This window comes from Aplidium turbinatum, chromosome 1 (assembly GCF_918807975.1).
Source record: "Aplidium turbinatum chromosome 1, kaAplTurb1.1, whole genome shotgun sequence".
Lineage (NCBI taxonomy): Eukaryota > Metazoa > Chordata > Ascidiacea > Aplousobranchia > Polyclinidae > Aplidium > Aplidium turbinatum.
In genome coordinates, this window is record NC_137472.1 from 43,017,601 (window position 1) to 43,078,548 (window position 60,948).

Here is a 60,948-nt window from a genome sequence, read left to right on the forward strand (position 1 = left end):
CTTTGCTACGTTGACGTGTATTATTTTCGCTGTGATGGCCAGAAATAAAAAAACAAATGAACTGTTAAAGTCAACTTTCGTCAGTTGTTTCTCGGCAGCCGATTTGTAGCAAGAATTGACAGCGATAGACACCGTGTTTCGCCCATGAGGCTGGGCTTGTCAGTATCGCACCACTAATTCTGCCACAAAGGTATTCGGCCACCGCATTACCAGTCAGTTTAACTCTTATCTTTGTGGAAAGAAAAGAGCCAACAAAACCAGCAGGCGTCAGGGCAGAGGACATTGTGAAGAAAGGGGAGTTCTTCTCGGCTATCAGCACAAGACTGAGCACTCACTAGTACAGCGAGCAGTTGCGATTCGCTAACCATAACGGTGTAGCTTCCACGCTAGCCATTCAGACCATCCAATCAACAATATGTTTCTCGGCAGCCGATTTGTAGCAAGAATTGACAGCGATAGACACCGTGTTTCACCCATGAGGCTGGGCTCGTCAGTATCGCACCACTAATTCTGCCACAAAGGTATTCGACCACCGCATTACCAGTCAGTTTAACTCTTACATTATACATGTCTCATTGTCGTCGTTCGTATGAACCAGAAACTTTGCGGTCAGCCGAAAGGAAGGACTTGGAGCCAACTTTTCGCCAGATTGTCAAGTGTGCGGAGACCTTTTATTCCATTAGGAAGGGAATAGATGGGACACCCAAAGATGATGTCGTTGGCTGTTTGCTCGGTCGCACTGCACTGACACGCAGCAGAATCCCTCATGCCCCAGCGTGTCAAGCAAGCATTGAAGCGGACAACCCCCGTTCTTAATCGATTTAGTGTCACCCACTCCCACGCTGAAGCTTAGAACCAAGTGGGAGTGAGGAAGCCGCAGAGATAAAAAATAGAACGAGGAGGGATTTTATTTTTGGTGCAGTGCTCATTTCGTCAAACCAGGCATCTGACGTGCGGATATCAGCTAGCTGGAGTTTAGCAGCATGCCTTACAAAAGGGCAAAAGTAGCCTACATGTCTATAAAAATGTGTAGCGCCAGAGAGCTCTGTCTCTGACATCACGTTCCACGTCATTAGAATTGTTCCAGAAAGTTCTGGCCTTTGAGCACATACCGCGAACTGCTTTGCACGTCTCGGGAATTCAATTTAGTAATCAACCTTTTGTAAGATGCTATGCCGAATTCTTACCATGGTTCATCGTTATGTAGATTTGCAGTCGTGTTGCGTTGTACGATCTTATGTAAAACTCGCTATGCCAAACTAGAACCTTTCTTAAAGAAGCTTAAATCATGATTTTAAATCAGCATAAAAACTCAAGATATCAAAATCAGTATATCAGAACAGAGATATAAATACAGAGATAGGCAAAGTGGCCAACTCGTGAATCGATGTTGAAAAATGATGACGTCACCGTCACGGTGCGTGGATATGGATCAACAGCGATAAGGGAAAGGCTACGAGGCATTCAGTACAGTATTTCCGATTTCGGAGTTCACTTAGTTCACGTTTTGAAAACGAAGGTTATAAAAGCATACGATATATTTTAGGCTATAGGAAAATGGAAGTTTTATTTATGTTCCAATACGTCTTGGCTCACACGTTTTGTAGCCTACAAACAAATGGCATGTTGTTTGACAAAAGAAAAGGCATTCGATAATTCCAATCATGCCATTAACTGATAATTTCAATCCTTTAAAGGTTTGGTCAGATATGATTTCTTTTTTCTAATTGCCCTGGAAACTTGAGTGTCTGCATTTATCTGTTCATGCCAACTATTAAGATACGGCAAAAATTCACCTTGCAATCGTTCAAGTCTGGCATCAGTAGTTGAATAATATGGTTTAAATCCGGGTTACCTGCTGTAAAATTGCATGTTGTGTTCATCAAATCCAAGAACCTGTTAAACATGGAACAATATTGAGCTGTGGCATTAAAACCATACTTCTCCAACTCCATTGATACGCAGCGACTTAGTGTTTGGGCAGCAACAGCAACATTCATTTTAGAAAAAGAAGTCAAGTAAGCGTGACTATTTGATATTCTTGGCAACGTATTGCATCAATCGTGTTCCTCCGACTCGGCTTGCATATAAACAATTTCTTGCTATTTTTATAAGATGGAGCGGATCATTTAATAATTAAATAAATTAATTAAATAAATAAACCTATCTTCTTCAGTGAATGGATTTTTTACTTTTTCAGAACCAGATCCCAAAATTTCCAAACACTTTTGATTGTTTGCGCTACCATCACAAACAGTTCCCAGCACTTTCAAATTACAATGTATCTCCAAGCTGTCTACACCTCCCCAAACAATGCTCACTAAATTATGACATTTAGCTGTGTTTGTTGAATAAAAGGCCAGAGACCGACTGATATTTCCTGCAAAACTTTTAACATAAACCACAAGCATATAATTGGCCACATCTAAATCGGTTGATAAATTTGATCCATAGGCTAATCTGTAAAAATCTATGGTTTTTTCGGTTTCCGGTTTGAATACTAAATTAGATCGTACTTTCATTTCATCAAACATTATATAAAAGTATTTCTCAAAATCTTTGCATGAATCCATAAATGACGTTTTTTAATGCATCCGGAATATGATTGTTGAATGTCCCCGTTTGGTTTTGATGCATATGACGATAATCAAATAAAGTACGTTTTGATGGCAAGCGCAAAACTCCACGAAGTTGATCCGAGTTGATCATATGCAGAGGAACTTTTTAACTGCAGGCTGAGAGCAAATCGGATAATCTCAGGATGATATTTTGTTTTACAATTCTTTTGATTAACTTCAAGTTGACTTTCAAAAAATATTTTTTGAAAATCAGTCAACATTGTAACATTGTATGCTTTGTAATATACAATGCAATTAGTGCCAATAACCGGCTTTGTTGTAATACCGGGACACATTTTTTCTGGATGTGCTTCTAATTCTGTGATTTGGGCACCAAGCTTGTTACAGAACATTGTGTCCTGACTGTCCTCAGACACTTTAAAATGAAAGTTAGACACACTAAATTTGTATTGTAGCCTAATGTTGAGATATTTACAATAAGAACAAGGTCATTCTTTTGAATTGAAATATAATCTGCATGTTCTTGAAATTGCCACCCAATTTGTTTTATCCTGTTAAAAGATTTCCTGACATCTCCAATGTTTTCATGTATTGATGGTGTAATTCGGTTTCGGACCAGTGTTAGACGCATAGTGGATACAGCAGCTTATCGCCGGTTCTCTGTGGCAAGTTTAAGCATGGGACGGCACCAAACTTCAAAGATTTACTGCTACTTTTGGAATTTATTATTATGTCCTCTGCATTAAAGTGTTTCTCACAAATTCCAGCATTTCCTTTGTGAAGAACTTGTTTAATATTATCTCTTGGATCACGTTCATCTCTGTAGCTTACTTAAGTTAAAGTATGACATTCTTCAAAACTTCATTATGCCACACTTTGTAGGCTACTTCCCTTTCGCATAAACATTGACAGTTTAAATATAGAAAAACCTTTTACTTCTATCCGTGTGACACTGAGGAATTGGGCGATTTGAAGCTGGCATTTATAATCTAATAAATAACTGCAAATAAATAGTAGCCTATAATGATAACATTCCTGAAATTATGAAACAAATATGAATGATTATAACAACAGAATTCATAACTGTAAAATACACCACAATTCATAACCTAATCTTGCAAACGGCAATAAGAACTACCATGCCCATGACTAAGTAGTTAGCCAGGTAGTTTAAAAACTGAAACTCTTGCTAAACCTGCATGTTGCTTCCTACATATACTCGCAAAATAATCAATAAATCCAAAAGGGCTACTGTAATCTGCTAGGTTTATTGCCGACTGGTCAATAATACATACGGTAACTTAGCTTGATAGCAATTAAGTTATCTACCATATTTAATTTTCCAATAGACGAATATTAATGCAAGCTCTACAAAACTGAATTGGAACAATCAAAGTCCATGGGACTTCCTCACTAAACCTGGTAAACTGCTTGAAATTATCACGTTTTGCAGTTTGCGGGCATAGAGAGCTGCTGCTTGATCCCTATCCAGTCAACCGTGACCGCTTTTCAACATCGCCGCCTGTTTAAAGCGTACGCGGATTCTATTGCCTATCTCTTGTATTTATATCTCTGATCAGAATCAGGATATCAGTAGGCCTATGTCGGTATACTAAGGGTCAGAGATCAATGTACCAGTTTTATTGTCGCTACTGCTTTTATTTCTGCTGCCGTTAATATAACGTTTGAATCAGTTTAGTAGGCTATTGTGTTCAGAGTCTGTATGCTATGATTTTCGTGCAGCAGCTATGATTTCTGACTCAAGACTGTTAATAATGTAGAAGCGACAATAGCCTACTTTATGTCCAGTTTTCGGTGGTGGAACGTTAACCATTCGGGTGTTTTCTTTTCTTGCCTTTTGTGTTATTGGATCGAAGATTAAAATCATAAATAAATATACTTGTGAGCAAGCACTACTCGGTTGGATTTAAGTCAGTGGATATACAGCAGCAAAGTCGACCTCGTGTCCTATCATTCCTTGCCGACTTCGCCCAGGAATGTCGCCATCCCACTGGTGGCTACGTATGAGCGTCAGTGTTGTACGCGTCAATGAAATAATTGACGGCGTCAGCGTCAGCGCGAATTGCCTAAAAACGTTACGGCGTAAAGTGCTGCGTCAGCTCTCAAAGAAATTGACGGCGTCAGCGTCAGCGCTAACTTCTAGCGCTATTTTAGCCAGGGTCTCACAAAACGGAAGTATTTCAACCAATTTTAGGCTAATAATAGCTATGAATAAAGAGCTGGTATTATGTTTTGAGATTGTATTGTAGGCTAATTAGCTGCTTAGCCTATTATAGTTATTTCTTTGTATAGAAACACAAGCATTTCAAAACGTTTCTCTGACAATCTGCTGCGTTTGGGACGCATAATGTCCTTTCAAAGTGAAAACATGAGTTCCACAGCAGCGCTGGAATGGTATTGGTGTGTTGTATTTCAAAAACAAGCCTTGAAAAGGTTCACTCGGAAATGCATCACTGTTCCAAGCGTGCTGTGATGGCTTAGCATAATAAATCTTTTAACGAGGTCCACTGCAACAAAATCGCTCTTTTCAGGGGCATAGAGCTCTTGAAATAAAGTAGATCTTCAACCTCCGCGATAACATTCATTGATTTTTCGCTTTCTCTTTCTGATCCCTCGTTCTCGATAGGCTACTGCTCACGATATGAGTGATCACCATTTGGCGAACTTCTTCCGCTTGTATTTCAGATAGCCATTCGAACCAACGCGAAAGACGGTAATTTTGTTGAGTCGCGCTGGCCAAAATACATTGTGAAACTCTCATTGTGAAACGAGATAACAAAAAATGACGCATAGCGCTTGACGCTTAAAATTGGCAAAATAGTTGACGGCGCTATCACTTCCGTCAATTAAAAAGAAAAATGACGGCACTAGCCTCAGCGTCAACAAAAAGTTGACGCCGTCAAATGACGCCGTCAAATTGACGGCGTCAACGTACAACACTGATGAGCGTGTAGGCTATGCTGAAAAGCAGCGTCCGCTACACATGTATTGAACAAAACTTTTTGTTCACATTAAAGGATTCCTTGGAGTTTTTCTAATAATCCTATTTTTATGCCTTGATGCACCAATCTGGATGAAGAAAACTAAAAACAACAAGGATTTTTTTTTGAAAAAAAAAAACAACAGAAAAACAGTAGACTCAGAAAAACGTAGGTCTACAAAAGAAAAGTTAAAAGCGCCACGCCCCCACCATTTGTACGACTTTTACAACCTATAAGAAATTGAATGTTTAAGTGGTTCTTGTACAATTAATAATTTTTTTCTAGCCTACAGTTGGTTCAACAAATATTTCTATGCGAAGTTTTTGGTCTGTTAATTTGCAGGAACACTGTGAATTAGAGATAGTTTAATCCCCTCAATTTATTTTTCTTCGTTGCTGCATAATAGGCCAACTTTTTGATGAAAAATTGACGAGTTGTTTCAAGTGGATGGAAAACTACTCGTATTTAACACAACAGAGTGGCAAAGACGATCGAGTGAAAGCTTCATGCGGTGGAAATTTTAGCCTCATATTTTTAAAAGTTATTTTTGGGTCACTTTTGAAACGAAGAAGCTTCAAGATCAAGCGGCGCTGGTTCGACTCTCGGGGTGTGCGCTTGAGCAACGCACGTTAAGGACTGCTCTCCATTCAGCGGCATCTAATGGATGGAAAAGTTCCCCGGCAACAAGACTTCACAAATCGGAAACTTCACTCTGTCAATCTAGGTGACCGGGCCTGCGTCAGTGATTCAAAGCCTCTACAAGTATGCGAAACTGCCAGGATTAAGCTCTGCAAGAAGCTTTCCCAGTCCGAGGACAAAAAATTCAATCAATCAATTAGCCCTACTTCTTAATACATCTTCGAATATTTTGATCTGGCCGTCTTGTAAGACTTTAGCCTATTTTAGCTGAAAAGTTGCCAGTTCCTCAGTTCTCCTGCGGTAATAAGAGAGAGAGAGAAACCTTTTATTTTGTCTGTTGCAACAACAGTACGGTACAATTATATACAATACGAATAAAATGGTACCATAGCTATCTAAATACCACAACAGACAGGAAGCAGCGAAAGACTATATCAGACATCGAGTCAGCTGCTTCCCAGTTCTTAATGTGACAAATGTCAAGCATCATCATAATTAATAAGCTAGTTTTGAAGTCAGGAAAAATATTAGCAGTGGCAATTTTTCCGGTTGTTTTTGTTCAATTTTTAATTAAATTTTTCAATTTTAACTTTTCGTTTGCGAATTCGTTGTATGTTGGCTTGTTTCATCACTTGTAACGACTGGCCAGTATTCTGTAACAATTGGGCTGGAAATTTAAATACCATCTGGCAACGTTGCCTGGCTGTGGCTTAGTATTTGGGTTGGGAATAATTGGGATTTGTTGGCTCTTGGCTGTGAAGGATGCTACGCCTTGCTTGTCATCAGACTCTACATTCCACTTGACTTGAAAACTGGTTGATATTAGGCTAGGTCAATTTGATCACAAATTTAACTTGTGTATGGTTTTGATTTCCATGCAAGCTACCGTAATTGTTTAGATATGCTATAGTATATGAGATTGTAGTTCAGGGCTAGTTTCATGGAAGCACCAACCTAGTAGAACATTTTGACAGAATATCTATCCACTGAGAGTTGGGTTGCTTTTGTTGAGTTGGCATGAATTTGAAATAAAAGAAAAACTGTAGACTGCTGTTTGAACCCTAAAACTTATCATTTTCCTGAGGCTACTTTTCAAGGGTAGGTTACCGGTACTGTATTATTATCCGTAAAGTACGGTATGTAGCCTACAGTTTCTAGATGTTTTGCAGATAGTCAGTTTACAAGGTGTCACCATAACTTATAACTAATTTTATTATTTGTATGTTGCATAACTTTTCCAATCTTATGTTAGTTAAACGTAACGATTTAATTATATACTTGCATGACGTTCCACTCAAATCAATGAGCATACTTGCATTCTTTTTCTCAGTATAAATTGTGTTGCGATTTACATCATTTTAAATGAGTCCACTACTGGAGTGCAATTGACTACAATAATTCACTTTGTTTTATTTTGTCTTTTAAGTTTTATTAAGTCGGGTAAAAATACAACAATAAAAGACTAATTAATCGAAGATGTGGGTAAGGTCAGTGTTATGCCACCCAGAGCCAGCTCTGTAGGAGAGATAACAAGGTGAAAAGAAGAAGTAACACATAGATGTTTCACTTGAGTAACTTAAGACTTACAAAACCAAATTGTTGACAAAAATGAAATCGTTTTTGAATGGTGAATATTTAAAAAGTGTTTTCTGTTGTTTTGTGGATTTGAATATTTTTGGAATTTTTTTTTTTTTTTCTCTTTTGCATAATGAAAACATGTGTATCTGTATCACCAAATGCTTGATTTTCTTTTTTTGTATGTGTGTTTGTGTATTTACTGTATATATGTTATTTAGGCCTACATCACCAAGCTTGAGGTGGCTGCTGACTAGATGACCGTTTGGTCTTTTCGCAGTCTCCTCGTCATATGACACACAACCGATTATTATTGTATACTTTGTATTCTTTTCATGTTTGTGTTTGTGACAAATAAATGAACTGAACTGAACTGAATCATAATCTACATTCGTACTGTTTGTCTTTTCTTGAGTTGATCTTTTTTTCTGTATTACTTGACTTCGATGACCGCATGTTTTTTTGGTGCTTCCATGGTGTAGCTTCCATATCAGTAAAACTAATATGTTATATTTTCTGCCGCTTACACATTGAAATGAATGTGGAGCTATGCCAAAATAAACTCGGTTGATTGAGAACCTCCTTATTATGGGTTCCATCCAAACTTACTTTGTAAAAGCGATGAGTGAAGCCTTTATGCATAAACACTTATCTATAAATATCATATTTTGTAATTTTATACAGACGAAATCGGTTAATAGTATATGTACCGCTTAAACGTATCAATCGTTTATTTGAATCAAAACCTGAAATCCCAAACCAAATCCAATCTATGGTCAAGTAAAAACATTGGTTAAGCGTATACCGCTTAAAAGAATGAGTCAGATAAAAGCCTCAGGATTTGCTATTCGTTTGCATACTTCATTCATTTAATCATATAATTGTACCCGCAAGCGAAAAGAGAATGTCTCTTATTTGCTTCGCATAATTGTCTGCAATGTTCAAAGGCGAAATGAAGCAAAGGTGAGACAGATGCATGCGATCAAAACAAAGACGAGTGTCAGTAATCCCAGGCCATAATCTTATGGGCTAGACATCGCACTACAAACAACCATTTTTTGCACTACTGGCCACTGGGCTTCATTAAAACAGAAGAGCTGACAAAAGGTATAATCACACTTTCCAATAAAGATGTTTAAATGCTTTTAATGTCATCCGTCGGCGACTGGCCTTCCAAGGAATGGACACGGACAAATTATTTCGGCTTGAGAGGAAAGTGTTGGAAAGCATGTCCAAAAGTTTAAACCAGAAAACTTTGAAGAATTTTTTTTAAAATTGCTGAAAAAAAGTAGCCTACTGTTGTGAAATGCAGTGCGTAATTTCATTTGTGCAGTTTTGATCAGTAGAAGAACATTGCAAATTATTATTTTACCAGACAGCACAAAAGACTTGAAAAAAAAGTTTTGCGATTTTAAAACAAACAATGAGTGTGAGCCGTATTTTTCTACCATATATATTTCTATTTTCATAGGCCACGTTCCATACTCAAAACTACACAGCTGGTACGGAGCTAAAAATAGCATGCTTGAATCAAAAACTTCAACGGTCAAAGTTCACGTTGTGATGTCACATAGATCAGTGAGATTAAAAGAAGTCCGATTGCCGCAGTTTGCAGAAAAATGCTTTGATTGTACATGCTCTCCCAGCCAGCAAAGCTTGATTGATTGACATTTATTTTGTTGCGAGTACAAATACACATATTCAGCAAAGTCAGATAAAACAAACGATAACGCAGAATGTGTTGATACTGCAACGGGTGACTGCGAAGTGACCTGGAAGGTCTTCTAGTCGAGCAGCCACCCTCAACAAAAGAAAAGGTAATGTAAGGTAATTTCAATTCTTGTCGATGTTAATTCTTGCTACAAAACGGCTACCGAGAAACATCTAGTTGATTGGATGGTCTAAATGGCTAGTGTGGAAGCTACACCGTTATGGTTAGCGAATCGCAACAGCTCGCTGTATTAGTGAGTGGTCAGCCTTGTGCTGTTAGCCGGGAAGAACGCCCCTTTCTTCACAATGAGGTTGTCATCTTAGGCGCAACAAGACCATTTATTGATTAGTTTAGTGAGGATTCGTAGTCCCATTGCTTTCATTTTCAGCCTACTTACTCTGCCATGACATTGTTTAAGCTTGGTGAGTTTATTACAACGAAAGGTGGAAATTAAGTCACAAACTAATAGAACCAGCTTACTAAATACAACCAAGTTACATGGTTTTTTCAAACATTTAGCAATGTAAAAACGAAGCAAAATTATACATTTTTGCTACCTGGGTAGTCTTGGCCTGGTTTTATCCTCTGCTGAGAGTAAAAAAGAAACACAAATGATAAATATTGGAGAAATTGAGTCTCCTTTACAACTTAAGAATCAAACAACACAAAACTGCTGAAACAAAGCGTTTTGTTTGACTAAAAGAATTACTGTAAGCAAACAATGCCAAAAGGTGCACGCATGAAGTCATGGGAGTGTGAGGTATCAAAAATTTGAACAGGTTGTTAATTTTCTACATCGATGTGATGTTAGTTACTACTTTAAAAAATCTATATCTTTGCTTCTGCAGAAAATCCACAGCAAACGCCTTTTGTTATATGTTTAGTATCGGCCAAATTTTGCCGATACCGATACTCAAAAAATGGCCGATATCACCGATGCTGATATATCGGTCCATCTCTAGTTGGTACCTGTTTAAATTCTGCTTTGTGACTTTGTGGGATGACTTGTGCGATATGTTTATCAATTTATGAGGTATTAACTAAAAACATATTATAAGAAAACTGATATACTGAATGAAGGCATGCGTCATTTGGTTATACACAATACACATGGCATCATTTGGTTTGGAGTCCTTCGAAATTTGTCGTTAAAACTGTACATCAAAAAAACTGCCAGTTGGTATCAAATAGTGGAGCTGGTATACAAGTCTCCGCCCCATAGGCGTAGCCGAGTGATGAGAACGTCTGCGCGACGTTCGAACGAACATGTGTTCGACACCGCTCCAGAGCACGCGGCTGTGTCTCGGCAAAGACACTTAATGACAAGCCAAAGTAAAGGAAGCAGCTGACTCGAAGACTATTTTATATGTCACTTCGCTGCTTCCTGCCGTCTGTTGTATCTCATCTGTGATCGCAGTGTACTGTATGTTATTCCAATGGGCACAAATAAAAACACGATTATTATTATCATACGCGCCGACTTCCGGGGGGGCCGGGGGGCGGCGCCCCCCGTAAATTTATGTTTGAGGGGCAACAAAAATAGTAATTACAAGTGGTGTTTTAAAGATAAAACATTTCGCGAAAGAGATTTAGATAATTTAAACGGACTTAAAGAATGCCGAAAGCAAGAAAAGTCTACGTTGCTCTTGCCCGCGAAACAGCAGCTGATCGCATGGCTTTCTCATACGCTATGGAAATTTCAAAGTAGATGGTAGAGTATAACTTACGCTGCTGGAATAGTCACGTAACTATTCACGGCAATATTCAGTAAACCAGCTAAATTAGACGCGCTATTTTCAACGAGGTCTTCCCGCTGTGAGACAATTATGATTCAACAGAACGCATTGTTTTCTTCGTAATGTGTGAGAATTAAATCGAAAACCGATAAAAAAAAGGGTGTTTAATGGTCTTGGTCGCAGATATTGCCTGCATTAACGGCGTCTCTTACCGCTATTATCACCTAGCTAATCTGACATCATTGTTTTATGCGGCCGCTAAGGTTTGACATCTACTTTAACGATCATGGAATGTTACGTAATAATAAGAACGATTATATCCTACAAGCAAAAATAAAAAAATGATCTCTTAAAACAGCTCTTTCTGTTTTGTCTCGTGAGCTTTGCATATTGCTCAACAAGTGCATAAAGTTTAGAATTGACAAGAAATCATTGAATTTCAAAATTAAGTTTGAATCACTGCAAATAAACGTATTCAAAACTTTTACTTAGGCCGACGCGATTTCACACTCCGTAATCTACGTCGACAATCATTTTTAGTGCGTTCATTTTAAAAACTGCCGAGCTGGAGACAACAGCATGTCCCGTGTTAGTTGAACTTGCCTTTTTGAGGTGAAAATCACTTGCGAACATCTCGACCTTTACTCGAATATATAGCCTACTGTATTCAATGAAAGACTACAAAGACTTTCGATAAAAAGCAGAAGAGAAAACACTTCGCCGTTGTCAACGCTTTGAAAGTAAGTAATTTGCCAAACGAGGTTAATAAAACTGATAGCAGGTTTTCACTCTGCTTGAGATCATGATTTTTTGCGTTTTATTTCGATAACTTCACTCAGGGATATCTAGAGAAGGGGATATGAAGGCTTTTAATACGTCTGACAATAGAAGGGCTTCTGTTTATTGTAAATAATCTCTGTTTACCGTAAACTGACAATCGGCACTGTTAGTAGTTTAATAACTCTTGTTATGATAACCTGCATTGCGCTATCAGTATCAAGCCTGGATACTCACTGCACGCTCATGGTTACTTGTTAATTCAACTACCCGTTTATTTGCTTTAAATCTGGCCTACTGCAAAGACTTTGTTAAAAAAAGCAGCTAACTTGTAACTTTTCAACTGTCTTTCCAAACAAGTATTCTTTAAATATGCTCTATGTAACATTTACTAACTGTCATCTGTAGCTGACTGTACCAGTTGCACAACAAAACTTTCTGCAATTGTGAAAAGAACTGCATGTTTTACGCACTACAAACTACCGCCCTGGTAGTGTCATAAGAATAAGGCAATCGCTGTGAGCCTTCGCATCCCCTTCTTTAGATATCCCTGACTTCACTGTCTTGATCGTTGTTATTCACTCGCACGAAAAGGAAACGAATCGGCTTGTTTTCCAACTGTTCCAATTATGAGCTAACAATATCAAAATTTTTACGACTAGGCGTACTGCATCCGTAAAACTAATCGTTTCAAGCAGTGGTTCTAATAAATTCGATTTGCCACCTATTTGTCAATATAAACAAGACACCAAGCTTAATCAAAGACTATTTTACTTGAGTAAAATAGCGTTACGGTTGTGACGTCATCACCTTTCTCGCCCCCCAAGGTTTTTTGAAAAGGCGGCGCCTATGATTATTATATTATATTATTAGGTTAGCATCAACCAAAACTATAGGGTGAAGTAGCTGTTAGATGTTTTGACTACTTTACCTTTGCTTAACTGTTTTCTAAAGGTTAGGGTTACAAATTAGTGAACTAAATGGAAACTAATAAAGGCATAGACAACGTGAATGCTGCTTATACACTTCACTCTATATGTCTTGGTCGATTTTAATCTTTCATGTATATTCACACCATAGCATAGACCATTATGACCAAGGCAGAGAGTTGGAGACTTGTACTTCAGCTCCCAAATAATTAGGTATCGTACTACAGACGAAATCAGTAATTGAATCAACCATTTGCCAGACATTTTGATATGATTATCCGATTGATACGTTTAACCAATTTACTCAAGAACAGAGGTGTATTATGATCAGGCATTGTTGTTGGGAATGTGCATGTGCTCGCTCGGTTGCATTGGAATTCACAACTGTGTGGTTAATCCTACAACTGCTTTCAAGTCTAATTAAACAAGGTCGAGTTTATTACTATTTGTGCTTTGCTACACAATACAGTGTATTGCCAGCAACTGGTTATGTGATCTAAGCATTTTTCCCACAAACTGCGGCAATCGGCATCATTTTATCTTTAATAATAATAATGTTAGTTTTTATATAGCGCTGTATCCATCGCAGAATGCATTGCTCCCCAGCGCTTTACAAAGCAGACAGTGTCAATGCAGCCGTATAGAGGCGCAACTGAGTACATTATTACCCGAATCCACTCCAATGATCTTTATGACATCACTTGACGAACTTCGACCGCCTGTGTCTTTCATGCATGCTATTTTGTATTTGTTGCAGTGTGATTTTTTTCTTTGTCAGTTTTTTTGCCTTAACGAAGTCCAGCTGTGTCATGATTAAATCTTTCCGGTGAGATGTCTTGCGCATGCGATCACAGCACACAATTACAGCCTCTTGTTGGTACGCATCTGTCTGGTGACTTTATTTTCTTTGCTTCACTTTTCTCCTTTTTCCTTCATTCAATTCTCCTTTTGCTTGCCGTAAATGTTTGTCATGTGAATCATTGTCTTTGTTCAGATGTTTGTAAGCAAAGACAACAATATGATTAAATGAATGAAGTCTGCAAACGAGTAGCAATTGCTGATACACTTATTCGATTTATTCCTTTAAGTTAAATGCATTAAACTGGTAGTTTTACTTAACGTTAGATAGAATTTGGTTTTGGATTTCAAATTTGATTACAATGAAACAATTGTTACATTTAAACAGTATGCGTATAACCGATTTCGTCTGTATATTGCATTCAAAAACAAGCACAGAATATCATATTAATGATGTTGGTCTTGAACAATAACTATGAAAATGTTAATGTTTCATTTAACGTACTTAAAATTATTTTAATAAACTTGTCATTTTTCTGCTGTAGTTATTGTCATGTTGCCATATGTGCTGCGGTGAATGTAGATTAGCGGTTTCCAAACTAGGTGACATGTTGCATCTCATGGTTTTGCTAAAAGAGCTGCATCAATGTGAAAAAGTTGTTGCGATTAAACTTCATTTGCTTAATTTAAGAAGTAAAGTTAAGTTACTAGCTTGATTTTTAAAAAAACAAATAATTTACTTAAGTGCATAAGTATGTTTTGTAAGAGAATGAAGTTTTCTGCTGCTGTAATAAAATGGCTTCATGTTTTCTGTATATAAAGCTTTGGTAGAGAGTTTGCTTTGTTGAACCATAGAGAAATAAAACATAGTAACTTTAGCGGGTTTAGCATACTTTATTTCACACAAAATATAACATAAATAAATTAAATAAACTCAAACGTTTTCGACACGTACGTGTGTCCTCATCAGGAATTAAATCTGCAATACATAAAATGAAAAATCGTAAGATAAATTTGACTATGCACTGTAACTGTAGTCCACTGTAACTGTAAGTCCAGAGTAGTGTTGGGCGATATTGAAAAAAACAAAACGATACGATATTTGAAAAAATACTCGATATCTCGATACTTTTCGATATTTTTGTTCTAATTAAGAAAAGAGTTTCTCAGTCTTCGAAATTAGTGCCGGCAATTGCCGACGCAGATGCATGAATGGCGCATTAAAAATGCCGAGGCCAAACGAACGCTTGTAAAGGTTAGGGTTAGTTAGACATTCCTCCCAGTCGTTATGGCACAGCCATAGATTTGCTCCTTGGTCAACACCCTGATGGAGCTTTGCGAAAGAGGCGTGTGGATTAGGGTGGCCAAAAAAAATGGAAATTTTTTATTTTTGTTTGCACACCCTCTCATTTGAGGAGGATTCTTAAAAAAATGACACTGTGAAAATTTGAAGTGAATCCGACAAGAAGAAGTGCTCTCCCACCGACCTCAAAGTTTGCTTTCTTTGGCATAATTCGTCAAAATTCCTTGAATATGTGACGTAATTCTTTTTTGACTTATCTACATTGCAGTTGCAGCATTTTTGTGTTAACCATTGTTTTACTCTGAATTTATGATATAATAAGTGTTTCCACATGCAGAAAAACAGAAATAATACACAAAATAGATCACATTAACAAGCGTTTGGTATGAAATAAAATGCACTAAACTTTAGCTAAAACCGCATAAAAGTACGTTCACCAGTCACGATCGCAACGCTTCAGGTGACAACACATTGCCCAGAAATTGCAAAAGAAATGTTTGTAAAGAGTCAAGCCATTGGTTGACTTTATTGCACTTGTTGGAAGCAGCTTTCTGTGGTGCTTGACCACTTGCTAGAGGAGCTGGCGCTGTTGTTCATTTTTTGTATGGACTTCATTGAAGTCAGTAGCTAATTTGACTGCCCGCTCTGCACAATCATTGACGGCTTTGAGATGACGCCAAACTTTGCATGCTTCTTTATAATCATCACGATCACGCCATGTGTCAACAGAAGCAGTGACTCGAAAAGGTTAAGTGAACGCTGTGTTACAAACTGTGCCAAAGAGAGACGTTAAAACTTGACAATTTTGTTTGGGGCAACACGACGAACATCTTCGGGAAATGGGTCTTTCTTAAGAGCATTAACGATTGCCTTCTTTTCATCATCTGTGTTATTAATTATCACTGAATAAAGGCAGTGCAGCAAGATCCTCACTGATGTACCACAAGCGCAACCTCAACTTTTTTCTGCCACTTGAGAAATTGCATTGTCAACCTCTTTATAATCCTCTGTGAGCTGTAACATTGCTAGGTCATTTGTAGGGGCAGATATTGATGGTGCTGCAAACCAAAAAGTGGCATAGATGGGTGTAGTTAATATTACTTCATCTACAACTGTACTGCATGCAAGTGGCAGTGTAATCTTATTGACCTTCATCTCGTAGTAGACGGCGAAGAACCACACCCCATACAGGCAGCTGGCATGGCCCTCAAGAGAGTCAACAAATGGACACCCACTCTCTAGTGTTGACTCCCTTGAGGGGCTATGTCAGCTGCCTGTATGGGGTGTGGTTCTACGAGATGAAGATCAATAAGGTTACACTGCCACTTGCTTGCAGTACAGTTCTTGTGAGTGAAAGCTAATATCGCTACCACTGCAAAGACTCACGTTGTTACCAAACTAAAACGCATCCATCAAGAGCATATAGGAGAATCAAAGCACAATGGGAGGCGAAATTCAGCTTCCCAGCTGACCTCAGAAGCTGACTTCACCCAGAGCTTAAGTGCATTATTTGATATTGCACATGCTAACTGGGAATGCCGCATAACAATACCAAAAGACTGCCAGTTTCTGATAGACCAAGGTGGTGCATGACAGATACTAATGACAACAGAGGACCCAATGCATCGCAAAGCAGCTGCAAAGTATAGAAAGCGCAAAGATGATGAACAGAGACGCAACAGAAATCGCATTGATCCAGTACCATCAAGTGCTGCTGCTTTCTCATCTGAAAATGATTAGCAGATGATGAAGATTCTTCCAGTGACCCACTGTTTGCACCGTAAATCCAAATAACACCAAAACAAAAGAAAACCCAGTAGGAGCAGCCATTACCAAAACGCTGCATTATCGATAATCCACTGTTTAATGCAGCACTGAACAGAACTATAACATCAAGTCGTCAAGCAATGATGATCGTCACTCCTGCTCTTGCTGCAGCTGGAATTGATATATATAAATGAATTGACAATGTCACATTCCTCTGTCATGAATGCTCGAAACACCTCATGTGAAAGCCTGGCAGCTGCAGTGCTGCAAAAATTTAAACTAACAGCTACAGTTCCACTTGTTCATTTTCATGGTAAACATTTGACTAATGCCAATGGCACAAAGTCCGAATCTTTGGCCATTGTAGTTTCTGGTATGCATGTTGAGATACCGCTTGGCATTCCGAAGCTGCCTATTGGAACGGGATCACCAATGGGCAAAAAGTAGTGGATTCATACACGAGTTGTAGCAGAGCACTTAGCTGCACTTTGTTTTGACACGACATCAAGCAATACGGGAATCCACACTGGAGCTATCACTGTCATGCAGCAGGCATTTAATCGAAGGCTGCTATTTCTTGCATGCCATGATCTCAAAGTCGTCAATGATTGTGCAGAGCGGGCACTGGGCAGTCAAATTAGCTACTGACTTCAATGAAGTCCTTACGGAAAATGAACAACAGCGCCAGCTCCTCTATCAGGTGATCGAGCACCACAGAAAGCTGCTTCCAACAAGTGCAAGTAAAAGCCAACATGCCAACAGCTCCATTAAATAAAATCAATGGCTTGACTCTTTACAAACATTTCTTTTGCTTTTTCTGGGCAATGTGTTGTCACCTGAAGCGTTGCGATCGTGACTGGTGAACGTACTTTTATACGGTTTTCGCTAAAGTTCAGTGCATTTAATTTCATACCAAACGCTTGTTAATGTGATCTATTTTGTGCATTATTTATGTTTTTCTGCATGTGGAAACACTTATTATATCATAAATTCAGAGTAAAGCAATGGTTAACACAAAAATGCTGCAACTGCAATGTAGATAAGTCAAAAAAGAATTACGTCACATATTCAAGGAATTTTGATGAATTATGCCAAAGAAAGCAAATTTAGAGGTCGGTGGGAGAGCACTTCCTCTTGTGGGATTCACTTCAAATTTTCACAGTGTCATTTTTTCATGAATCCTCCTCAAATGAGAGGGTGTGCAAACAAAAATAAAAAAATTCAATTTTTTTTGGCCACCCTAGTGTGGATGGGTATCAAAGCCCGAAAGCCGCAAAACCTGGATGCTTCATTGCGAACGGCGAAGACAGTGTAGATTTACAGCCAAGCGATGAGCCTCTTGTTGTTTCTGATTCCAGTGCTGACGTGACAACCTCATCCTCCGATGCCGCATCTGATGATTACGATTCTGACAGCTAGTTCTTTATCAAACAAACTTTGTGTTGCTCGCAGTATCCCAATTGCGCCTGCCGAAATGATGTTAGTGCATACGTAAATCGAGGCAATCATCTCGCAGGGAGCTATTAATTTGTTGCTGGTGCTTGGTTGAGCAATTAACGTTATTTTATGATAATTCAACGTCGCTAGATGTCGAATTAATGTAAAACAAACGTAAATTTCTTATTGGGTTTTGTTACACAATATAACCCGCCGGGAAAATTAAACCGATTTGTGTTGACTCGAACGTTGAATCAACACAAAATTAACCTACTTTTCCTCCCCGTGAGTTATTCAACGTGAATTACCACAACAGCGTGCGTATCGCGTTGTTCGCTGTATCGCTACTTTTGGTATTATTACATCACAACAAATCAAACAGTGTGGTCGGGATAGACTACTCAAGTATATTTTTCGCTTCTCGTTTTACATGTTTTGGTACAATTTTTTTCGTAATAAACGTTCACAGCAATTGCCGAGGCAATTTCAACTTTTGCCGTTTGGCCTGGCAACGTTTTTGTAGGGGTTTGCAGTTACGAGTTAGGGCTGTAATAGTTAAAATATCGAACGATATTGAAATAAATATCGATATTGAAAAGATATCGTATCGTATCGAAAATTCGATATATCGCCCAACACTAGTCCAGAGTGTCGTTACAGTTACAGTGCATAGTCAAATTTATCTTACGATTTTTCATTTTATGTATTGCAGATTTAATTCCTGATGAGGACACACGTACGTGTTGAAAACGTTTGAGTTTATTTTAGTTAATTATGTTATATTTTGTGTGAAATAAAGTATGCTAAACCCGCTAAAGTTACTATGTTTTATTTTTCTGTATATATCTGACAAATTATAATATGCCTATTTTGTAATAAAGACTTATGTATATTATATATTAGCTTATTTGAAAAAGTAAGTTCCAAACTTCTACGGTTTTTTAATTAGGTTAGTTTTGTTTCGTAGTTGCAGGAAAATTTTGGCAGTTCAGTTTGTTGGTTGATCTTTGCTTAAATAACCTAATGTGATTTCTTTTTACCGTATTTAAAATATTTGCAAATTTTGGCTTGACTAGGGTGTCGTGATTGTTGATATGATTTTAAAGTAGAGGTAGGGGATAAAGTGTGACCTTCTCAGATTTTGCTCTGTCCACATTTTTTGGAAAGTATTTATGATAACTACCAACAATATGCAAAAATATTTGAAAAATATTTATTTTTCATCAGTAGACACAATTTTTAAAATTTTGACCATATTTGTGAGAAAAAACGTAAATATTCGGTTTCGGGATGTTTTGATGAATTCATAATAAAGAGTGTAGAGTAGAGTGTAGGTCCTCTATATGCACGTATGCTAGGTACGTTCCACCTGACCCACTTTATTCTTCCACACATCCTTAATTTTATTTTGACCTTAGTTGACCCCAAGAGCAGAGGCTTGACCTTTCGTTTCGTGACCTTTAGAATAGTGAAAATTTAAACAATTTTTTTTGTGTATGAAGACAGGAAGAATATTACGAAGTTAGTAGTTGAAACCTACGAGAGATTAGCTACAGCAGCCTCACTGACTACATCTTCTATTGTCACAGCCAAGCAATTATGGGACAAAACAGATAGTCTAATGGGTGATGCTGCACTGCTGCAGCCCTGCAAACAAGAACTTGCAGGTGGAAGAGCATGTTGCAATTGCATTGTCTTCTGACCATACCATTTGCTAAGTTGCAAAAGCCATACTGTTGAGAAGCTCAATGAGTCAAATGTTAAAGTTCTTGCTGATTTGGCAAAGAGAGTAGCAATGAGGGGAAGTTGGAAGACTGGAACAAAGCTCTACGCCCTTTTTTTAGAGGCAAAAAGGCTATTGTTGTGTCTGGTATAATTGCAATATTAAAGTTGGTTACCCATGATAAATCGGGTAATTTAACTTCACTTGCTGATGAACTTGATCTTATTGTGGAAAGAGAACAGCAAATCAAGCACATGTCACTATACCCCGAACAGCATTTCACCAAGTTGAGTTATTCAGCAGCCTCAATTCTTCATGTATTACCATTGCTTCATATGCTACTGGACGAAACATCCAGGATGAATTTGTTGGTTTAGGCATGTAAACTCTATTTAAACTGTGAGCTTTTTAATCACAGAATTGAAGGTCTTATCTGTTTTTATGCACAAGATTACTCTGCCTCTCTTGAACTGTGTGGAAGATTCAAACCAGCCTTACCTTTTGAACATATTCCCACAACTACAGGGTCATCAATAATAAATTAACGTTATAACTTCAAACAACTGTATTTAACAAATGGTTGACAATTTTTGAGTAATAAACATACAACATGATTGTCTAAGAAATAAATATTTAGGAAAAACAAGTTTTACTCAATGTGTTCGCCATTTGCGTCGATAACAAGTCCGAGACGCTTCGAAAAGGACCTGCAAGAGCCACGAATAACTATTTGAGGTATTTTGGCTCATTCTTTTTTCAGATTAGCCTTCAGCGCTTCCAAACTTTGGTGGTATTTAGTCGAAACCTTGTTCTCAAGGTAAGACCAGATGCCAAAGTCTAGGGGTTGAAGGAGGCCATTTTTCCTTGGAAATGAAGAACGGCACATTGGCTGAAAGCCAGTTTTGCGTTCTCTTAGCTCCATGTGAAGGGGCAGAATCTTATTGGAATGACCAATTACGCTTTTTGAAGTGTTTCTTTTCCCAAGGCAACAATGAACCCTCAAGAATATCATTTCGGTAGTTTTCTTGGTTCAATTTCACTCCTTGATCCACAAAAATCAATGGACTCCTTCCTGATTTGTTGACTGCGTCACTGATGCCGCCCTTTGTCTCCGAGTGACTACCCGGGGTTCCACATCACCATCTCTTGACCAAGCACGATCAATCTGAGTTAAAATGATGCTAGACATCAAATTTCTTCTCATCGCTGAACACAAGGTATGGCAGCGTACCTCTTCCTTCAATGCGTCAGAGCAGAAATCTGACTCTGGAGGGACGTTTCTCAATGGTATTGGCGTTTAGCAACTGTTTCTTCATGTGTTTGAATGGGATCATCTTCAAATCCTTCTTGAGAAAGTTCTGTAAAAATGGTTCCATAGGCCATGTTTGCCTCCTTTGCCAGTTTTTGAATTGGATCTCTTGTAACGTTAATTATTGATGACCCTGTATTTGAAGATCTTAAGAATGGCAAAATGGATACTTTGGGTGATTTTGTTGTGCACTATTATACACGTTCCCACAAAGGTAACATGGTGGTAGAAGTTAAACATTTGCATAGAGTACAACTTAAAAGCAGCCTGCTATAGACATACCCCGAACATAATGACATGGAGGATGTTGACATGGAGCAAGTGTTGCCATGTAAACCAGATGGGTCTGCTACTATTCGGTGAGTCCGATTCGGTGAGAGCCCTATTCGATAATTTTTTTGAAAATTATTGGGTGCCGTAGCCTAATTATCATTGCCGCTTTTACATCGTTTTAACGTCGCTAAACGTTGAAATAGGACCCTAACCGTAATCCCTAACCCCTAAGCCCAACCTCTAAGCCCAACCCCTAATCTTAACCCCTACCCCTAACCTTAACTTCTAACCCCTAACCCTATAATGGCAATGATAATTAGGCTACGGTACCCAATAATTAAAAAAAAAATCACCGAATAGGGCTCTCACCAAAAAAGGCTCTCACCGAATAGGGAACTCACCGAACCAGACTCACCGAATCGGACTCACCGAAACGGGCCATTTCGAAACCAGATGGTGATTGGGAAATGACTGGTGGACGCATGATGAAATTCACGCTTAAGAATGCAGATGACATTAAAAACGCATTTTTATCTTTAGGCTATATTTTCGAAGTGACTTTTTTCCAGGCTCTCCTTGCACGAAAGTGTGAGTTTCACGCTACGGACCTACATTACCCGGATTGCTGCTACCGAAGCGTGAAACTCAGACTTCCGTACAAGGAGCCTGCTATGGAAACTGTGAAAACTGCAACTACGGTACCGGTACCCGAAAACTGTTACGCAGTGTGTGTTTTCACACTTCGGGGAAAGGAATCAGGCATGCATAGCTACCATTTTCACACTTGCGCGCCCGAAAGTTCTGCTACCGAACTTCCATTTTCTAGCTTCAGTCCCAGGAAAAAATGGCCAATTGGTCATGGTCATACATCTGGAGACCGAATCTCGGAAACTAGACTTGCGTACCTGATTTCCTTGAAAATTAAGGCTACCATATATTTTGAATTGTTGGTGTGAGTTAATTGTAAGCATCATTGAAATTTAGCTTTCTTTTTTGTTATTCTTCGTTTCGCAAATTTGGAAAAACTAATCTTGCAAATAATGTCTACTGATGTGTAGTTGACGGATTTTAATATTTTTCGCAGTTTTGAAGCCGTACAACAAAACTGTTTCCAAAATGGTTGGACACTGATGTTTTTGACACTACCCCCAAAAAAATGTGTTGTATCCCCTACCTCTATTTAAAGGGCGCCTTCAGCAATACAAGCTTGGAAACGGCTGCTGCAGACAATAATCCCAATCACTGGTGAAAGACTGAAAGTAAGGTTTAATATAAACTATATAAATAACAAAGCCTGACAAGTTTTTAACAAGGCCTTAGTGATAACAGAGGGTTTTTGAAAGCATGTAGAGTTAATGTTCATACATACCTACTAAATAAGATAGGCTTATGTTGTGATGTGTTTTTTTTCTTGTTAAATGTCCTGGTAAAACTAGTGCAGTAGTCCTAGCTTATTAAGCCCACCTCGGGACCGGACAATTTTGGGCTTACTAAGCGTTGGACCAACTGTACGGTACCACAGGAATGAAATTGTATCTCAGGAATGTAATTCCAAATAAATGTATTTCTGGACCAAATCGGGCTTAATAAGCTGGTGGGATTATTAACTTTGGAATTAATAAGAGGGGACTACTGTATTGCGGAATGGCCCGTTTCGGCGAGTCTGATTCGGCTAATCCGATTCGGCAAGTTCCCTATTCGGCGAGTTTTTGAAATTTTATTTTTGAAAGGGAATTATCGGGTACCGTAGCCTAACTGTTCTCACATCGTTTTAACGTCGCTGAACGTGCAGAAAGGAATAAAAATAAAATGTTTAAACTATTAAATTAAAATTCGTCATGTCAGTTCAGTTGAGTTGCTTTTATTTCTCACCATCATATCAAAAACAATACACGTCAACATAGCAAAGGTAGAAGCGACAAAACGCGAACGTTAAAACGTGCTTGAATTCGTCATGTCAGTTCAGTTGTTTTTAAGGTAGAAGCGACAACATTTTGCACGGTCGCAACACCTTCAGAAAAATTTAAGATGTGAAGGGAAAATAAAAAAAAAAAATGTTACAAAAAAAAAATCATGTTTATATCTATAAGTTTGTACTTTTGAATAGTTAAAATGATTAGTTTGGATCAACAAATGTGTGGCCTACAGCTTGGATTGAAAGGAAATTATCGGGTACCGTAGCCTAGTTATCCCTACCAGCAAAAATTTGTTCCAAGAACCCAGTATTGTAGTAACAGAATGAAAAGGCTAACCAAATGTGTGGCCTATCATTTTAACGTCGCTAAATGTTGAAATCGTGTAGAAAAGAGAACTTTGATGACTAGGATACGTTGCAAGCCTTAAAGCAGCCGGCGGCCATCACGGCCATGGCCGCTAAGTAGTGCTTGAATGATCGCCTGTGCTACCTCCTCCGTCGGCCAAGTTTGGCCGCCGGTTTCTTCTAGCCAATTATGAATGATCGTGGATTAAATGTCGAAAATATGTAGTATCAAAGAGTGACGCAGAATTAGGTCAGCGCATCATAGTCACTACTGTTATATTGAATATATCCAGCTGCGATCACCAGCGCTGTGAGTCTTGTTTGCAATTCCCGATGTTTATTTTAACAAAGTGTTAATCCGAAGTGCTAATTTACACCGGCTGGCAATATTGTCGTTTTTATATCGACTCAATGTTGCCGGACATTGAATCGTTGTTAAAAAGGAGAACTAGGTTAGTTGACATCCGTGGGTAAAACACGTGTCTTCATAGTTGAGAACGCTGTGGGTTAGTGACTTCACACCCTCAATGGTGACATCATAACGGAATAAATGGTCAGGTTTTATGAAAGGCGGTATGCAGTTGAAACAATTTACTGAGCTGCGAGCAGTTAAAACAATTTAGGGACGTTAGATGGTCCCGCAATACCGGATTACAATCCCGATAAAGCATTTAATGCGTGGTACAACAATTCTATTGCAGGACGTCGCCCAGACTTCAACAACGCTAAGTGATCATTTTAACATTGTTGCAAGTTTAATGCTATTTACTTGTGCTATCGTTATTGTATTTTGGCCTCCAAGCATGCAGATTTGGCCGCCGAGAAGGAGCTCTCGGTAGGCCACGATGGCTGCCGGAAAAAGACACGAGTTTTAAGGCCTGCGTTGAAACTGAGAAACATTTACAGAAGCCCTTCGATACGTTGCATTTTTAAGATAATGTATTCAGACGTTGAATCAATGTACAAATGAACTGTTAGGCTAAATGGGTTCTTGGAACAAATCGAACGGCTTCTGTGAATGTTTCCCAGTTTCAACGTATCCTAGTCAGCAAAGTTCTCTTTTCTACACGATTTCAATGTTTAGCGACGTTAAAACGATGTAAAAACGGCAATTTCTGCTGGTCGGGATAACTAGGCTACCGGAATGGCCTGTTTCGGTGAGTCCGATTCGGTGAGTCCGATCCCTTAACGGGGGTTTTTTCAATTTTTTTTTTTTAAATTATCGGGTACCGTAGCCTAATTAGCATTGCCGTTTTAGGGTTTGGGGTTAGAGGTTAGGAACTCACTGAATCGGACTCACCGAATAGTAGCAAACCCCTAGGCTACGGTACCCGATAATTTCCTTTCAATCCAAGCTGTAGGCCACACATTTGCTGATCCAAACTAATCATTTTAACTATTCAAAAGTACTAACTTATAGACATTAGACATGATTTTTTTTGTAACATTTTCTTTTTTTTATTTTCCCTTTATTTCTTAAATTTTTCTGAAGGTGTTGCGACCGTGCCTAATTTCTTTCAACCCAATAACTTACTTCGGTCACAAGCACGTTTTAACGTTCGCGTTTTGTCGCTTCTACCTTTTTCTACACCTTTGCTATGTTGACGTGAATTGTTTTTGATATCATAATCAAAAATAAAAACAACTGAACTGACATGACGAATTCTAGCACGTTAACGTTCGCGTTTTGTCGCTTCTACCTTTGCTATGTTGACGTGTATTGTTTTTGATATGATGGTCAGAAATAAAAACAACTCAACTGAACTGACATGACGAATTTTAATTTAATAGTTCAAACATTTTATTTTTATTCCTTCACGATTTCAACGTTTAACGATGTAAAAACGGCAAATATAATTAGGCTACGGTACCCGATAATTCCCTTTCAAAAATAAAATTTCAAAAACTCGCCGAATAGGGCACTCGCCGAAAAAGGCTCTTGCCGAATAGGGAACTCGCCAAATCGGATCAGCCGAATCGGACTCGCCGAATCGAACTCGCCGAATAGTAGCAGACCCACTGTATTGGCAAGTAGCCTTGTCATATGTTGGATTTGCATTTCAGAATTTGTTTTTGTATAATATATATTACAGTTACAAACTTGGGGAAATAGAAAGTAAGAAGATGGTTGTCTGGTGACAAACTGATTGATATCACACTCAAAAGGCCACTAATTTATTGATAACAGCTGTTCAATTTCAAGTATTGTGCTTACGGTTTTGAATTTATTGTTCTTGAAGATTTGTGTTACAGCTTCCAAGCCTTCCATGTATGGCAAAAATCTAGGTAGAAGTATGTGCACCACCACCTGTACTGCATTATTCCAAAAAATATTTCAACTTTAATGCAGTTTCCTTAACCAGAGTTATTGCTAGGTTTATTGCAATAGAATTTCTACTGGTACTTAAAGTTAGATTAAATACTGCTCAGTTGAATTATTTTGGCAAATTTACTTACAGTCCTGTACGTTGTGGAGGTAGAAACTCAAAGTTTGTTTGATCTTTTAAGGGAAACTTTGTACATTTTACTCACAAACTTCAAAAATGCATTTAGTTTCTGTGGCAGGCAAACTGCATAGTGCATACTCTAGCCACGTTGATATCACAACCAGTTCTAAAAACACTTGGTTACCTGTTTGCATGCATTTTTAGTTTATTTGACTTTTGATCATGTACTAATGCACTTACTAAAAATACTTTGCAAATGAGATCAGGTTTTCCTTGAATACTTGGCCTAATATGGTGTGGTAGATATATGGCACAGGTCTGGTAATATCTCTTTAGGTCATCTTCACTGCAATTTGCTTCACCAATGAATTTGATATGGTCAAATTACAGCAATGTAATATCTAAAATGCTTTGAAGTGTTTATTTGCTTGTTTGTGTGTAATACATGGTTAATGTGTTCTGACATCAAGCAAAGTATTGAATATTGATCTGAATGTCTTTGTGCACTTGGTTGATGCTTGTTTATTGCCCACAACATAATTGTGCATTTGTGAATGATTGATCATATTGGTGGCAAGCATTTATTTAACTTTGCATGCACAAATTTAGCTGCACCATTATCCTCTTTCAGTTACATTCAATAATACAGTAAACTTTAAAAGTTTCTGGTAAAGAACACACGTTGTTCATTTTAGAACTTGGCGTTTCTATAAAATCTTTATTGTAAAATTTCTTCCAAACTCAATTAACTATTAATAGGATTTAGAATCACAGTTGGTTTTACAAATTGTTTAAGATATTTTATACTCTTTGATAATAATTAAAACACTTTAAGAACTTGATAATCTGTTCTGCCATCGTCCAACATCATGCCTTTGTAATTTCTCCTGCACATTAGAAAAAATGGTACTGTTGCTTACTACCTAATGGAAAAGACACTATAAAACTGGTACTGTTGTTTACTATAGTGGAAAAGACACTGGACAGTGGACACTGGAAAAATGATACTGTTGTTTACTGTAGTCATGATCTAAAACGTGTGGAAGACAAGTTGGCCAAAAACATGCCGTGTGAGATTAATGCCTACTTTACAGAGAGCGATCAGACTTACATTCTTGACGTATCCAGGCTTATGCCTCGTGGTTGAAGATTTAGTTTAAATGGACAGAAAAGCAAGAGAGCAAACCTACGCATCCAGCTTTCAGCATGTTTTTAAGTGTCTTACCAAAAGCACAGATGCATGATTGTGAGTAGTGTCGAACTGATGTCGTTTTGAGTGTCGCACTAAAGCTCTCATCCTTCAGCCATGCATCATCTTTAAAGTGAAATGAAGTTGATCAGTATTCTTCATTAATCATCAGCCTCTGACCTTGATAGCGGTATGGACACCACCAAGAATTACAAGTTATTATTTGGTAACCGTAGCATTGAATAGTAATAAGAAAAAATGTCAGAAAAAAATAAATACACAACTTTGCATTTTTTGTACTTGTTTCTGCACTTTGCTTTGAACTTATTATTTTTTTTAAATAATTAAAAGGGACTTTTTTGTTTCAAAAATTTCTCTGATGAAATGGTTCTGATGGTATACCGGTATTGTATATTCCTTATCAAAAGTACTTCCACATCAGGTCTCTACTAAGCTCTTTTATTTTTCTGGCTACCAAGCATGGCCTACCGGAGCTTCTTCTCGGTGGCCAAATTCTCGCACCCGGCAGGCAAAATAAAAAATCGGTTAAAAGTTTGCTTTTTTTAAATCAGTTAATTAATATTGTATTTTTGCGTTCACTCAGGTAAAAACAATGTAAACAAGGCCCTGAAACATATTTGCAGTTGTAGCATATCACTGCTTGCCAAGTAGGCGCACGGTGCAGGCTACAGCTAGTCTTCGAGTTTTTATGGGCCGACGCTTAGACTTTTTGCCAAACTTTTACCAGCAAGATTTGTCAGCGTGTGAAAACTTTTGGTTGTGATAAAAAGTTGCGAGTTGAAAGAAGTGAGTTTCACCTACAAACACGAGTGGAAAAACTTGGGCTTGTGGAAGCCGACGACCAAAGCGTGGTAGATTCGGAGGCCATTTAATGACTTCTTTGCGGCTATGACCAACGAGAGCTTAGAAGCCTGCACATCCCCGGTGTATAGAATGATGTTTCTTTGTTTCTTCAGCATTATTGTTAGGTCTTAGGACTTGAATGTATCATAAGTTCTACTTGAAACAAAAATGCTGTTTTAGTTAATTTGCATTCTGCCTTCAATCTCTTCACTGCCACAAAGAAGAGGATAAAAATAAGGTCAGTCTGCTTGCACTGGTTTAGTTATTGGTATAACTAAAACTTAATAGTAATAATTTTAATAGTTTAATTTTCAATGAGAGTAATGCGTATCAGTGGTACGGTACACTGCGTTTTGGTAGTCATCAGTGGCGTATGGTGACCATTTTTTAGGTGTTCCCTTTTTTTCAACAGGCTTTGTACCCACACTAGGTTTGCAATTTGCTCAATAGCTGTTCACATCATATCAAATAAACTGGTGTGGTGTGATGTGATATAGTCACCACGCAAATCAAGCATGTGTTTGAAACTTTTTGAAAAATGTGAACACCCAAAAAAATTGGTCACCGTACGCCACTAGTGATCATTATATACTCTTTGCGAAAAATTACATTAATTTTACAAACCCATCAACTTTTCACAGTGATACAGATTCCAAAGTAAACATTTTGTGAAATTGCCATTTAAATCAATAAACTTCAGTGCTTAAGTTTTACTGTTTTTAAAATTTACTGTTTTTTAAGTTTTACTGTTTCTTAAAATCTACAGATTCACAAACTCTTTCTAGTGGGTTGATGGTTCCCAAGTTAGGAACCACTCTTCTCCACCCTGTATGGAGTTATTCTCACATTTGGTATTTTTGTTTCAGTTGGAATGAAGCCAGCATTCAAGCAAGATGATAGTCTTGATAGCGCTGGGAGCACATCCAGCTACACGGGCAACCAGCAAGGTTACTCTGAAGTGCTGACCGGGTTTGAACAGATGACGTTTGAAAGAAACAATCCCACTAACAGTGGTGCGTATCTTTTATTCTCTGCACAATGGTTTGCGCCTAGAAAGTCACTTATCGGCATTTGATTAAATGCAAATCCTTTTGCAGTGAGTAGTGTGTCGTCTTTTGATCCAGCATGGGAAGGGAGAGCTGGTCTGCTCATGAACGAAGAGAGCGTCTACCAACTTACAAAGAATCTACGAGCGTTTTCTGAAGCACTCACTGCCTTAAAAGCTGTTTACTTGGATGAGAGAAGTACATTTAATTGCTCAGTTTAATAAATTATACCACTTATATTTCTTTTACCGGTATGTAGAATAGCGTTTCTTAAAATCTATCAAAAGATTTTGTTATAAGTCTGATCTTGTTAATGTTAAAAAGTCTGGGCATGTAATAATACACAAACATTTCATTCGAATACTTCATCAATAAATTTAAGTTACTTTTTGATTTCAATCGTTCGATTGCGTCCTAGATGCTGTACCGCAGTCGCATACGATGCTCATTGTTGATTGAGTGCTATGTGCAGTTGTGCACACACTCATAAAATAGGTTGCAGTTTAACACATAAAACCATAGGTTTATGGCGCCAAGGGTGAAAGGTAGACAGGAACGGTTTGAAACGAACTTACAGATATGAAAATTGTTGAAAGTTGTCAATACACACTTTAACACTGTATTTGATCGACAGTGTTGCTTCGCAGCCTTTTCCAGCTTTAGACCCACGTTCACTGATTTGTTTTCTGGAAAAATTGCAATAAAAACAATGCGAAAAAGAGTGCAGTATTGAGAGCTCAATTGCAATAACTACAATACATATGATTTACTTTAAAAAGTAAATAAATAAAAGAAACTGCTCTTTTGGAGTTTGATTTTGTTTTAAGTCTCCGCATGTTCGCCTCCTACTCTTTTTTATTTTACCATAGCATCATTTTTGTGACAAAACGCAACATTTAAGGTTATATCTCTAAAATAGACTTGTTATGGCGGTAGTCATTAAAGTTAAATTCAGTCAAACTGAAGTGAATTAAGAACATTTCACCCACTAGTCGGGTAGTAGCTTTGTTTTACGTGAAAAACACAAGTATATGCCTTCCAATGGTCCAACAATTCACGCATCGCCATACACCAACGCGTCATCTCGTGAAATGCGTTTGTTGTCGTATTGGGTTGTTTACATATTGCTTGTTAACCTTGCGCGCATAAAGATCACAACTTTTTCTACTCGATGGTTCGTTTTCAGATTTGCATGATCGAAGCTTGCGCGTGCTCGCCCATGAGAAGCTCGGAGAGCTGCTGCAAGTACTCAAGATGGTGGTTGATAAATATTCCGAGCTCAACTCGAGCGAGATCCTTGCAATGGCCGGGGTACTCATCAAGCATGTGAAAGGTTGGTGACACAGTGTAGGATTTGCAACCGCCATCATGTTGACTTGCTGTGCATTGGTGCACAGCGTTGTTTGAGCTTAATGAGAATACGATGTTTAAAGTGCAAGATGACCACTTTTGCTTGTCGGATAAGTTATTCATGAACCTTTATTGCGCTATGCAGTGAATTGCTAACACTTCTTCAAGCAGCATCAGTTAGGATGACTTGTTTTCATGCAGACGCAACTTTTGGGTACCTTATTTTTTTAATCTATATGTTTTTCACCAGAGTTCAATTACGAAGATGAAGACGATGTCTCTCCTGAGGTTTTCCGTGCTATCAACAACCTTGCCATGATATTTAGCAACAGGTTAAACAGTTTTTTGATGCCATGATGGGTTTGTAAACACCCTTTTTGTAGACGATGCACGTTTTTGTATATAGTTGTATTTGTATGCATGCGTTCTTGTCTGCTTCGTATATGGATTGCCATTGACTGGAATTTACTTACTGTTTTGTGAACTCAATATCCTTTTTTTTACATTGATTCTACATCTGCAGAATGTCTGATTGCTGGCTGGCTGGCAAGAGCGTCTGGAGACGTTAAATTGATCTAAAAAGAGGACTGATTTGCTGATATTGCATTTTAAAGCAATCGGTTCACTGCTAGGGATATGCTTTTAATTTGTTCACACGCTGAATTTGGACCTTACCATAACGCTAAATCTTTACTCATAGAGTCATATTACATTTAGAATGATTCTTAAAACTTTATTCGCAATACTGTGTCTGATGTAAAAATCGAATGTTTTTTTTTAAATAGCATACAAAAACACATAGGTATATTTCCAGTTCAAGTGTTATCAGCAGAATTAGATTTACAAAGTGTTATTCCTCTGCATGCTTACAAAAATCAACCCATACGTGCAAATGTGTATGAAATAGCGCCGTCCAATAACGACTTACTTCATTTCAGTGTATCAGAATGTCTGATGGGAGAAACCAACATTAGTCCAAACATTTCCGGGGTAAGTTGCACAATTTCTTCAGTTTTTGCTTCTGCAATTTTCAAAGAAAGCATTTGTTTATTTACACAGGGTAAATATCATCTTTCTTTTTTATGAGTTAAAAGTTTGGTTTTCTCAAATGAAGCTGGTTGTATTTAAATTGTAGCAAAAGCAAAGTTTATTTCTTCTGACAAAAATCCCTACCATGCGCACAAATTGCTGTCCGTTGAAACGCTGTTGTCATTATTTTTCAGAGTCAATCTTTTGATGTGGGCGGTTCAAAACCAATGGCGGACTCCGATGACGTCACACAACTGACAGACACGTCGGTGGAGGGCGCCTCCACACCAACAGAAGGTGAGTTTGCTAATTGATCGCATGCATGCGTATGTGCGTAATGTAACACGCTTTGTAGTTGTAGTTCATGTTGGTCGCCGTATACACGATACGACCATATCTTGATATGAAAGATATTCCTTTCGAAGTCTTGACAAGTGACTGAGCTCAATTCAACAACTAATGTCTTTTGCCTAAAATTTTTTATTAGTTTGCCAAGCGACACTTAGCAGTGGTGTTTGTTTTGAAAAAGTTTTCTTGCCTAATTTTGTTAGAATGCCGACTTCTTTTTGCTCCTGGTATTAGGTTATTTCGAACATATGGGTCTGAGACAACTCGTGGTGACAATTCAACCAAGTTTTTCTTATTTCAGTTTCTACGTCATACGTAGAGAGTGCTGATGAACTCCTCTTCCAGATGGAGAGCGGACTGGACAAGGCGTTCGACCGCGCTAAGATCTTGTCAAAATACCTCGGAGAACTTGTCAATTACGTTAAGAAGAAAGCTCATCTTGGTAGGATGGATGGATGGTCATTTATTTTTGTTTGGATGCGAAACGTACATAAAACAAAGACGTACAGTGTGCATCCAATGAGAGAGTGCGAAAGACCGTAGCCCTGAAGGCGTAGGAGGTGGTCGAGTCTGCACTCTCTCATTCAAACAGTTATACGAAAGAAAGTATTGCGTTTTTAAATAGGTAATGTCGTCTTTGCTCAGTGTATATCAACAGTAGTGCCATATATGCTACACTACGTTGTCACTTTTGTGCCCTCCGAATGCAGCGCAAAAGCCATTGTTAATTCTACGCCGCTGCGTAAAAAACTTGGGGAGCTGAACGTTGACGGATGAAAGGCAAAGTGCAATGACGTACATTGAAGTTCAATGACGTACATGGTTAATTGGTTATGCTATCAGTTAAATTAGATATTTCAAAACCTCAAAACCAAATTCAAGAGACCGTCGTTAAACTACCTGGGCAATTGATGCAATGTATCATCTAGAAAAGTTGTTGGGAACACTGCAAAAGTTTAAGGTGGCACGCAGTGGGTGCACAACTGCACAAAGGGTTGAACGAATTACGAAAACTAATCTCGACCATAAAAGTTTCCCCGTGATGGCTGAAGAAGTGCATGTTCTCGTTCCTAAACTTTTACTCTCGATAGTAAGACGATCTTTTTTGAAACACCGAAGCAGGTTATCTTTTACGAAGTTCAGCAGAGCATGAACAAAACAGAAACCTTTGCGTGGATTTTTCCAAGGGGGTTTTTTCCCGACTTCTATTCACAGAAACTTTATTGAGCTTGCTAAGCTGGCGTAACTTTTAACAAATGTTTTTCTGCAGAGATGGAACACTCAAAAGGATTGCTCAAGCTGGCACAGTCGACAAAGTCGGTTTTGTCTGAACAAAGTTTTCTACCTTTTCAGTCGCTTTACTGCACGGCTTTGGACCATGTAAGCGGCTTGCCATATTTGCATTGTCGTAAAGTCTTCCTCTGCCTTTATTTATTATATCGCAAAGCCAGTAAATTTTGTGACTTAATTGTGGAATGTTACAGGCTTCTGCGTGCTATTGTTACCGATACACGCCATTTGTTTGTCTTGTAACGCAGCACAACGACTTGATATTTGACTCGCTGGGTTAGTATGCAACGATGCAGAAAGTATCATTTGTAGACATTGTTTGATTTGCCGTTTTTTTACATTGATTCAACGTCTGCAGATGTAAAAAAACGATTGCTTTGCTGCCTGGGGCTTTCGTTTTTACGAAAAACATTAAAAATATGAATAATCTTCCTCGAATCAACGTCTCGCCATGACAGGATCGTGAGTACGCGAGCAACTGCCACGGCATGTACCAGTCGGCGTTGCTTCAGCAGAAATTCATCGAGCCTCTGCAAGCGAAGAAGAACGAGCACGACAAGCGCAGGAAGACGATTCGCGAGTCCTGGTCGCGCGAAAAGAAACACTGCGTGAGTGGATGAGTGAACCAAACATAACTTTACATTTAGAGTAACACTGCTATCCTGTTACTTTTGACTGCGTTCTGACTGCATTCTGGTATGTGGATAACTCTGGCTAGACTACCAAAGGATTTTGATAAAGCCCGTCGCGTTGGTTATCATTTTACCATAACCAAGCCTGATATACCAAGTTAAGTTAGGGGTTCTTAACCAGGGGTGCACGCACCATTGAGGTGTGCGAGATCTTTTCTCAAGAGTTGCGTGGATGCAGAATCATTAAAGTTAGTCATAAAATGACGTAAGAAGCTATGCCTGTTTACCGGAATTTTATCCAACGTTTTGAATTGTAGGTGACTATGACTATTACATTTCAGCCATTCTACTGTAGAGGGGTGCGAAAGTTGGTTGGTGGTTTTAATGTGGTTCCATCAGGGATATCTAAAGAAGGGGATACGAAGGCTTTTATTACGTCTGACAATAGAAGGGCTTTTGTTTATCGTAAATAATCTGTGTTTATCGTCAAATGACAATTGGCACCGATAGTAGTTCAATAAATCTTGTTATGATAACTTGCATTGCGCTATTAGCATCAGGCCTAGATATTCACAACATGCTCATGGTTACTTGTTAATTCAACTACCCATATACTTGCTTTACATCTAGCCTACTGCAAACGCTTTGTTAAAAAAAAACAGCTTACTGGTAACTTTTTAACTGTCTTTGCAAACAAATATTCTTTAAATATGCTCTACGTAACATTTGCTAACTGATTACTGTAGCTCATTGTACCAGCTGCACTACAAAACTGTCTACGATCTTAAAAGAACCACATGTTTAAAGCACTACAAACTACCGCCCTGGTAGTGTCACGAGAATAAGGCAATCGCTGCGAGCCTTCATATCCCCTTCTCTAGATATCCCTGGGTTCCATAAGTGAAAAAGGTTAAGAACCATTGAGATATCAGTCAGCCTGCGCTGAAATAGTAGATAAGGAAGCACGCCCGTCAATCATGTGTCTGCCGCAGCGTGATTACTCATCATCAAATCGCCTTTGTTCAAATTAAGTGTTTGTCGCCATTATGGCATCATTTCCATACAAATGAATGACATCTTTCTGCTTTGCCGAATAAACAACCAAACAAAGTGTGATCTGTCACCTGTGTCATGCTGAGAGAAAGGGGAAGTGAAACTCTGTGGAATAAACTTGACCAATGTTTTAACTAGTTATTAGTTTTTCAATAGTTTTGTTTTTTTTCCTTGTGTCTTCATTACTCATGTGAGGCAAGAAACGAAGGATTAGGATCTGTACCGGAAAAAATGACTTCATTGTTCAAGCTGTTGAAGTTAAAGTAAAAAAAAAGTATATTGTAGACCTTTTGAAAGCATCAGTGCGTGTGTTACGTATCAAACATTCGCCTTTAACCCCGATTGACACGTCATGATTACAGGAAGAGGTGATTGTCAACATGAGGAAGGCGAAGGCGGCGTATCAGACACGCTTCATTGAATATCAAAAAGCGAAAGAGGCCGCGATCAAGGCTGAGGGAGAGTTGCCACCTCAATCTCAAACATTAAAGACTAGCGCAGGTGGATCGACTCTTGGATCTGTCCTCCTCTCCACAACCACCAAGATGGACAAGAAGAAGAAACAGGAAGAGGACACTAATATCAAGGTAAACCAATTGATTACTTGTGATTACCTGCTGTGATGTGCACATATGGCCACAAGTCAGTCAAACTATGAATCCATTTCAAATCTGTTGTGAATTGACGTAGGCTGAAACTGCGAAGCTGGCCTATCGAGCGTCCGTTGGTGAGGCGAACAAGCGGATCCGGGACCTTGACAAGAGCAAGGTCAGTTTGTTTTTGGTCAAATTTGGAAACCGAATGTATGTTTGTACTTGCTAATGTGCAATCCATCGTTTTGTTGACCAAAACTGATCGAATATTTGAAAATAATGTTGCTTTTTTTAGTTAGTTTAAAACACACCTTGAATTTTTTCTGGAAAATATTGAACGAAGGGTCAAAGCTTCAAAGCACCAGCCTACAAAGCTGAAGCAGACATGTGGCAACCGAGCTAGTGGGCTACTTCTTGCTGTGACATAAACGAAATATATGCAGTTAAAAAGCAATTTCTCAGTTAACATCCGCTTTGCAATCGTCAACCGAACCAGGAACCGAATCCACAAGTGTTTGCTTAACAATAAACTTACTGGATGTTATACTTTCTCAAAGTCTTGTGAGTTGTTGCATGCTCAGTCAACAACTACCGACTTAGTTCGGTTTCCTATGAAGTTTTTTAAGCCTTACGACTGCTTGATCGCAGCTCTTATCTTTCTGTAATTTCTATACAATCCTATTTGCATTTTTACAGGCGCTATACCTGCAACAATTACGTGAGTTGATGCTTCAATGCGATCAGACTGCAAAATCAGTCACGGTTTCATTTTTCCAATTGCACCATCGCCTATTTGCCCCGCTTCCCATACAGGTTTGTACACATGCACGTCATTGCTGATAGGCTGTTTGTAGAGTGAGTGCTAGTGTCATCATTCCAACTTTGGCAGAGTCATGACCTGGTGGCTAATGCTTTTCGTTCACAGTTCCAGGCAATGTGTGAAGATGCAAAGCGATACGAACCAGGTTTCCAGTACTCTGACTTCATTCGTAACCTTCCCACGCAGCCGTTCAAGGCTCGGACTGACTTCCATTTCGAACCTTATGGAACTGAAGGCGCCAACTACCTTGTGCAAACAGGTTTATGACAAGGCGATTTTTAAGCACTAGCTTGTTTGAAACATTCGTTAACTTTATTTGACGTTTCAATGCCGATAAAGTGACGTTGAGATGACGTGGACATAACCTCGTCACCGACTTAGTTAATTTTTACATCGATTCAACGTCTGCAAATGCAGCGTTTCATTTAAATTAAACTGGTGTTTAGATGGAAGAAGTTATGGTGACGAAGTGGCCCCGCAACCTCCGAGAAGACATCGCAGTGGACACAAAGGTCAGAGATAAAGGTTTTATTTTCTGTGCTCGGTCAGCAACTGAAATTGTATTCACAGTTGTGCCTCCAGTTATGTTGCAGAGTGTGCAAGGAAGTGTGCAACTTTATTTAATATTTTTTTCTCTCGATATATAGTCGCGATAAATGCTGATATGTTTTTCTACACCTTTTGAGTTGTATTGTGTGTGCTAGTAATACCTCGGCTAGCAACATCCGTCGTTTTGACGCTGATTCAACGTCTACAGACGTTGATTTTCAATATTCAAGTTCAATGCAGGTTTAAGCGATACTGAGAGCAGCAGCAGTCGCTCACTCGATGACATCTCTCCGTCTGCGAGCCCTGGTGCTCCAATCCGTCCAATGGACCCACGTCGCCATTCAACAGAAGGATCTCTCTCGTCCGAAGAGATCCTTGAAGAAGGAGCAGGGAAGGAAGGAAAGTTCATTCCTAATCTTGGTCTTCCAGGTTGGTGACGCCAGAGTGTGATAGCACAGTTTGATGATGTCACTTCTGTAGCAATTCTTTGTTAATGTGTTGCTTGTTTAGTGGACCCTACTCCCGAGACTTCTCCCGTACCAAGCAGGTCGTTCACGAAGAACGCAATCAAGATGGCGGTTAACGTCCGAGATGCATTTAGCAAGGTTTGGACTTAATTAACTTATCGTGGTGTGTTTTGCGATATATTTTATACTTTTTTGTACAGTGAAAATATTTTGTCGCTTAAAAAAAGCTTTAGAGATGTGTTTAGTGATTTGGAAACAATTCACTTTTCAGGGGAAGAAAACCAAGTCAACTTTATTCGGCGTTGATCTTGGGACTGCCTCGCAATCTTCTGTTGATGGGATTCCATTCTTGGTGAAGCGATGTATCGCTGAAATAGACAATCGCGCACTTTCAGTCAAGGTAAGCAGTGAGGTTTGTACAGCGGTTGCCACGGCTTCAAATTCAGAGACTGCATTGGATCAACTTCCAGCACTGTTGAAAGCTTAGCAATTGCGAGACTGACAGTCTCCAGGTCCTTCTTGGTCTTCATGTATATTGATTGATGTAAAAGCGTAAGTTTTCAGCCACCGTGTCTGTTTGTTGGAATTACTGAACGCATTGAAGATAATTTATTTAACCTACAACTTTCTGGAGGCCGGAAAGTCGAACCAAGGTAAAGCCACTCCATCTCTACTCAACTTGGAAGAAACATTTGACCTTTCGCCTTTTTATCCAGTTTCACGTCGCTATAAGGATAATGCTTTTGTTATCACATTATTTGGTCAGCATGTACTCTCCAATACCCAGAAAAATTTTAATTCTATTGTTTCGCTTCAAGTTCACGTTTGTTCACTTAGCAATGCTTTGTACGTGCAGGGATTGTATCGCGTGAACGGGGTCAAGAATCGTGTGGAGAAGCTGTGCACTCAATTTGACGTCGCGTCGGAGCGTGTCGACCTTGCCAACCAATCACCACATGACATCAGCAGTGTGCTGAAATATTTTCTTCGTCAACTGCCTGAGCCGCTGCTGCAGTTTGATCTCTACAACACATTTCTTGACATCGCCAAGGTTTGCTAGGTTTTACTTAAGACTACAATTTTGGTAAAGAGGTCACTTTCTTCATCCACAGACATATACAATCAAGCAACCACACGGCATTTAACATAATCCATTAAAATTGAACATAAACTATAAGCTACAAACGTTTTCGGCCATACACACGTTAGCCTTATCAAGTAACAAAAAAATAACTGCTTATCATATCTACAATGAAAATGAATAACTGATCTAAACACTGAATTGAAAAACGAAATGCATAAAATGAAACGGCAGAGCAAAGGAGAAAGGCACATCACATGGCGTTTAAATTACGCGAGGCAAAGACGCATCATATGACGCATCAAGTTACTTAAGACTGGTGACCATTTAGAATGCAATGAAGATTTCTTTGGACGTAAGTTTGATAATATAGTTTCGGGAGAGAGTTTGCTTTTTTATACCAAAGACAGGCAAGACACAACAATACCACAGGGTTGAGCATTACAACAGTATATATTTTTTACATATTTACAAAATAGTTTAACAGTTTGATAAAACAGTTTGATAATGATCGGGATATATCGCTGTCAGATAATAATCTTCAAAAGCGAATTTGTTCCAATGTATTTCAACCCCTTTTCTTTCGATCCTGCAAATTGAGCAATCCTGTTAACCTACTTAAACACAAGAAGCGAAGTCTGACCATATGTTAAATTGTCGGTGTAGAATCAACTAACCAACCAACCTAAACAGCAAAATCCGTCATTTTTACATTGATTTAACGTCTGTAACGCTTGATGGGCCGACTTTTTGTACAAAAATATTGTGGATGTTGTAAAAGTGGACGTTTTTCCTGGGTTTGTTGAACGTTCGGTAGAAAGTTCCTCCTGTGAAGAAGGATCACATGATTTCGTTGCAGGAGTATCAACAACTCATCACTTCCACAAACGAGGCGGTAAAACAGGCCCAGGAGCAAGGTCTTCCTGCTCCACCTCCGCCCTCCAAGACCTTGTTGAATTCGTTCATTGAACGCATTCGTGCCGCCGTAGAACAACTTCCATTGGAAAATCGCAACACTCTTCAATGCATCGTGTCACATCTCGTGAGGTGAGGTTATGATTTACGTTCATAATCTTGAATTCACTTGACCTGGTTGATCGTTTGATTTAACCGTTGCTTCAATAGATTTCAATATAGATTTTACTTTTGTTGATCAAACTGGGATTCATGGGATTTAACCAGTTCTTTGCGGTTTTGCAAACCAGATCTAAAATCGTTAGTCATGCGAACCCGTCGGATCAAACCAGGTTTTTGCAGGCTACAAACATGAGGTTTTTTTATATTTCATAGCGTCACAGAACCGGTTTGAGGATCACGCCACTGACTATGTGATATCCATTTTGCTTGAAACTTTAATATCGATAATTTGTTTGCTCCAGGGTTGCCTTCCATTCCCACGACAACAAGATGTCCCCAAGTAACCTCGCCATCGTGTTCGGACCAACCTTGCTGCGTCCCGTGCTCACGTGAGTGCTGCAATCTAGTCACTTTCTTTAGACTCACCCACAACAGTGTTTCATCATCAATTGGTTTTTCCAAAGTAGCTTGGTTTGATATTGTCGAGATAAGTCCAACTTTTTTTTACTCTGCTAAACGCGCATACTCGAAAAATGTACTTCGAACTTTGCCAATAGCTTTGTTGCAAACATGACAACAGCGGACACTCTCTAAAAGCATTTTAATATTCTTACAGTGTATTTTCAATAGTACAGCTGTCACATAGAATGACTGTTATTATTTTACTTGTAAGCTCATGCATCATGACGTTCTTGTTGAACACATGGAGTTATTTACTCTTGGACCACATGTTGTCTTATTAAACAGTATCTCGAAAAATGCTTCTATACTACAACACTTCAACTAGTTAGAATTTCCTGAGACCGTTTCAACTTCACGTTTTTGAGATCTGTTTATGAAATGTTGAAGAATCCTGTTGTTTGTGTCATCCTTGGTGTTGAATTGTTACGTTTGTTGTCATAGCGACGGCAACGAGTCACTGACTACATTAATCGACCTTCCCTATCAGTCTCGCATCGTGGAGATGCTCATCGTACACAAGGACGTCGTATTCAGTACACAGACGTACCAGGCCGGAAATATATTTCCTTACTCAGGTATTTGACATTATTAACGTGGTTATAAAAAGGCAAATGACATTCATCGGGCACGCCTATTGTAAGCGCGGAATTGAGCACTATGTAAAGATGGGTGGGCGGCTTCCTGGTCAGAGGCACCGGGGGTGTCCACGTTTGGAAATGTTTAAGATTCTTTTAACATGGACAGTCCAAGATTTTTTAAAGCTAATGAGAACAATGGACGATCTATCGTGGTGGAAAAGCATGGTAGCCCGCACCTTATTCAGGCTTGGCCGATGAAGATAATGATGAATGTGTTTTTTTCTGTGGAAACTTCATGGCTTTCTCTCGGTGATTGAAAAAAAAAGAAACGATGTTCTTTTAACCTCAAGTAAAATGGCTTAATCAGTATATTCTTTACCGATTGTTGTTTTTCTAATTTTTTCTATTTTTGGTTTCTAGTTTGTTATGAACCTTCCTTTTCCTCAAAATCAAACTTTTCATTGAAGGCCATCCATCTCGAAATCTTCTTCAAACGATTTTCGAACTTTCATTTTTAAATTCGCTCAACAACTTTTTCCGCGTAGAATCCCGCAAGCAAAAACCTTATCATGGAGTTTGTTACACACAACTGCGTTTGGATATTCACAAAATTCAATGCATAAACCATTAAACCTGTTTTTTTCACCTGCTGATGTGACTTTCATTGTTTTCTGTATCAAAGGCTTCCAGCACTTCCAATCTGCTTATTCTAATAAGCCCGATCCTGCTGATGAAGCAGCAGTATCATCTGCATCAGCAGCAGCTTCTCAAGTTGAGGAGCAACGCAAAGATGAAGTCTCGCACCAGGATGAAGTCCTCCTCAGTTTCGATGACGACACCACCACTGAGCCCCCGAACACAAACAACAACCCCCAAAACCCGAACGACAACGACGGTTCATACCACGCGGTAAGTGACCTCGACAGACTCGTGCTTCGCATGGTCAACGTGTTGGCAGTTTTTGTTGTATACCTCAGCATGACACAGCTTCATTTCAAGCAGCCTTCAGATCTCTGTCCTCGGATGAGTGTAAGGCTGGTGTGAAACGTGCATGAAGTTTGGATTTGTTACATATTTTCACCGCTGGGCGAACAGTTTAACAAATTCTGCTTTTATCAATGTGTATTTTAAGGAATAAGAATGCTCACACCCAGAAACGAATATAAGAAGAATATATGTGTGAGGGGGGGAAAGGTTTTCTATTGTTTATCATGAACAAAATTCGAAAATGTGAATGCAGAACAAAGCAAAGATCTTCACTTCGTGAAGCCATGATGTCTATTTAATAATACGGCTTTGTTTGTTTCATTTTGCTGGTTACTTAGATTGTTGCTAATAGTGAACCCGAAATCTTCTAAACACATTTTCTGAAGCTTTTTTGGATATTCTGTTTTTTCTTTCCCTTCCTACTATGAGAGGCAATGAAAGATTAAAAACTATAATTTTTTTAAAAGATTTTAGTCAGACTGACTTACACTAAGTCAGCCTGTAAATAACAGTCTGCAAAACGTGACTAATCAGGCCGTATCTCTAGTTAACCGTGGTGACACGTGCTGGTACGCCCTTGTCAATATCTTATTCAAGTACTCATGGCACGTGTTTGTCACCAGTGGTGGAACTTGGAATGGCCAGTTTCACGAATGCAACCATTAACAGCTCTTACTTCGCATGCACCAAGGAAATCTTGTTTCATACTGTAGTTGATCCTGTGTTCAGCTTGTGTGTTTTAGCCATCAATGCAGCATTTTTCTCTTGCACGTTGTTCACAATTAACTCTCGTGTACTGTCTTTTGGATTACATTTTCAATTCGTTATCTGAAAACTAACTTCGTGTCCCCCATCCAGCAAATCGTTTCGTTTTTACATTGATTCTACATCTGCAGTCCTTAAATCAATGTAAAAAGACTGATTTGCTGGCTTGATGTTATCTGGAGCAATTTTGATTTATTTACTTCACTCTCAGTAATTCATTCTTTTTTTAACATTCAACAATTAATTGAGCGCATGGTTGGTTTACTGTTTGCATGTGAACGCTTTAACCTTCTTTGCATTGCATGGGTCAACAGGACGGCTATCCGCTGCACTGTCTTCTTGGTGAGTATTTTCGTTTTGCTGCTACATTGCGCTCTTTCGATTGATTATTTTGTTTCTACCGATTACTTTTGTTCACCCTGCCACAGGCAAATATGTAGCTGCAGTAGATTGTTTATTTGCAAGACTGTGGACCTCTTTCAACATTTCCAGTATGTGACAGACGGTATGCAAGGCACACAAGAAGCTTTTTATCTTTGACGTTGTAAAACATAAACGATGAAATGGCGAGATCAGCCGGCAGTGGTTTGAATCTAGGCCTGTGCAATGAAGAGGCCAACTTTAGGAATACTATCATTTTTCAGCACCCATGCAGCACGGCACGACCTATCTCAGTGATATGAAGCACCCACAAGCATGCTAACTGACCAAATTAAGGCGACTACCCAGTTTTGTTCCACTCCGTGGATAAATACTTAGTAATTGTCTGAAAACTTCCAAAATATCATTTTAAGCAAAATCAGGACTCGGGACTCCTTCAATCAATGATTAGTTTTTATGAAATTTCTGCAATCAATGTTTTGAAATCCGAGATCTAAATCGCTAAGTGTGGATGGTTGAAGTGAAAGTTGGTGGTTTTGTTTGGTCCTTTTCACATCCTTCTTTCTTGCGTTGCAGACACCGGAACGGTCTTTCCAGATAGCGTTGGTCTAACTGAGTATGATGCTGCTGACAAAAGTAAGTGCTATCAGCAACTGATGTTGGGTTTAATGTGAAAAAACTTTGTCAAACACCAATCAACACAATTTTTCCTTCAGGTTTCTTTGATCGCTCGCTTCAAAACGACTTCCTCACAGCAGCAACCGATTTTACCACGTCACAAAGTGACGTAAATTTCGTTCACGAGTTCAACACAGCCTATCACAAGAAGGCGCTGAAGAGTTCTGGCGACGCAGAAGCCAATGACGTGGCTTCGAACGTTGACAAGATCACTGTTCCAGCCGAGAAGGCGGGAACCCGCAGACGACGCACCAGCCTTACACAGATCACCAGAACGATGAGCAGCGATCTTAAGCGTCACTTCTTACGTGACCATAAAACTGGCAGTTTGGATCGAGGGGTGGTGCCCTCCGCTGCCATGTCAACGGTTGGCCGAACCCCTCCCCGTCCCTCCACGGTGCAACCAACGTTTTTTAAAGTCATTGAATCCGGAGAAGATGAAGCATCCTCTTGTTGAGGTTTTATTAATCAGATATTCCATGGTGCAATATGGCCGTTAGCGGTCGCATAGTGATTCGGAGTAGCTTAGTTGTACAGAGACGATGCAGTATCTTTGCCCTGATGTTGTTTAATTTTTTAACATTTACTTTTATTCCTCTGTGTTTTTATTATGTATTAATATGTCTATAACAATCACAGTTATTTGAATTAACCAATAATCGATTAGCCTTCAATAAATTTGCTTAACTACCGTGGTGTGCTTTGCAGCGGACTTGGTCGATTAATGCAATAACAGAAAAATACTTGAATCCAGTTGAACAGTGGCTCTTTCTACGTGGCCTAGATAATGTTTGATAAAAATTTCGTAGCCCACGATCTCATCAACACGGAAAGACAATTTCCACGCATTGTTGACGAACCTTTTTGCGGTCGCGGGCCACTTTATCAATTACACATGAGTTATCGGGCCACACAACTTTTTAATCGTAACCTACTATGAAATCTTTTAGAAGCGACCCAAGGTATTATTCATGAAAAGTAACAAACGGCAGATGAAAGTAATAAATCCCACACAGTTGAAATTATCTTACGCAGAATCGAAACATACAACAGTAAAAATATAAAAACAAATCAATTTGAGCTTTTTCAAACAACAACAAAAAAGCCCATGCGAATCATACAGCTGAAGCTATCTAATGCAGCAGTGAAGCATAAAATATTAAAAAATAACATTGAAGCATTGAATTTTTTTTTGCTTTGTGGGATTTTTGGAAAGTTTTTTGCTTGACTAAGCGTTCAATATTAGGTTGAACAGACGATGTGGCAACTCTCAACTGCTTACTAAGATTTTCATCTGTCAGCCTTGACCTGTAACAGCTTTTTGTAAAGGGCATTTTAGAAAACTGTTCGCATAGGTACGTGCTGCCGAAAACAGATGACCATTTGAGATTGTCGAATTGTTTTGCGAGCCAAACAAAATTCTTTGACGGGCCGCAGGTTCGTCACCTCTGTTCTAAATCATTCTTTTATAGTTTATTTATGTGCAAGCACTTTATTAAAATTAACAAACACGATCAGTTTGTTTTAATCATGGTAATGTTCCAAACAGTATGTACCGCAACCTGTTTTCAACACGAAGATTGTGTCGACGCCTTGGTTTCGTTTTCCATGAAAATTTGAATCCACTCTCGGCAACAACTTTATGGTGCATTCGTTAGCTAAGCGTCGGCAGTGGCGTAGCCAAGGGGGAGGTTTTGGGGGTTACAACCCCCCCCCCCCTTGGCACGCGTGTGATGTCACGATATTGAAAATGATACTTTCAGTCTAAAAAAAAATTGCATTAAAAGAGCGAGTTTTGCCAATACCAAACATTCAAACATCTCAGCCAGGAATTAGCAACAAGAAAACACAGAGACTTAGCTTTATTTCCGAAAAATGCCGAAGAAAACATGATCTTATCCTTTTGCTATGCCACCGGACAGCACCATTTTACAGGAATATTCGTACCCACATTTTTGTTAAAAATACTCTCAGAATGCACCAAATTCAAAGTAACTTTTCAAAATTTTCTGGGGAAGGCCCCCACACCCCCCGCCGCTGGGTGGTCAAACCCCCCCCCCCCTTTCAAAATTCCTGGCTACGCTACTGAGCGTCGGTAAAAAAAACTAACATGGACCAATACTCGCTAATAGATGACATAATGAAGACAGCGCTGTTTAAGACTAAGACCAATGAGTTTTCTCTGGAAGTTCACCGTGAGCTAAATTTGGTTTTGTCCTCTAGTCGGGGTGGCCAATTCTTTCCTTGCAGCGATTGCCTTCATTCTTATTCTTCATCTCATTTTGTCTATTGCATCTTCTTCTTTCAGTTCGACTTTGACTGCCTCATGTTCTTCATGCTTTATCCAATGTCCATGTTCTTTTTGAACGTCCCGTTTCCTCTTACTAGCCATCTTCAATGCCTTGCGATGAAAATTTCTTCCCCCCTTTTTACATGCTCATGTCATTTTACTCCATGTTCTCTTGCAAGTTGGTCAATAGGCTTCCTTATATCTATCATATCCATCAGTGCTTCAGCTTTTTTTCTTACTTCTGGTTTTTACCGCACTCATTGCTCTTAACATCGCACTTTCCGTTCTTCTCAAAACTGCCAGTTCACTCTCTTAGTATCCAAGTTTTGAATCAGCAAGCTACAATGCTGTTGCACAATCATGATGAAAATTTCTTCAACCTCATAAGGTTATGAGACGACACGGTGAAAATCACATCAGTTTGAATGAGTAGGAAAAGTCTCTTTTTGCCGGTGTTACCGACCATGTGTGGTGGCATTAGGCCTACAAACAATTTTATTAACTTGTCAGTGATGGAGGCTTTTAACTATAGCTTTCACCATGAAAGGAAAGTTTGAATTTTCTTTATGTTTTCGCATAGCCTAGATTTATTCGAACTAGGTGCGTCAACTTAATACGATGACGCAGCCCTAAAACCTACTATCGGCGACTTTTTGTTTGAGAGGTCCCGAAGCAAAAAAAATAATTAAGTTACATAAGATCGTCTAGCGGTGCGGGTTGCCTGATGTTACACCCGATCTTCACAGATGATTCTATTCAAATTGTCTGTTCACATGCCACCATCAAGCTGAATAGGTTGTTCTATGTTGGAAAAACAATTGTCTTGTCGAAGCACTCAATTGTCAGGTTGCGGTTGTTCCTTGGGAAAATAAACGTGACTTTCCGAACACAAAAACATAAATAAAAAACAGCTACAGCACAGTGTAGACATCATACATTACGGTCTACGAAATCTTAGATGAGATGCACAGCTGGTTAACAAATTAGACAAGCTATGAATGAAATTATATTTACCGGTTTGTTGATGGGCCTAACCCTCTTTTCCAGAATTTATTTACAAGGTGGTATGCCTATAAGCATAATATCACGACTACATAGCAACAATTATAACAAATATTACAGAAAAACCCAACATAACTTTTTTTAAATTACAATGCGATCAAAGTTCTTTTCAACAGCTCATTTAACAAATGCGATGTTTCTGAACGCGTAAAACTGACACAAAGAAATGTTTGCGTATAGCTGAGCTATATTCATGCTGAATCAACAAATGCTGAATCAACAATGTTGTGCTATTTAAACTTATAACTAAAAAAGTGTTTTATCTGGTGTTGAAATAAAAACTTTATGTTTGCATCAGTAAGTCGTTGGTTAACGTAGATGCTAAGTAATCCATGACGCAACAGATCTGGCACAAAAAGTAGGCGACATTCACAAGCAAGCAAAACTCATTTAGCACTGAAACAACGTAATGCAATATGCACAATTGCACATGGCTTTCGTTTACAATATAATCCATCAGTTCGAAAGAATCCGATAACACAGGTGATTTTTGATGCCTTGAAAGTTAAAAATAGTACAATTCTAGGAATATTGTCGCCAGTGTATGACTAAAGAGCGCATAGACTCCCTTTGAGTTTGAAAACTATCAAGTGTAAGATAGTTAATAGACTTGTTTTTTTCGTGGCATTGCAGACCAAGGAAAAATAAAAAATGTTTTTTCTGTAATCCAATCAGACTACCAAGTTTCCCAATAGAAAAGTTTTGATTTCGCTTGCACAATTTTATAGTCACAAAAGTGATGTTCCATCTTATGTTTGTCAGGTTACGGTATGTGATTAGTCAAAGTTGGGCGATTCAGCAGCTTTCCTACCTTATTTTACAAACAAGCCACATGTTGGCAGGCAAGAGCTTATGACATTTCCTACCTCTCTCTGCATAACGTAAGTCACAATATCATTTGTTCGTTCACTCAGCAGTATTATTATTCTGACTAAACCCCACCCCTTGGAATAATTATATAGTGTTTAATAAACAGTTGTTTACTTGCTAATTCTAATTTGTTCGTTACGATAGCTCAGTTGGTTAAGTTGTAATGTAGACTATGTGAAAGAAGAAACGGCATAATCAAGCTGAGCTTGTTCGACTCCCAAAATGTGCACTTGAGCAACGCAACGTTTTCAAAGATAACTTCTCCATTCAGCGGCATCTAGTAGATGGAAGCTTACAGACTACAACAACAAGCAGAAAAGCTTTACTCTGTCAATTTCAGCGATCAGATCTGCATTGTGGTTCAAAGCCTTTACAAGTAGCCTATGACAAATTGCCCTGGTTATGCTTGCGAAAAAGGTTTCTCAGTCCGAGGCTAAAGATCTTTATTATTATTATTAGTACCGTACTTCAAACAGATGCATTGATTGTTTCCAATGTTTTTCTTAATTCCTCACACAGAGTAACTTAGGTGCGGAATACCCCCACCTTTATGTGTTAACGGAGCCGTTGGGAGGATAATTCGGGCCCGGTACCAATGAGATCCTTAAGCCCCAAACTAAATGATATCTAGAAAAACTCACTATTACAATAATCGTGTTTTTGTTTGCGCTCATTGCGATAACATACAGCACACTGCGATCACAGATGCAATACAACAGACGACAGAGAGCATCAAAGTGACATATAGTCTTCGAGTCAGCTGCTCCCCTTATTTTGGTTTCCATTAAGTGTCTTTGCCGAGACACAGCCGCGTGCTCTGGAGCGGTGTCGAATCCACGTTCTTTCGAACGTCGCGCAGACGTTCTTGGCTACGTTATATGCAAATTATACTTGGAAGTGGTTTTTTCAAGTTCTCGAACCCCTTGGAAAGGTTACCTGTCTCTAAAGTTATTCCAGATCCAAAAGTAACCTCTGTCAACGCTACCGTATGTTACTTGAAATCTTTTCAATCATTAACAGATGTTATGGCAGTAGCGCTATCGTTGCTTAACATGCAGCGCAGTTTTACGATCAAATAATACAAAGTTATTACCAGCTTAATGCAAAGCCATCAAAAAGTTTAAGTTCAGTAATATTGAGTAGATGTTATTTGCGGTAACTCTTAGTCTGTTGTGTCCACAATGCTAAAAGTAATCTATTTATTATTAATTATTATGCTCCTTTCAAAGGAGATGTTCTATTCCAAACCGATCATCGTTCTCGTTTGCGACTCCAAAGGAACGAACCTTTATGTCGTAAACCTTGTCATATACTGTTTAGCTCAGTGGTTCTCAACCCTTTTTCTTTCGTGGCCCATTTTCGTTGCACAAAAATTCTTATGGCCCATTAATTGTTTATGCAAAAAAAAACAACTGCAAAATAGATTTAAAAACCAAAAAACAGTAGAAAATGTTTCAAAACAGATTATTATACCCTGCATCAATGAGATGCGTGCTTCTAAACGTTATTGACCAACTTGTCGTTACAGTGGTTTTCAACATTAATGCCGTATTCCTTCTTTAAAAGACACAACTATTGTCAATTTCTCCCAACAATAATTCACAAAAAAATACTAAAAACAGATCTGCACAAGTTTCAGTAGGTTATCGCTTTCAGTTTGGCTATGACTTGATTTTAATCATAAAGTGTTGTAAAAACTCTACAAAACTATGTGCTCAGTCGTATATAAATTAATCATTTCAATAGATTATTTGGATAAATTTACATTTGATTTACATTTCTTCCCAATTCCTTTCAACACAATTATTCCTCTCTTTTAGTTAAAAATTTATCTTTACGGAGCCAAGTGGCTTCGTAAAGTTCCCAATAAGAACGTTCCCTATAAGAAGGTTCCCTATAAGAACCACACTGTTGTAGTTGCTTAAAATCAAAGTTCGTATATATATTATGCAACAGACGGCATTGATTACATCACGCCACCAAAATTATTATTTCAATAATTTGAATGGCAATTACCATTCTGCAGCAAATTACAGCAGCACCATTAATTGTTGCTACAATTAAAACAACTAAATAAAACACACAAGTGTAAAATTAACAAAAGTAACACAAATTAAACTAAATTTTTCACTAACTCTGGCAAATTTTTAAATAGGTCTGTGGCCCACCTCAAAATCTTTGCATGGCCCACTAGTGAGCCATGGCCCACCGGTTGAGAACCGCTGGTTTAGCTGGTCAGGTAGACATTGAATGGAAGTGGACTAATACATTTATCAACAAACTGTTTACTAAATAAAATTCATTTTTATAAAGCTTTCACCGCTTTTCAGAGCTTTTTACTTTTCATTTATTGAAACTGTTTTCGTTTGTTGTCTTGCTTTAAAGATAATTCTCTTTGTTTTGTTTTTTCCACGAGGTGCACCCAGTTTAGGGATTTATAAGTAAGTTACGAAGACACTCCTACTTCTTGCCAAATGAAAGGTTTTCGAAGTTGAATAAAAATGCTGCCTGATGTTTTTACAATTTTCAGCAAAAATGATGCCTAGAAGTTGTGATCACTCAAAGCTTAATTGCCTGTTCAAAACTAGCCCAAAAATTTAAGTTACGTAACGTTCATTTAAAGCAATTTGTATTTTTTCATTTTGGAATGGAATTTCTAAAATTGCAAAGTTAAAAATTAAAAAAAGTTTCACTTCGGGAATTTCACTGAGCAATAAGCATTTGTAAACAAAAAAAATAAGGAAAACTAAAAGTGCATTTCAAAAGTATATAAACTCATGTTTCAAGAATTAAAGTCTATCATTTCTTTTAGGCTAGAAGTTCTATGTATAGGTTAACTTTGCAAGTAGGTGATAAACAAGATAACAAAATCGCTTTGGATTAGTTTTTCACGTTTTTGCCCGAAATTGTTATGTGGCAGCAGCGGTAACACATAGCCTACCTTGCACGTGCAAAACTATTTCAAAGTGATTTTGTTATCTTCCAACCAACCTAGACAACACTTTTTTATTCTACCCTTCTTAGCTTGTAGTTTGACATCTCGTACTTTCATACTGTAAATAACTGATTCAGTCAACATTCAAAGTTTCATTGATCATTTTATACACAAAATTTATAGTAAAAGAAAATTGACATTGTTACATGGACGTTGACAACTCGTCGTCTTTCGTGTCAACAGTCATCGCGTTGTTGTAGAAGCCACCATCGTGATGAACCTTCTTGATGTCGTGAGAGCTGCTGTCGCTCAATTCGTCATTCATCTCCTTCAGGTCGTCGCGCGACAAATGGGCTACCACTCCCGCCCCAATTGAGTCACCGAGCACATTTATTGACGTTCTAATCCGATCCCTGCAATTACCTTACGATTAGCAAATTGCAAAGATAAAAGTTTGAATTTTATCAACACGTTTACAAGTTAATGATGTAAATACAATATCAATGAATTACCAAATCTATGTAATATATATGAGAATGTTCTACGACTTAAGTAGCTCTATAGGGTATCTTAAACCTTATATCGTAAAAAGGATTATCTAAATCACAAAATGAAACGCTGGAATGATTTAATTTGATTCTTCAACTCTTCTGTTAAGCTTTTTTTCTTTAGTACTTACAAGAGCCAATCAATGGCAAGAATCAATGTGACGTCTTCTGTTGGTAGACCAACCGCCGACAAGACAATGATGAGCGTCACCAACCCAGCCTGGGGAACTCCCGCTGCACCAATACTAGCAAATGTGGCTGTGACGCTACAAACAAATAAACATGCATTCACACCAACCTTATATTAGTTGTTGAGAAAGAATGTACTGGTAAGTAAATGATAAATTAAAGCTCAAACGATCACTGGATGTATATGATTATATTTATCTTTTGGTTCAAACGCTTTATGGAATTATAATTATAAACGATATTTAATGAACATTTCTTTTGGTAACATCACACCTACATTTTTTGCAGCTAATTTTCATCAATGGGAAAATTGATTAACTTATCAAGAACAGGTTACAACCCTATAATATCTCTGTTTTACAATATTTTCTCTGATCATGTATCCTATATAATTGAATGAGTTTCGCTTTTAGCAGCATGATCGTTGCTTACTTCACAGTGTAGATTCAAACGATCTGTTATAGCCTGATGCTGCGGGTTCTTTTTGGCAATATCAAATTACACTAGCTTTCGGAACACAGTTCCCTAGTCATGTGCTATGACTAGGGAACTGTGTTCCGAAAGCTAGTGTAATTTGATATTGCCAAAAAGAACCCGCAGCATCAGGCTATAACAGATCGTTTGAATCTACACTGTGAAGTATCCTATATAACTTTAACATATAAAATCCATTTTGCCTCCACTTTAAAATCTTCTCTACTAAAGGGGGTGACTAAGTATAGCTATGGTTACAGCTTATCTTAATAATTTATTACCTGACAGTGACGATTTGTCCAAAATTTAAGACAATTCCATTTGCTTGTGCTATAAATATAGCAGCGACGGCTTCATAGAGAGCGGTCCCGTCCATATTGATAGTAGCTCCGATTGGAAGAACGAACCTATACGTATTGTATGCAGAGAGATGCAATAAGTATAGGCCTCCGTTTAATTATTATTTTGAAACTAACTTTCATTTACAGTGGCATTCGTCTCAAGGTATGAATCTACATATTCAAACACTAGATATAATACACTCCGAGGATGCGTCGCTCAGGTGTACATTCATATTAGGTTGAAAAATACTTTCAACCTTCAAGCCCCGAAGAATAGAATAATAATTGGTACAATTTAATTAATCGACAAAAGAAAAATGGAACAAAATCAAGTCACAAAACACTTGACATGAGAATGTAGAATTTTAGTATTTCACAAACATCTTCCATGAGGGCGCAGGTTGATTATAGCAATCGAATACAATAATAATAATAATAATAAGTTAGACCTTGACATTGTGTTTTCTGTAGCCTACCTTGTCACGTGACTGTCAATCTTGTTGTTCGTTTCAAGACAATTTATCGTAACTGGGAGGGTCGCAGAACTTGATGACGTTGCCAGAGCGGTGAGAAGAGCCTAAACACGAAGGTTCTCTTGTAAGTCAAATTTTGTTTATCCAGACTAGTCATCTTCAGGTAGCTTTGGTTCATTTAGCTGCTGCATATTGTTTCGATAGCGCGGTTGAAAGACATTAAGAAATCATTCAAAACAATCAGTATGACTGTTAAAGGGCGGGGAAACCCAAATTAACTTTGCGAGTTTTTTGTTTCAGCATGATGTTATTGTGTACAACATGCGTTTTAGCAATAAAAAAATCCAAATTTTGTTGCCCTCGTCTCGCTAAGGCCGCTTTTGTTTGATGCCCGTTTGCGAGGTCTCGTTGCGCATCAAGCTGTGATGCTGTTCGCTGTGATGCAACTGAAACAATATCTGATGCATTATTTTGAAGTAATGCAAAAATGGTCATAAATCAAGTCTGGTCTTAAAATTTTGGCCACAACTATATGTACCTTGTGACGTCACAGCGAGCAGCATCACAGCTTGATGCGCAACGAGACCTCGCAAACGGGTATCAAACAAAAGCGGCCTTAGCGAGACGAGGGAAACAAAATTTGGATTTTTTTTTTGCCAAAACCCATGTTGTACACAATGACATCACGCTGAAACAAAAAACTCGCAAAAAGTTAATTTGGGTTTCCCCGCCCTTTAAAGGGCTGTGCACGTTGAAGTGCACTTGAACTACACAAATAGAAATAAGGTAGGCTGTTCGAGAAAACGGTGACTTACGAAAATAGATGACGTAGACACCGTGCACAAACCTTCAGAACTGATGGCTGATGTCGATTTCAAATACAATTATTGCTTACACAAGTGTTACTTTTGACAAAATGTTTCTTTAAGTGTTTTTGGTATTCGATTGTTTTGGTGTCCAGTGATTTTTTTATCTTGTAATTCAAATGTTAGCGTATTGATAGTTGAAAAAGTAACACCCGCCAATGAAACCTATTGAATTTGCATATAGAGAATTCCTTTCAATGTTTGAATTAATGAATTGTGCTTACATATTGCTTGATAAAATGCTAATTTTTTTCATATTAAAACTTCTCATTAAAAAAAAAACAAATACTTAAACATTGACACAATTGAATAAATGAATACACTTCCCAAAACATTTTAGGCAAATATATCGACCAGCAATCTGTATTGGTTTCGTTTAACTTCAGAAAAAAGCAATTTTGTCTTGTAAATCCGTAACGATATTGATTTTCACTTAATCAAGTTTGCGAGTGTTCAAAACAAAGGTACCGGTATTTGGAAATTATTTATATCAATGCACCTTCAAATCTCTGATCCGGAATACTGTCCTAGACAGCAAATCAATCGATTTTTTACATTGATTCAACGTCTGCAGACGTACAGCTACAAAAAATACCAATAGCTACAAGAAATAGATACAAAAAGTATAAACTACCCAATGAAAAGTCAAGATAATCCCCACACGTTTTGCAAAAAATCATGAACATCAGGTATGATTGTGCGATTGGATAACAGTCTGCTTTGCATTAACAGGTTTAAGCTACAAATCCTCAAGGACGCGTGGCAGTGTCGTACATACTTCTACTTGATAACTATGTTTGTTTGCATAACAAGCTGTGTCAATATTTTGATGAATTAAATATTCAGATACCTGAAGAACTCCACCAAGATAACTAAACGGATTACGTCTCACAACGATGAAGTATATCAGAGGCAACACAATGAGACCGTGAATAGCAAGGCCCGCTATCACAGTCGCCATGTATAGTCCCAACTGCTCCAACACCTGAAACCATGAACATAATCAAAATGTGATACAATTTCATAAAATTAAGGAAACACTCAATCCAATGCTGAAAACCAAAAGCAATCCTAAATTGCATACAGATTTATACACTAATGTCATGATGCATGGAAAGTATGTCGTCCATTAATCCAACATTTTAAACTTTGTTACAATTTCTTTGCATTGCTGTATCACCAATAGATAAACCAAGAAATAGACTGTGTTGCACATAGACCACCGTGCAGGTTTTAAGTCTACAGGCTACTTGTACGAAGATGTTGGTTATTGAAAGGATAATTTGGGCTTAGTATCAATGCGATCCAAAGACCCCCAAAACAAAAAAATGCCCACAAAAACACTTCTTAAAACAGAAAAAACTACCACGAAAAGGGAAAAATACAACAAGACTAGAAAAATTATCAAGGTAAAAAAATTTTTTTTCTGAAAGCAACGGTTGTCTCTAAAAAGTATGAATTGTATTGGAAAAGGCTGTAGCAAACGTGTTCATCAGCATCTTGGCCTCTCTGGAAAGCTTCCAGGCCTCCAAAATCACCTTGGATCTGAATATAAAATTCCTCCTTGGACCCCTGTTAACGTTACTGCGATGGTGAGCCAATAAGCGTGACTTTTTAAAAACACAATTTGTTTCATCTTTATGTTACATTGTATATTTCTTTGGCGCAGACTTTCATGGGCGGAATTCTCAACCAGTTGCTCACAGCAGCCTTCACTTCTCCCTTGGTCTAGAACTCAACTTTCTTTATACTTTCCTTGCTGAGTAGATCAAACACGCGAAAATCAAATGGACCAAGGTTTAAGCTACATGAAAAGTACCGTATGTTAAAAGTTTCCAGCTTAAATCTTCCATTTAGTTAAAGTATTGCCGTTATGTATGGCTTTGCAATGCTTTATAGAATATTCACATCTCTCAATTGAACTTTTTTTTTCCATTTGGAAGTCCAACGCCAGCTAACTTTAAAAAAATGTAACCTTCCATAAACAATAGCGTAAATTGTACTGTGGAATAAGTCTAACTTTGTGGCAATTCAATCTAACTCTCCTGTCAGATCTAATCCTGTTTTCCATTGCTTATACCGCTTCTGGGTTGGAGACATTCACAGATGGTCCACTACTCAGATGAGCAGTCATGCTTTCGCGTACTTCCTTGAGTGTTTGCACCTGTTTGTGGAAGCTTGCTCTCTCTGGACTTACATGATGTGTAAAATATTCTTTGCATACTACTCTACACAAAACTTTACGTGTTCTTACACTGTCCTAAACAAACTAATGTCTTTATGTTCTAAGCTTGAGTAGTTTCATGGCCTCGCGGATATTTCAATTTACAATTACATTTGCAGTAATGTAAAAATAACACGATTTTATGTAAATGAGATGACAACTTCAGTAGTGGTCAGAACATCAGAGAAAATTTCAGTTTTATGGCTACAAAAACACAGAAGCAATTGGAAAAGTTTCATCACTGAGTGACTCATCATCGTAATAATGCAAAGTACACATGAATGGCGTTGTGAATCACAACCTGTGATTAATATTTGTGACCGCTATTTAATGATAAAATAGTTTGTCTGTTTACCAGTTGAGGATTTTCCATCTTCATTATCTCTCCTGCTATAAGAAAAATAATACCGATTGGAGCATACCTAAAAACAAAATCGACTATTAGACTGCAAACAAATTTTGCAGTTATTCAAAGTAAAGGAGGCGTAAAGGTTAAATAATTTTCTGGAATTAATCTTATGCAGAAAAACCAAAACAGTTCATTGGACAATTGTATTGCGCCGAATTAACATTGCTTATTGAATCAGATTTAAAACTTTTCATCAAAAAGGTAGGCCTACTTCGATTTTATAAATCCATAATTTATTTTATAGAGGTGCGAGAGAGCTACACAAAAAAAAATTGTCAAAATACAGAAATTATTTATTGTGCTGGCAAACAGCAATTTGTTAGGTTTAAAAATCCTTTCTGCTTGCACTCACCAGATGACAATGTTAACGATTTTCATGATTGCCTCATTGAATGCACAAAAGAAGGAAACCAAAATGGCTCCGTCTTCCCCCATCTTGCCAATGATGACTCCGAAAGTGAGGCAAAAGCAAATAAGGCCCAACACGTTGATGCCCAGTTTGTAATTGCCCACCTATAGTCAGTGATCAACAAGATACAGTTTTAAAAAAATCAAAGGAAAGTTTCAATTCAGAATGTTAGTAACAAGGGTAGTATTAACCGCCCCTGTGCCCCCCGGCGGAGAGGGCCTACAGATGTTTAGGGGGCCAGTCATTTTAGTCGGTTTAATGTTTTTTAATTGTTCAAATAAAAGCTGCTACAGAAGCTCAATGAATCAATAGCTAAAATCACGTAAGGTCGTATTTACTGCTTCACAAACCCCGACTGGGGGCCCACCTCCCTCTAGGGGCCGACGCATATTTAGTTTGTGCAGCGTTTTTCGGCTTGTTATTTTAAACATTAAGTATGCATTTTTTTTCCTTTTTGCAATATTTTCTCGCTTGCTTTGCTCGCTCAACTATATTTTATTCACCTAACTAGCGATGTTGGGCATGCATAGTTTCAGAAAGTGAATTAAGTGAAAGTGAAAGTAAATTAGCTTGTTTCTAGATCAGCTACTGCATTGTTGGCATAGCATAGCCTATTAACTATTTTGTTTTCTACTAAATCTTAAGAGTTGTTTATTCTTTGCCGAAATGATGAATGTGAAGTTTTTCTCTACATTGAAAGAGTTTGCGGCCATAACCTAATCCTTTTCTGTCCTATTTCAAAGAGATATCACTAAACATAAGGGCTCACTGGTGGATTTCTGGGGGAGGGGGCAAGATGGTAGTCACACGCCCTTGTCATTAACCTTTGATAAATGGAAATATAACTTCGGAAGAGACATAAGTGTGTTGTATTGTGGACAGATGTATGACAACAAAGCAATTGAGTTGAATAATTTTATTTGAACAAGAACAAATCGGACAACACATTGGAGGGTTGACGAGCTAGCATCATAATATCTCTAGTAGGCTACCTTTTTGTAAACATTATTCAGAGCAAAATAAGAGTTTGCAAGAACAAAGGCTTTGAAGTTTACTTACCAAAGTATAGTCGACTGTGACATTTTGCTCCATCACAGTCGTTTGCTCGTACGTGGGAGTGGTTTCATTTGTTTCTAGAGATATTGTGACGTTGCGCTCTGCGATAATCGGTTCGCGGCTTGTTTCATACTGAAATATGTTTGGGAGAACACTTTAGGAAGAATGTCTTACTTCGTGAACAAAATTCCCTGAGCTAGGTTTTTATTATTGGTACGCAATGGCAGGTACTGTAAGGTAAAGAACACTTCAAAGCAAAGTTTATTGTCGCAAAAATGGCTTCATACGTTGATAACGAGCTGTATTATGATAATAAACTTTTATATTACTTTGTAAAGAAAGTAGGCCTACCCTGCAGAAGGGTTTTAGTCTTCAGCAATGTTGGTTGAAACAAAAACTTTAAACAAAGTTTATGTCATAGACGTAATATTATGCTTTAATAACGCATTTTTTTATCCCGTCAAATGGAGAAAATTCAATTATATTTTGAATCTCAAGGTTTCATGAAACAAAACGTGACGTCACCTGTTGAAAGCAAGCTTGGACAAGATTTTCAGGAAAGAGGTTCCTGGGAAAAAGGAAAACAACTGAGTTCTCAAGCATTGATTTTGTTAAAGAACGAGTCGTTCAAACAACAATTAAAACTAAGTTATTCTCCGATATTAAAAGATGCTCCAAATGCTCCAACGTGAAATTGCTTTTAATAAGTTTTTAGTTGACACTAAATCTTGGCAATATTTTATGTAACTTTATGAAACAACGCGATTTTGCCACGTAACGTTTTCTGTCAATAAAAACTATCTGGAACTTGAAGGAAAGTTGATAATGTGTCGCCATTGATTAGTCACTGTTAGTTTTTAACTTTTCAATCGTGTTACTTTAAGTCGTTGCAAAAAATGAATACACCACTCACCTTAAGAGATCTGTAAGGGCATCTACTGGCTCAACCACTTTAGCTTCCCCAGATGCATCTATTCCTTCCTTCCCAGCTCGACCTAAACGAGTGATTATTATCAAAAATTTGAAAAAACGTTTTATGCTTTTTTTTCTGACGACGTTCTGTTGCATTTTGCAGGGTTTGAGAACTTTTACAACATTAAGCAACTACAATCTGATGACTTTACTAAAAAACATATTTGCATGGGAAAGCATACAGTGTGTTGTTGAGAATATTCCTGCAAACAGCAAGTTTGAGGCGATTTCAAATCTTATTCAGATGCAGTTTACTTGTTGGTTAGTTGAAAGACAAAAGCTATACTTGTTAGGTCTTATTGCTGTACAAAGCTTGTAAGCATCTGATATAAAAGCGTTAGTATTGTGTTGTTGTGCAAAAGCATTAATTATTTTTACGTTAACAGACGTAACAATTTTACGTGGCAATTTTACCAGAGTTTAGTAACGAGTGATGCTTTGTGTCACCGGTCATGGCTATGCAAATCAAATGAAAAAGCGATGAGACATCAAAGTTATGGTCAAAATTTTTTGAATGTTTTTCGTTTAGTATTTCAAGGTATTTCGCTTTGGTTTAGGCTAAGCTGAGCTAAACACATTCTGTACTCATGTGCTTGCAAAGTATGCTTGAATGCTTTTAGTATGCCAATGCAAATATCAATGTCATCTATAAAAACTTCTTCAACTGTTGACAGTCAGCAGTAACACAAATACTAAAAACGAAATAAATGACTAGCTCCTCATAAACTGAAGTTTAATGATATCATGAATTTCATCTATTTTAGTTCATTGCTTGTTGTGGCAACCTGCAGGTTATCTTTTAATGTAAGCTATTACAACAATCTTACAACCCATTAAGCAAATTTTGTTTAGTAAGCCTATCACGCACATTTTCGACTTGTTAAGCATTTGAATAATTTGCGTAGCGTCTAACCTGGATTGATGGTAACCACCAGCACAATACCAATGATGACTGCAATCAAAGTCGTGGTCATGTAGTAAATGATTGCCCTAGCTCCTAGCTTCCCGGATGCTTGCTGGTCGAGAGTTGACACTCCTGAAACAAAATTACAGCAAATTTCTGTTTGACTTTTGCTTAAAATTGCTGCAGTGAGATATGATCATGGTTGATGACACGCTCTGACAATGCGAACCCAAGTTTCATTTTAACGGTAAAAAGTTAGTTTTACAAAAAATTACAAAATTAAATAACCTTTTGCTCCTTTAGTGAGCCACAGCGTATTGGTGCAAAGCGTTAACCTTCAGAAGCCGGTTTCTATGGCTTTTTTCAATAAAAAGTCACTTCAATCATAAAAGTAGACTCAATACAAGTAGTTTACGTTTATTCTCACCTTCTACTTACCCGTAATGAGACTGCAGACAATGAGCGGAAGAATGATCATCTTGAGCATGCGCAGTAGGAGTTCTCCCGGGAAGGAAAAGTATTCGATATCGAGCTGAGACAAGTGAGCCTCGCGCATAGCGATTCCCACCACAATGCCGAGAATTACTCCCGACACCGTCGCGATGATCAAAGCATTGTTACGAAAAAACGACTTGCATTTTGCACCAGAACAATTTGCCATGGTAAAAAATATTGTTGTGTAGGCTAATGTTTTTGTAAATAAGGTCACTGAAATAGAAATATGTTTATTTGTATTTTGTATAGGACTCAAAATAGTCTATAATATATTATAAACAAACATAAAAACAATTTGGGCGCTAAACCAATGCTGTAAAGTCGGGAGAAATAAAAAAGCCGGTTGCAGAGTTGGGAGAAATGAAAGCAACCTCTTTCCATTGGCGTAGGCAGCCCAAAATTTTGAGGGGGGCCAAATATTTTGACTTTAAGCAATTAGTAATACTTTGTTTGGAGCACGGTTTATCCAAGCATATTATGACGAAAAATACCGAATTGTCAAATTAATTTAGACCAAGTGTGCATTTTAAACGATAAGTTTATTACAGCTTTTATCGTCATAAAATCGACTTTTTCAAACATTTTTTATCTAAACCTTACTTTTTAAAGATAAACTAAATATTTTCATCCATTTCTGCCAACAACTTTTCACCGTAATAATAAAGTACAGACAGGTCTAAGAGGAGGTCGGAAAACATCGCTGAGCATAACCTAACCATGTCTTGACTAGTTTTTGCACTAATAAGTCCTTTCAGCTTCAACAGTAAGTTGTTACGGGTAACGATGACATAGGCCTATCACGATGACTTGGATTGCAAGAGCCATCCAACTGTACTTGCTTAGGTGTTGCCCTCTGAGTGAACTACTGTGGCAAAACTACAGTAATATAGGCTAGGTAACAAGCTGGCTAAACGTTTGAAACTCGAA

At 38.2% G+C, this 60,948-nt stretch overlaps 2 protein-coding genes across 3 annotated transcripts; one reads left to right on the forward strand and one right to left on the reverse strand.

Annotated features, from left to right (window-relative positions):
- Nucleotides 1–28,438: 28,438 nt before the first annotated feature.
- LOC145769987 (rho GTPase-activating protein 45-like) lies at nt 28,439–44,199 on the forward strand. 2 transcript variants are annotated; one of them, XM_082581563.1, is made up of 26 exons: nt 28,439–28,556; nt 29,185–29,331; nt 29,416–29,562; nt 30,551–30,697; nt 30,965–31,046; nt 31,653–31,704; nt 31,938–32,040; nt 32,393–32,533; nt 33,362–33,471; nt 33,840–33,989; nt 35,429–35,653; nt 35,757–35,834; nt 36,356–36,472; nt 36,585–36,738; nt 36,926–36,991; nt 37,269–37,457; nt 37,539–37,633; nt 37,767–37,895; nt 38,352–38,546; nt 39,436–39,623; nt 39,956–40,042; nt 40,557–40,690; nt 41,376–41,602; nt 42,760–42,787; nt 43,403–43,462; nt 43,543–44,199. In XM_082581563.1, the coding sequence occupies exons 2-26, from the start codon at nt 29,190–29,192 to the stop codon at nt 43,959–43,961; spliced, it is 3,465 nt and encodes a 1,154-aa protein (XP_082437689.1). In that variant the 5' UTR covers nt 28,439–28,556; nt 29,185–29,189; the 3' UTR covers nt 43,962–44,199. The 2 variants fall into 2 exon arrangements, with proteins under 2 accessions (XP_082437689.1, XP_082437696.1); XM_082581570.1 differs by lacking the exon at nt 42,760–42,787 and having other exon boundaries at nt 43,543–43,683.
- Nucleotides 44,200–50,338: 6,139 nt separating this feature from the next.
- Nucleotides 50,339–60,230, reverse strand: LOC145770003 (excitatory amino acid transporter 3-like). The gene is made up of 12 exons (XM_082581582.1): nt 59,965–60,230; nt 59,536–59,658; nt 58,564–58,645; nt 58,176–58,218; nt 57,654–57,782; nt 56,538–56,698; nt 56,132–56,198; nt 54,403–54,537; nt 52,690–52,790; nt 52,154–52,279; nt 51,341–51,475; nt 50,339–51,074 (listed from the first exon to the last, which is right to left on the reverse strand). The coding sequence occupies exons 1-12, from the start codon at nt 60,185–60,187 to the stop codon at nt 50,864–50,866; spliced, it is 1,536 nt and encodes a 511-aa protein (XP_082437708.1). The 5' UTR covers nt 60,188–60,230; the 3' UTR covers nt 50,339–50,863.
- Between the last annotated feature and the right edge of the window lie 718 nt (nt 60,231–60,948).

Bases quoted from the DNA above. Each gene is read 5' to 3' on its own strand.
- LOC145769987 (XM_082581563.1), top strand. From the start codon at position 29,190: ATGAAGCCAGCATTCAAGCAAGATGATAGTCTTGATAGCGCTGGGAGC. The intron at 29,332-29,415 runs GTGCGTATCTTT...ATCCTTTTGCAG, and splicing joins AAACAATCCCACTAACAGTG to TGAGTAGTGTGTCGTCTTTT. The intron at 31,705-31,937 runs GTAAGTTGCACA...ATTATTTTTCAG, and splicing joins TTAGTCCAAACATTTCCGGG to AGTCAATCTTTTGATGTGGG.
- LOC145770003 (XM_082581582.1), bottom strand. From the start codon at position 60,187: ATGGCAAATTGTTCTGGTGCAAAATGCAAGTCGTTTTTTCGTAACAAT. The intron at 58,646-59,535 runs GTTAGACGCTAC...TCACTCGTTTAG, and splicing joins GGTGGTTACCATCAATCCAG to GTCGAGCTGGGAAGGAAGGA. The intron at 51,075-51,340 runs GTAAGTACTAAA...AGGTAATTGCAG, and splicing joins CTTGCCATTGATTGGCTCTT to GGATCGGATTAGAACGTCAA.